Genomic DNA, 72089 nt, shown 5'->3' on the forward strand with positions numbered 1-72089 from the left:
CAAAATATAGCAGAAAGCTTTAAAAAGGGGCTAGAACAGAAGAAAGAATTTTAGAACTTGAAGACAAGACTCTTGAACTAACCCAGTTAGTCAAAGATGCAGAAAAAAGAATAAAGAAGAATGAAAAATCACTAAGAGAAATGTGGGGCTATGTGAAACAAACCAGTATATAAATTATAAATATCCCTGAAGGAGAAGAATAAAAAGCAAAAAGCATGGAAAACCTATTTGAGGAACTTATTGAGAACTTACCTGGTATCACCAGAGATTCAGACATCCAGACACAAGATGATCATAGAACACTGGAAAGATTCATAGCAAATAGGCCATCTCCAAGACACACAGTAATCAACATGGCCAAAGTAAAAATGAAAAAGAAAATTCTACAAGCAAGGAAAATCCATCAGGCTAACAGCAGACTTCTCAGTAGAGCCCTTATAAGCCAGAAGAAACTGAGGCCCCATTTTTAGTCTGATTAAACAGAACAACTGACAGCCAAGTATTTTGTATCATGCAAAATTAAATTTCTTAAATTAAGGAGAAATAACAACTTTTCCAGACAAGCAAACACTAAGTGAACTTGTCACAACTAGACCCTACAGGAAATATTCAAATCTGTATTATACATGGAAAGGCACAATAGATACCCACCAGTGTAAAAACACACTGAAGTTAAAGCTCACAGTTCTTATAAAACAATAGCACAAGAGGGAAAACAAAATAAGATATCATCCAACATGATGAACAGAACAGTATCCCACATATAAATACTAACACTGAATATAAAAAGTCTTAATGCCCTAATTAAAAGACATAGACTGGTTGAATGGATGAAAAAACACACCCCAAGTATATGGTGTCTCCAGGAAACATGTTTCACTTAGGTTCAAGGTAAAGGAATGGGGAAAAAAAAATTCCATGCAAATGGAAGCCAAAAGTGAGCACATATAGCCTTTCTCATACCAGATAAAACAGACTTTAAATCAACAATGGTAAAAAAAAAAAAAAGACAAAGATGGTCATTATATTATATATATAATATAATGCTAAAGGGAGTAATTTTAAAAAAAGACATAATAATTCTAAATGTATATGCACCTAACACAGGAGCTTCCAGATTCATAAAGCAAATTCTACTAGATATAAGAAAAGAAATACACAGTAGCATTGAAATTGCTGGGGACTTCAACACCAACACTGACAGAGCTTGACAGATTATTGAAGCAGGAAATCAATAAAGAAACACAGGACTTTAATTTGATTCTAGAACAAATGGACCTAAAAGACGTGTACAGAACATTATACCCCAAAACTACTGAATGTACAATCTTTTCATCAACACATGGGACATTTTTCAAGATTAATTATATCTTAGGCCATAAAAGATAATCATACCATGTATCAGAACACAGTCAAATAAAACTAGAAATCAATTCCAAGAGAAACATTCAAATCTACACAAAGTCATGGAAATTAAACAACCTACTGCTAAATGATCCTTGGGTCAATGATGAAATTAAGATGAAAATCAAAAGATTCTTCACACTGGAGGGACACAAGCTTTCAAAATAGATGGGACACAGAAAAAGCATTCCTAAGGGGGAAGTTGATAGCCTTAAATGCCTACATCAAAAACATAGAAAGATCACACATTAATAACCTAAGATCACATCTCAGGGAACTCGAAAAAGGAGAACAAACTAAATCCAAAGCCAGCAGAAGGAAAGAAATAACAAAGCTCAGAGTAAAATTAAACAAAATGAAAACCAAAAAACAATGTAAAGAACCAACAAAACAACTTAGTACTTTGAAAAGATAAACAAAATTGAAAGACCACTAGCTAGATTCACCAAAAATAAAAGAGAAAGGACTCAAATAACCTCAATCAAAAATGAACAAGGAGGCATTACAATCAAGACCACAGAAATACAAAATACCTCCTCAAAATACTACAAAAACCTCTATGAACATAAACTGGAAAACATGGAGGAAATGAATAAATTCCTGGAAATATATAACCTCCAAAGCCTGAAGCAGGAGCAAATAGAAATCTTGAACAAACCAATAATGAGCAGTGAGATTGAAGCAGTAATAAAAAATCTACCACCACCACCAACAAAAATCCCCAGACCAGACAGATTCACAGTCAAATTCTACCAGACCTACAAAAAAGAACTTGTACCTATGGTACAGAAATTATTCCATAACACTGAGAAGGAGGGAATCTTCTCTAACTCATTCTATGAAACCATCATTAAAATACCCATATTGTCAAAGTAATGTATGGATTCAGTGCAATCCCCATCAAAATACCACCACCATACTTCACAGATCTAGAAAAAATAATTCTGTGCTTCATTTGGAACCAAAAAAGAGCCCGAATAGCCAAAGCAATCTCAAGCAACAAGAACAAATCTGGAAACATCACATTACCTGATTTTGAATTATACTATAGGCTATAGTGACCAAAACAGCATGGTACTGGTATCAAGGCAGAGACATAGACCAAAGGAATGGAATAGAGAACCCAGAAATAAAACCACCTACCTACAACCAACTGATCTTTAACAAAGCAAACAACAACATACACTGGGGAAGGGAGGCCTATCCAATAACCAGTGCTGGGAAAACACCATAGCCACATGTAGAAGAATGAAACAGGACCCCTCTCTCTCACTATATATATTAATAAAAATTATTTGAAGGTGGATAAGAGAGATTTAAATAAAGGTAAGGCATGAAATCATAAAAATTTTGAAGAGAACATAGGAAAAACTTTTCTAGACATCAACCTAGCTAAAGAATTTATGACTAAGACAACAGCAAATACAACAACAGCAAAAACAAATCAGTGGGACTTAATTTAATTAAAAAGTTTTTGCACAGCAAAGGAAATAATCAACAGAGTCGATGGACAACCTACAGAACAGGAGAAAATATTTGCAAACTATACATCCAATAAAGGGTTAATATCTAGAATCTACAAAGAACTCTAACAAATCAGCAAGTGAAAAATGATTCCATTAAAAAGTGGGCAAAAGATATGAACAGAAGTTTTTCAAAAGAAAATAGACAAATGGCAAAAAAATATGAAAAAATGTTCAATATTACTAATCATCAGGGAAATGCAAATTAAAACCAGAATGAGATACCACCTTTCCCCTGTCAGAATGGTCATTATTAAAAAGTCAGAAAACAACAGACACTGGCATGGATGCAGAGAGAATGGAATACTAACTCACAGTTGGTGGGACTAAAAATTTGTCCGACTTCTGTGAAAAATAGTATGGGGATTCCTCAAAGAGATAAATGTAGATGTGGCAATCCCACCACTGGGTAACTACCCAAAGGAAATGAAGTCATTATATGTATGTGTGTATATATATATGATAATTTTATATAATGATTTTATATATATATAAAATCACTTATTAGTTTGAGGAGTATTTTTCTTTCTTTTTTTATTTTCTGCATAGACAATCATGTCATATGTGAACAAAGAGTTTTATTTCTCTTTTCACAATCTGTATACCTTTGATTTCCTTTCCTTTTTTTATTTTGTTAGTTAGAACTTCCAGTATGATGTAGAATAGGACTGGTAAGAAGGAACATCTTTGCCTTTTTCATGATGCTAGGGATACAGTATATAATTTCTTATCATTAAGTATGCCAGCTGTAGGTTTTTGTATGTTCTTTATTAAGTTGAAGAAATCTCCCTCTATTCCCAGTTTGCCAAGAGTTTTCATCATGAATGGATGTTGGATTTTGTCAAATTCTTTTTTTGCATTTGTTGTTTTAAGAATGATTTTTCATCTTCAGCCTGTTGGTGTGATGGAATACATCAACTGATTTTCAAATGTTGATTAAAACATGTTTTTCGATTTAGCTTCATACACTCAATGTAACATTTGAAGTGAAGGCATTGTTATGTGTGTTCATTTGGATAAAAAAAAAAAATTCACCAGGTACAAAGAGAAATGGGAAGGATACTTAGGAAGTAGAGGAATTCAAAGGAAAGTAGTCTGCTGCCCCTGGTGAATGCTCTGCTTTGGGATTGTTTGTTTCTTTATGAGTAATGGAAGACTTGTTTTAAATAGGCCTGCCTAGTTAGTTGTCTTTAGTCATTTAGCATTCCTTTGAGAAATTCTACATGTTCATCTTTATACTCCAAAATAATGGTGTAGGTGGTGCAGTTCACATTTGCAATCAAGGATGATCTTTCCTAAGAAAAGACAATTTGATAATGGTAACTGTATTGAATTTGTGATGCCATATATATGCTTTAACTTTTGCTAAAAGCTATGAGATATAAATGGACATGAAGCTAAGATTGCCATCCTCGTGGAGCTGATAGCCTATTTGGGGAGACAAAATTAAATGAGAACTATCTAGGCAGGAAATCACTCTTACACCTTCAAGTGCTGTGCCAGGTGTTACACAAAATAGACATTTTAAGGGGTCCAGCTTGCTCCTTATAATTTCAGGTCCTGGAGGCTAAAGCACAAACAGAGATTCACAGAACCCAGGTCTCAATATCTAAGGGTATGAATCCAACTAACAATCTGCTAAATAAAATACGGTCTATCCTCATACCTTAAACCAGAGTAGACCGAAGAAGAGCAGGAAGATACTATGAGAAATGGGAATTTGACCTGGACTTAAATAAAAAGTAGATTTGGGGGCAGGTGGAAAGAGTATCCCAAAAACATTTGAAAAATAAACAACAACAAAAATATACATATGGGTGTGACTATCCTATGCTGCTCCTAAAGCATTCTTCCTTTTGTTTTATAAATTCCTTCACTTCTTTATGATTCACACCTTGTTTATCACTCTCTTCCCCTTTTAGATAAATGTCACTTACCAAGCTTCTGATTGCTCTTTTTTTTATTAAATACATTATCAATCGGCTCACCAACTTCCTTTTTAGTCTCAATCAGGGTGAATTTAACATGTGTCAATCTAGAAGTCTAGAACTTTGTCGTGGGACCATCAACAATGTCCTCCTCATCTACCCCATCTCAGCCACAAACTTCGTGATCACAACATCCTAATCTAAAAACTCCTACAAACTGATAGCTCATAACATCTTCTCTCTGACCACAGACGCCCACCTTCCAACTTCCTTGTTGAAAAGCCCCCTGTACAACTTCTCTTTCAGTTCATGACCCCCTCTCCACCCACTGCTTCACTTTCCACAGGGCCACTCCTGGATTAACTCACAGAGCTTGGATTCCATGGCCTGGTCATCACAGTCATGTCCCCATAAGTCTTTGGTTTTACCCATCTTCCCTCTGCCTGCACCAGAACAGCTCAATGAGGCTGAAGGACAAAAATCACAAAAACAAAGAGGTTATTAATAACTCAAAATTTACAATCATACTGTCCTTGGCAGGCCTGGGAAATTGCTAAGAAAAGTCAGACCAAACTCTGTTTGTGGAGGGCTTTAGGCCGGCTTGCTCATTATAATTTCAGGTCCTGGAGGCTAAAGCACAAACAGAGATTCACAGAACCCAGGTCTAAATATCTAAGGGTATTAATCTAACTAACAAACTGCTAAATAAAATATGGTCTATCCTCCTGCATTAATATATCTTCACAATGACCTGAAAGGACAGGTTTCAATTTAGCGTTTTTAGACTCCTCAGAATTCTGTAAGAGCTGGAAAAACGGAAAAAGCAAACAACAGAAACAGCCAATGGCCTTCCCTTTTCTATTCTCAACACCAACCTTCCCCCACATGACAAAGGACTTGAACATGCAGGCAGCCTCGCCAGCGTTTCCATCTGCCTTTCATATAACAACGGGGCCTGGAGGTAAGTGCAATCAGAGCTGGGTCTAATTGTAGGAGGGGCAGACTCAGGGAAGAGGCCCACACAGGCCTATGAAGCAGGTTTAGGCCATTTTGGCAGGGAGTTCTCTAATGCCAGCTGCCCAAAAGGTGGTTTAGAGGGTCAGGGTGGCATTGGGTGTGATGTTCCTTTGGTTCCATGGCCAAGCAATGTGGCAGCCCAGAAGAGAGCCAGAGTGGGGACATCCAAAGCATGGGATAGGGGTTGAGGCGCCTCCTGCCAGGGTATAAGGCAGTATTGGCTGGAGAAACCTCCAAGCAAAGAGCTCATCAGAGAGGCATAATGAGCTGAGCCAGGAAAAAAAAAAAAAGAAAGAAAGAAAAAAACCCTTTGCCATTGAAAGACAAAAGATTTTTCATAAACTGTATTACAGTTATTTGGTGTGACACCTAATAGCCAAACTCAGTTCCAATCTGTTCTAGAGAAGGGAGAAGATTTTAGGCCAATTTGAGATTTCTGGAAGCACCGGAAAAAGTTAGGGGCACAAGAGGTCATGCTTTGAGACTTTGCTTACACAGTGTTAGCCAAAGGTAAGAGGGCCATTCGTCATCAGCTCTCCCCAGCCTCTTCCAGCACGGGGCCTTTGCAGTTTTGGGAACTGAGGGCTCTGCCCCATCCACAGTAACACTCAGAGAGAGAAAGACAGAGGCAGTGGGACCCACTTAGAGACCGGTGGGAGTATACGGCTAAGAGAATACCCAGACCCAATGTCCACCCAATGTTTGGGAAGGTGGCATCTGAGAACTCCTTGCCAAAATGGCCCAAGACCACTTCATGGGCCTGCATAGGCCTATTCCCTGGGTCTGTCCTCCTAGGATCAGGCCAAGTGCTGACTGTGTGTACTTCCAGGCCCTAGAAAACACCGAGGGGCAGTTGTTCCAAGCAAAGTAGATGGATATATTAGCTAGAATGTCCACATGCCCAAGAACTTTATCATGTGGGAAAGAGCTGGTGTTGAGAATAGAAAAGGGCAGGCCATTGGCTGGGGATTTGTTGTTGTTGTTGTTTGTTTTCTCCATTTCATCAGCTCTCATGGAATTCTGAGAAGTCTAAAAATGCTAAATTGAAACCTGGCCTTTTGGATCATTGTGAAGGTATATTTGTCAAGGCAGGAGGACAGACCATCTGCAATGGTCTGTCAGCGCTCAGCAGGTGAACGCCAGTCCCCAGAGGGTAGTGATAGCAACTCCGCCAAGTGAAACTTACAAACACTTGGGAAACATTCCCAGTTACCTCCCTGGACTATTTTGGGGCAGCACTAATCCTTGCAGGGATTTGGACTTCTGCAAAGCAAGTTATACAGGAAACCAGAAGCCAGGGTGCACTTATGGCCATTTCTTTGTAGTTTTTAGGTTGTCATGGAGTGGCTCTAGGGTCTAACAGTTTCACACCAGAAGTACTGAAAGCTGCAGATGGTTGGGATAGGGAGAGTAAAGAGATGAAGTCAGTTGGCTAGAGGAATCACCACACACAGTCATCGTGTCAGCTAAGTTTGCTCAGGAAAGAGGAGACAGAACAACATTTTGTGATGTCCACCATGTGGTAAGCATTTTACATATAAAGTTTAATTCTCAATGAAATCCAGTGAGATAGGTGTTACCCCCATAACATCCTGAGGCTCATTCAGGCCAGAAACTTGCACAAAGACACATGGTAGACAGAGATGTGCTAATCTCTTCTGCTTTGCTGTTTTCTGTAGATTATGAAAGTCTCTTCCCTAAGAAGAAAGTCTCCTGGCACCTTGGCTGCGAAGGTTATCTCATAAAGAAATTCTTGTGCTCAGTGTAAATAGCATCACTCCTATGACCTTGGCTGTCTCATCTGTTTTATAGTTCTAGATATTAAATTACATTTCATTATATGTATATCTGAAATAATATTAGTTTTCTTGGGGGGAATATTAGAAGTTGCCACAAAGGAGACTGTGTATTAAATTGGTATGTCAAATCTCTAAGAAAGCATTGTCTCCATGCAGCTATTTAATAAGTAATATTTGAGGGTAAAATACAAAGCAAGTATACTTTGAATATAAATAAAATTTTCAGAACACCACATTTACATCCTCTTTAGATGTTCTACTTCTATTGAACGGCTTTTAAATTGTGCTACCCTTTCTCCAAATCTCAGACTCAGACTCTGTCTCTACTGCATTTCAAGGCCCCACAGGAGGAAATCCAAAGCCGGCTACCTTGGCCATAGCCAGTGGACAAAATCTGGGTAATGATGCAAAGATAATCATCATTTCAGTTGCTTCAAAAATTTGCATGCTTTAGTGCTGTGTGTATACAAACTGTGGCAGCTGATTGAATTGTGGATTTCTGATGCCTATTTTATGAGGCTATGCAAGCCCAGTGCTTGTTTACCATGGGTGCCACCAACGGAGTGACTGCAGCATGCCCGTGGCTAAGGAGTAGCGTGGATTATACAGAGCAACTGGGTCATGAAATCCTGTTTTTATGACCACATTCAGAAAGCCCTGAACCTTTCCCACTTGCTATCATATTTTAATTCCCTGCCACACATGTGAGCACACATATAAATCAGTGTGCATCTTTAAAAGATAAATCTCACACCAAATCCAGAGTGAACTAGCGCATCCTGTTTTATAGAATCTATGTGACCTGACTGCAGAGAGCATTTTTGATTAATCAGAACTAAGATTTTTAATAAAGAAACAGCAGGTGGGCTAGCCACAAAATTAAAACTCCCAACCATCTCAGAGTAATAAAGTCATAAATATAAAGTGCTCAGAATACCTCATTTGCATCTTTGAATAATGTCCTTGTTTAACAAAGATGGGACACTGGATTGACCAGCAGAGGGCAGGTTCCTACGGATCTTGTCATTTCCTGGTTCCCTTTGTCACTCTTTCACTGGGTAATGGAGCAGGACCTGTGTGGTAATTAATTGCCATCTGCAGTGTGTTTTTACCAGTGATTTTTACACCCAGTTGCTCAATTGCAATATCATATCAGCTGCATTTCGACACATCCTGGAGAACAAAAATGTGCCTTTTTGGTTTTCTAATCAAGTTTGGTCAATTTAAGAATTACTTTTTGCAGAAACGATGTCAGTTTATCTCTGTGACAGTGGTACAGCCTCCCTGCTCATAGCTAAAATTTTATGGCTTTTTGAACAAGGCAGATCAAGATTTGAAATCAGGCTCTGCTGTGTAGTGGCTGTGTGACCTAATATTGGTTTTTAAGATTACTCTAGTTACTTAAACTGGATCTATTTCCTTATAGTAGAATAAAATATAAATAATGATACCATATCCCAAGGTTGTATTTGAATTGAAGTTTAATAATCTCAATAATTCATGAAATATGTACTTGAATATTTTCAGTTTACACATGTACTCAGAATATAGTCTCCCAATAAATTTACCTCAAAAATTTTTGAGCTACACTAACTACCTCCATGCAAACAATTGAATCAAGAGTCCCATCTGTTCTTTTAGTGATTGTAAACATGGCACAGAAATGATAGTAAATACATTTTATAGTTCACAAAATGCTTCTACATGCATTATTTTATTCATTCTTCCACTCTTTAACTAAGCAGGACAGACATTAGGATTTTCCTCTTACTATGAGGAAATCAAGCTTCACAAGGTTAAGCAATTTGTCCAACATCACATGATGAGGAAATGACAGATATTGAGCTTGACCGTAGTTTACCCCCAAACCCAGTCCAGGAGATTTTCAACAAACAATCTGGCACCTCTGAAGAGTCACAATGTCACAGTGTCACTCTCTCAGTGTCAGCCTCTACTTCGGTAACCAGGAGAATTGGTCCAAATCACCTTCTAGTTCCTCACTAGCTCTGGCATTCCAAGGGGTCCTGGGGTGACTTTCTTCAAAGGAATGTTTCTAACATCAGTAGAGAATGATCACAATATTTGTAATATTTGTATAATTCTTCAAGGATGAGGCTTCATGGCTTAGAAATACTAAAGAAGCTTCTTGGGGAAAAGACAGGTGAGGGAAAAGATGGTAAAGTCCTACTGGTCCCCAGGTGAGTTAATAATTCAATTTAGAAAAAAAAAAAAAGGCAACTGTTCCATTTTTCTTTTCCAATACCTATTAAACACCACCTACCATCATCCTAAACACCACCCCCTAAAAACAGTACAATATTATACAATTTTATTAAACTTCTTTCAAAACCAGTAGTCTATCATACAACAAACAAACCTACTGCCACCCAAACACCATCCCTTAAAACTAAGCCAAATAACTCCAAACAAGGATAGTAATCATAGTATTAATACTAATATTTATATACTTTCTATGTGCCAGAACTGTTTTTAGTGCTTTAAAGGCAAAACTTCATATACCTTTTCTGACATTATGAGGTAGGGACTCTCCATGCTACACAGCTGAGTAGTTGGTTAAAGACCTCACCTTCATCTTATCTTCACCATTTCCTGTCCAGGCTACCATCACTTATTTCCTAGTTACTACAGTAGTCTTTTAACTGGTCTTTCTTTTACTACACTTACTTACCAATGCATTACTCCATGAAGCAGCTAGATTAATCTTTTAAAATATAAATGTAATCATGCCAGTGTCATGTTTAAATTCTTCATGAGATTTCCATTGTACTTAGAATGAAATTTAAACTCCTTTCCATGCCTAAAAGGCATATCTGGACACAACTGTCCTTTGTGATTTTATATAATCTTATGCCTCTTCCTTTTTCTATCATCATGGTTCAACCACATTAAAATTCTCTTAGTAACTTGGCTGAACCAAGAATCTTCTCAGTCCATGCCTTTTCCATGGAGTTCTCTGACTGGGGTGCTTTTCCCTCCTACTTTTCCCTTTGTTTTTCCAATGCACATCTCAGAATTATAGTCATTTATTTGGAGAGGCTTTCCTGGACTACCTAGTCTCAAGTAGGACACACTTAACTCTTTGGCTCAATGCCCTGCTCTTCCATTATATTTAATATAATTGGTAGTAACACACATATTTATTACTGTGTTTTCTTCAGGGTGAAGGGTCCATGTCTGTTTGTTTACCACTACACAGTTCTTTGCAGAGAGTAGAAATGAATTAAATAGCAAAGTCAAGGTCTCAACTTTTTCATTCTTATTAAACATCTTTATTCCTGTCCTTTCTCCCCAATTTCTTCCTCCAAAAAATGGAAGACATTTGAGAAAACTATTTCTTAGACAAAGACAAAAACAAAAGAACACATGAAGTCATAAAATTTAAACAAAAAGAAACAAAAACTGCTCAAGGATAATAAAAGAATAAGCAGGTTCTACATGGATGACTTCCATTTTTATTATGTAAGAATTTTATTCTCATTGTGTTTTTCAAATAATAGTGGTTTACTTGATGTTAGCATTCAGGTGTCCTGGATCTAACTAACAAAGAAATTATAGAAAGACTACTGGGGTAAGGGAGCTAGCATCCATTCAAGAATTAAAAGGGTACTCAGGGATGAAATTGAGAACTACTGGTCCCAACACTTAATTGATGTAAGTCATGAAATCATAATTATATGGATGAAGTGAATGGTGCCTAATTCATTTGATAACAAAATAATAGAAGTAATGGGCACCCTTCCCAACCCACAGCTTTGAAACTTGAAGGAATTATACTTAAGAAAAATGAGATAACAAAGTTAACAATATAGATACAATTTAGAGATTTTATATCAACTCATAGATGTTAGTATGATGGTTCAGTAAGGGGAATGAGGCCATTGGGGATCTATCATTTAGCTTTTTTAACCAGATGCCCCAGAGCAAAGGCATGCTTGTCTTCAAATCATAGGTTCATGTCATAGATTCAACACATATTTGATGTTACATGCTAATTTATTACCTATCACTTCAGAATATTTTAGTCCATATTTTGGTGTCAACTACTTTTTTCTTATTTCACTGGAATCATGGAGAAGCCTTTCATTTAAGTAGGGCTGACCTACCATTTATTAGATTACTGCAGGACTGAGTGGTCCTCTGGGGTGTATGACTTCTCACCTAACTCTGCCCTGCAGTCCATCCAAGCCATCATCCCAGGGAGATAGTTCCCTACTCTCTAACCCTATGGTGACCCATTAGACCTGTCTTTACAGGAGCTTTGTTCCCACCTTACATCATTTAGTCATTTGTTTATCAATAAATATTTGCTAAGGACTTATTACAAACATGCTAAATGCTGAAGAAATAAAAAAGAAAGGAACATGATTCCACATCTTGCAAATAGTGATTACAGTACACCATGTGAAGTGAGACATGCAATGCACATGGGAAAATTGAAAATGGAACATCTCATAGAGAAAATAATATTTGAGTTAAATCTTAACAGAGTAAGTTCATAGGGCAACAATGGGGAGGTGGAAAGAAATACATAGAAAAGAAGAGAGGCACGTTCATTCAAACATAATATGCCTAAGAAAATGAAATTCATGTATGGGGAGAAATGCCTGAAGAAAGAGGTAGGTATCAACTTAAGAAGAAGTGCTATTTAGAATTTGAAACTCTGTTCTGGAGAGATTTGGTGAGATTGAGACCACTACGAGAAAGGGTTTTGAGAGAGAGGAAGCAGCCAGGCAAACTTTCTGATTTCTAACCAGTTCAGCTAGGTGGATTATGGTGATATACTCTGAGATAGGGAGCGTAGCAGGTGGAACTAGTGTGTGTGTGTGTGTGTGTGTGTGTGTGTGTGTGTGTGTGTGTGTGTGTTTAAGAGGAAGAAGGAAGGTGGTGTGTGATGATGCATTCACTCTTGGACAGGTTAGTTTTGAGGTACCTTTGGATCCTATAGGCACGTACAGCAGGCAACTTCATATCCACTCATGGAGATGAAGACCAAGGTTTTGGCTGGAGGTAATGACTTAGAGTCATGCCATGGGAACGGAAGCTATAACATGGATAAGAATGTGCAGGAAGAACAAATAGTGTGGGCAGATGAAGTGATATATTTAATTAGAAGTTACAAAGTGATATTACTTGCTTATGGGAAAGTTATTGAATTCTGCTACAATGGCCTAATTCAACAAATGAGAAAATGCTAGCAAATATTAGGCCTTCATTTAATGAATTACCACTTACTACTTGTCAGGCACCAAGAAAGGAACAGGGCATACATATACAAAAGTTAGGCAAGTTATTTTTTAAGTCAAATTAAGTCTTACCAAACTCAAAGTTGTGGTGATTTCTAATTGCTGTGTGCTAAAATCCAGGGGAAATAAGCTTCCAGTTCTGATGCTCCAACAGCAGGAGGGAATACAGAAGCAAGTCTGGCATTACATCCTTGGAAAAGCTGACCAAGTATGGAGCAGCTCTCTGCCGCTAATAAGGAGTAGGACAAGATGGAAGTGGGAAAACTTTGTGAGACGGAGGGTGCTCAGAGGACCAGATTCTTGCCTTTTCTGTCCAGCAGGCTTGAAATATGCATTACTATCTGCCTCCGCAGCTTGACTTGTAAAAACAATTGAAACAGGAGTGATGCAGCTGCTAAACAGTGGTCTAAAAGTGGCTGCTATATTGCATTCATACCAAGGGCAGCTGCCTGGTGTTTCCGAGTATCCTTCCTTGGGATCATGCATGAGCATGACTACAGGAAGTCGGGCATTTCTTCTGTTTCTGTTCACAGTTTCTTATTACATAGATATATAAATAGCTAAAGAAACAGATAATAGACAGGTAGCTAAATAGACAGGGCCACAGACATATGTTTACTGTGCGAGGATAAATGGAGACTGGAATAAAGGTGCTGCCCATTATCCCTCTCGCCCTGCTCCCAATCTCCTACCCACCTCTGGGGATTTTAATATCTGAATCTCTTTATACCTAACATAATCAAAGCCAGTAGATGTTTCTTTGGTCATTCTCAAAAGTAATCTGAGTAGAGATAAGCTTGAGTGAACGAGAAGATTCCTGAGGAATGTACAAGGCAGGAGGTATCTGGCCCCAGAATCATTAAAAATAATTGTGCATCAAAATAGACTGATAGAGTCCCTTGATTTTTGAAAGTTTGAATGAAGCGTGGAAGTAGAAGTTTAGGGATTTAACCAAAGGCTTCAAATTTCCATTACTTGAAGAATAATTAAAATTGATTTCTTAATAAGTATTTTATTGGATTAGGACTTTGGTCATATTTCTGGACTGCCTTATAACCATTGTCTGAGTTACGTTCTGTCTGTGACACAGACCTATGCTTATTTTCCCCCAAAACATCAAAATCCTCTCCCCTCTCATGTCTTTTATTTCTTATTAATTCTATTGAGATTAAGCTATAAAGAACATGATGCCAGCTGACCATTGAAGGACTGAAATTGTAAAGTGCAGGCAAAATTTGACTGGACAATGACAATATGACTTTATATACACATAGCTTAGCACTTTGAAGAAAACAGGAAATAGTCCTGCCCTCTGTTTCAATGGTGGAAAAATTAAGAAATTCAGCAGTATCATCTACTGTATTTTAGTAAACAATTTAAAAAGTAACACTCTGAAAAGCAGAAGACCTATGTTATCACACAGACATAGCTATCTCTGTGATATTAATAAACTACACCTTCTTTGGGTCTCCATTTTCTCATCTCCGAAATGAAATGATTAGATTCATTCCTTCCACTCTAATATTCTGTGAGTCTATGGAATAGTGTGGATTCAAAGTACCTAAGCAAACCTCGGCAGAAGCGAGGGGTGTCATCTCAGGTTCAGGCGGATCCATACCCCGTTGCTACAGAGGACCATAAGACATGCAGGGACCAGCAACTTTTCTATGCCTAGACCAAGGGATGTTCGCATTGGCATTTGGATCTCAGAAATCAAAAGCTGGAAACTGTCCTCAGTTGAAGGAAGGCTTCCAGGTGAGCAGATACTCTTCTGCTGACCACCCTTAGTTATCTGCACCCTAAACCTAGCAGGAACAAAAACTTCAATCAGATACACACGGGTACCTGGTGCCCCTGGGCATTATGTAATTAAATTCTAACTAACATTTCAGCCAAAATCAAATCAGAGAGCATAGACTGCAATTGTGGCTGCATCCACTGGCTATGTGCCTGCTGAATAAATATTGCACTTTCTGTGACACAGCTTTCTTAGATACTCCTAATTCTTTTCTAGCACAAGGGCTCCCAACCAGGAACTATGTCCTGGGAGATTGTGGCAAGCTCTGTTGCACACCGTTTCACACAACTGTTTCTGTTTCCATACATTTGCAATTACTTTTCCTCCAGGCTTAGACTGATTAGAGCATCTTCTTTCCCCTCCAGTTGCTACACAGGTGGTTCTAATGTGAATCAGCTCAAATGCCAGAATAGGTCAAATCTTTAGCTTTTTAACTCCCCAATGAGCCTAGTTTACCTTAGAAAAGGAGCCTTTAAGCCTTGCTGTGTAATGTTGTCTCTTGGCCTCTGAGCAAGAAACCAGGATAGTTAATAATGATCACAGTAGAGAATTCATTAAGCTGCTCTAATTGAAGTCTGGGGAGGGGAGGGTGGTTAGGACCCAAACAACTAACACTTTATGAAGCATCTAAGAGCTAGATGCTTAAAAATTTCATTTTACCCTCATGGCATCTCTCTAAGATAAGAATTATTATCATCATTTTACAGATGGCTCGGAAAAGTTAAGTAATTTGCCCAAGGTCACATATCTAAAAGAGAAGAGTCATGATTAGAATGCAGATCTGTCTGTGCTCTTTCCTGTTTCCTAGCCTGCTGGGGAGAAAAGCGGAGGCTTAGGGAAGTATAAAGCAACAGGAAGAAGGGATTGGGGGATCGGTTTCCTCTGGTAGTAAGAAGCTGAATGCGGCCTGACGTCACAGGGTTGGAGGCAGGAGCCTGGAGAAGGAGCAGGTGAGTCTGAATGAATGACAAGTAGGGAGGGCTGGCTGACAGGGAAAGCAGTCAGGGCTCAGGCTTTACAGAGCATTCGCTGGGACCTCAAGGATCTTCATAGAGAAGGAGCAACTTACAATTTCACTTACTGGCAATAAAGACCCTCCAAAGCTGGCCATACTGGGGTTCCCATTTAACTATGCGTTGCTAATTCTCACATGCCATGCATTATAGCCAAATAGCATGACAACAAGTTCCTCTTCCCTGAACCTCCCACATTGCAGGGCCTTTCCCCAGGCTCTGAAGATCTGCCTCTTCCCATCTGTCCTACCCCTTCATCAAAACCCAGATCAAATGTCTGTAACCTCTGCATTCCCAAGATGAGAGCGAATCTCCTCCCACTTAACTGCTTTAACACATTTATCACATCCTAACATATGCCAATTTCCATACAAGCCTTGTGTCCCCTACTAGAGTCTGAGATCCTTAACAATTGGGAAATAAATATGACAGAAAAAGCACATATTTGGGGTTTGAAATTTTTTCCTGTCTCCCTCTCAATTTCCTGCACAGAGACAATGCTCAGAAAATATGTGTGTAATAAAAGAACTTACTCCCACAACTATACTTACTTTTTCTTTTCTTTTCCCTGGTGGGAAACCACTGATTTCCCATTGGGCAAGTCTTTCTTTATTAAGCAACAATACTGTTGATAGTTCTGTGATGGGCCAGGCCCTGTAAGGCTTTTTGTCATGCTAAGACACTGAGTGTTACTCTCCCTTGAGGGAAAACCTAAACAGGTATGGAGCAGGGAAGTAACATGATCAGACTTCATTTTCAGGAAGATGCCCCTTGATGTAATGTTGAAGACTGAATGGAGGGAGGCAAACCAGATAGGATGGAGAACAGAGGATGTTGGCAATATTCCAGGCATGAGATGATAATGGCTTAAATTGATCTTTACAATGGAGAGAAGCACTCATGGAAAAATAGAACTGTGGGTATTCATAGCCCCTTTACAGCCCAGGTTTCATTGCCTGTAATCATTTATAGGTAATATTAGTATCTGATCATTCCTTCATTTCCACTCCATGGAGTTTGACTTTTTTTTTTTTTTGGTAGATTTGACAAATAAAATAGAAAGCATGTATTAGTTTTCTGTAATAGATCATTTATAGCATTAAGCAGAAATAAGTTCCAGAGTGTGATGGCCTCTGATCACTGCCATGAAATTACCATGCACCACACCTATTTTGCTACTGCTGCCCATCGTGTGTCTCACCACCAGACTGCAGCCAGAAAAGGAAATTCAGAACCTGATGATGTGATGTAGAGATTCACTGTCCCTCACTTCAGTAACTCCAAGAATATCCTTTTTGGGGGTTAACTTTGTTATCTCTACACAACTGAAAAGCTTTCACCAAGATGGCCCCTGACTACTCATTGGTGAGTCTGAACATGAACAATAGGAGTGCCCTTTTAGTGTTGTTCTTACTTATCGAAATAGGAGACTGGATCTGTCTAGTATCAGTTTAATCAGGAACAAATAATTTTCCTTTAATACTTGCCTCTGGATGTCTAGGAACACATACCCCATTCCAAGATGGATGACAATGCCTTGGTTTTGAAAATGACTAAAGGTCAGACATCCCATTACAAAAACACTTGGGAGTCAACATTTCCATATAAGTAAATTCTCAGACAGCCAAAGTTACCCCTTCAAGCCAAGGGTCAGCAAACTTTTTCTGTTAAAAGGCCAGATAGTAAATATTTTAGGATTTGTAGGCCGTACAATCTTTATCACAACTGCTCTGCTCTGCAACTGCTCTCTGTTTTAGAACAAAAGCAGCTATGGACAATATACAAATGAAATATTGCAACAGTGTTCTAATAAAATGTATTCACAAAAACAATGGTGGGCTAGATTTGGCCCACAGGCTGTATGTATAGTTTGCCAGTCCCTGCTTTAAGCAGCAAATTATTTTGTATTTTAATAATTTTTATGGAAATTATTCTTAAGTTATACATCAATTGGTAGATTTTATGTTGTATAAAGCTTGTTATTCCTAAATAAAATTAAACTGCTGGACTTTTTAAAAAAAAAAAAGTTGAAGGAGGATTTGTGGATTGGGGGAACAGCTGAACAATATGAAATATGTTTAAGCTCCCAGCGTTCTGGATGATCTATAAGCAGTGTGGTAGCTATTAAGATTACTGGAAGTCCTCAACACTGACAAAATGACAACCAATTTTCTCCACAATCTAGGCAGCATATATTCTACCTTTGAATGGGAACTGGGTGATATGAGAGGGCACCTTCTCAGAGACCAAAAATGGTAGTTTCTAGTGTGTCCTTTCTGGGACATGGTATGGCTATACAGGCAAATCCTTTATATACACACACAACACATGCATCCTTTCCCCACTAAAGTTCTAGCACACACGCATGTAGTTTTTCACTTTTTTTTAAAAAAAAAAAACCTTAAATTTATCTTAAAGAATATTTTATATCAGTATGCAAAGTGCTCCCTCATGTTATGGTATTAGAGTTGTATATTATTTCACATGGAGCCATTAAACAAGAAACTTAGTGATATATGATGACATTTTGGCTAATTACATTTTAACAAATTATTATAAAAACTGTGTGATATATGTGCCATTTCTCATATTTGTGGGAGTGTCCATTTCTGAAAAAAATCCCAACAGTGGTGACCAGATGCTTTATTCACAGACAATCTGAAAATTGGAAAGTGGTATCTAGGAAATTTTTAGAATTTGTGATTATCTTATTATTAGTGAGACTAAATATTATTTTATATTTTAAGAGCCATTGAAATTTCTTTTCCTGTTCATATCCTTTATTGCTTTTATTAATTTGTATTTTTTAAACATAATAGCAATTAGAACTTTGTGACTTTTATTGCAAATAATTTGCACAGTTTTTTTATTTGTCTTTTACTTTGTATATTGTGTTTCTTTCCCTACAGATGCTTTTAATCTTTTTCTTTTAGGTTATTAATAACTTATGGCTTCTAGATTTGGGGCCATACATTTTATTTTTGTTTTTTCCCATGTTTTTTCCAACACTGTATTAAAATTTAGGTTTTGTTTACCTGATAGATAAAAACTATAATTTTTTTGTGCTATACTTGGAAAGGCTTTCCCATCAAAGATTTTTTTAAGTTTCCATTGTTTTATTTTCCACTCCTGTAATGGTTTTATTTTTTTTCTGCTTAAATATTTTATGTAACTAAAATTTATTTTTCTGTAATGTATGAGATATGAATCCAATGCAATTTACTTTCCAAGTGGCTACCTGGTTTTACCAATGCAACTTATTAAATATGCTTTTCTCACTAATTTGAAATGCAACCTGTATCATACTAAATTCCCCAGTGTATTTTTATTCTTTTTTAAACATTTTTTCCTTCATTGTCTGTCTATTCATGTGCCAATGCCAGTGTTTTGTTGGCTTTACTATATATATCAGTATCTGCTTGGATTGGTTCCTACTAATTGCATTATTTTTCAGAATTACCAGAGTTATTCTCAATTTTTCATTTTTCAATGCGGACTTTAATATTAGCTTTTCTGGTTACAAAAAAGTAAAAATAAGATAATATCTAAATAACACTATATGTATAATATTGAATGGATACAACTTTAAAATAATATATAATATACACAAAATAATATAATATGTCTGTATATATTGTATATTTTTATATGTGCATTAATATGTATGTCATAAATATTTTTATTTTGTATATATTTTTTGTAAATGTATTTATTGATATGAGATATATAAAATTATTTTATTATATACAATTAATTATATATATATTTGTATATATATTGATCTATCTACCCCATCTATCTGTATAAAATTTAGAATATATTAAGAATAACTTAGAGAAAACTTCCATCTTCATGATGCTGAATGTTCTATTCATGATTATAACATCATTATCTGTGTATTAAACTCCCTTTTATGTCTCTGAGTAGTATTTTAGAATATTCCTTTTCCACTCAGGAGAGACTACTGAACTTGTGGGTGGGAAGCTCTACATTGTATGGGGCTGCTCCACAGGGTCAGTGTTCTAAGCTGTGTGACAACACATTTCTGAAGGATCCCTAGGGCAAAAAGTCACTTCTTAAGATTCAGAGTTAGAATCACTATTGTGTAATTTGAAATTACTTGTTAAACTTTTCTCTCTCCTCTCTCTCTCTCTCTCTCTTCCCTTCTCTCCTTTTGTTGCTCTCTCCTTCCCTCCTTGTCTGTCTCTCTGTCTGGCTCTCTGTCCAGCTGATTTCTCTTTCCTAATGTTTGCAAGGCTCATCCATGTTGTAGCATGTAGCAGAACAATTTGTTTCGTGCTTGTGCATATATCACATTTGGCTTATGCATTCATCTGCTGATGGACACTTGGATTTTTCTTACCTCTTGGCATTGTGATAAATGCTGTAATGAATATTGTCATAGAAGTATTACTTTGAGTCCCTATTCTTAATTCTTTGGTGTATATACCTAAGAGTGGAATTGCTGGGTCATATGTAGCCAATTATATTTAGCTTTTTGAAGAGCCTCCAAACTGTGTTCACATCAGATGCAGCTTTTCACATTCCCATGAGCCCTGTACAAAGTTTCCAATTTCTCCATATTCTCACCAACGCTTGTTTCTTTTCCATTTTGTTTGATTATAGCTATCCTAGTAAGTGTAAAGTAATAACTCATTGTGGTTTTGATTTGTATTTCCCAAATGACTAATGATGTTTAGCATCATTTCTTGTGACTGTTGCCTATTTGTATATCTCCTTTAGGATAAATGTCTATTTATGCAGTCACGCACCATATAACGACATTTCTGTCAATGACAGACTGTATGTAGGACTGTGATCTCATAAGATTATAATGCAGCTGAAAAATTCCTATTTCCTAGTGATGTAATAGGCATCATAACATCATGACTCAATGTATTACTCATGTGTTTGTGATAATTCTGGTGTACATAAACCCTGTGCTGCCAGTCGTATAAAGGCATAACACATATAATTATGTACAGTACATAATACATGATAATGATAATAAATGACTATGTTACTGGTTTATGTATTTACTATACTTTTTATTGTTATTTTAAAGTGTAATCCTTCTACTTATAAAAAAAAGTTAACTATAAGACAACCTCAGGCAAGTCCTTCAGGAATTATTCTAAAAGAAAGCATTATTATCATAAAAGATGACAGGTCCATGCACATTATGGCCTCTGAAGACCTTACAGTGGCACAAGATGTGGAGTTAGAAGACAGTGATATTGATGATGCCGACCCTGTGCAGCCCTGTGCTGATGTACGTGGTTTTGACTTAGTTTTTAACAAAAATGTTTACAAAGTAAAAGTAGAAACAAGAAAGTTTAAAAATAGGAAAAAGCTTATAGAATAAGGTCATAAAAATTATTTTTGTACAATATGTTTGTGTTTTCACCAAAGTGTTATTATAAAAGCATCAAAGTTAAAAAAATTAAAAATTGTATAAAGTCAAAACATTATAGTAAGCTAAGTTTAATTTATATTGAAGAAAGAAAAATATTTCTTTTTAAATTTAGTGTAGCCTAATAGTACAACATTTATAAAGTCTACAGTAGTGTACAGCAGTGTCCTAGGCCTTCACAGTCATTCATCATTCACTCACTGACTCACTGAGCAACTTCTACTCCTGCAAACTCCATTCATGGTAAGTGCCCTATACAGGTATACCATTTTTTATCTTTTATTCTGCATTTTTACTGTACATTTTCTACATTTATATATACAAATACTTACCATTGTGTTATAATTGCCCACAGTATTCAGTACAGTAACATGCTGCACAGGTTTGTATCCTAGGAGCAATACGTTATCCCATACAGTCTAGATGTGTGGTAGGTTATACCATCCAGATTTGTGTAGGTACACTCTATGATGTTTGCACAATGATGAAATCACCTACAGACACATTTCTCAGAATACATCCCTGTCATTAAGTGTCGCATGACTGTACTTTGAGTGCCCGATAACATAGATTTATAATTTTTTTTGCATTCGTGTTTTGAATCATGTAGGAAATAAAAAATGAAGCTGTAAGCAAAAGTGCACTATCACTGTCTTGTATATTTGCCCATGTATTTACCGTTACTTGAGATCTTTATTCTTCATATGGCTTTGAGTTACTGGCCAGTGTTTTCTTCATTTTAATCTGAAGGATTTCCTTTACGATTTCTCATAGGGCAGATTTAGTAGTAATGAATTCCTTTATTTATTTATTTTTCAATCTATGATGTCTTAATTTCTTCTTCACTTTGGGAGGACAGTTTTGCCAGATAAAAAATTATTTGTTGACAATTTTTTTTCTCATTCAACACTTTAAATAAGTTATCTACTACCCTCCTGCCTTCATGGCTTCTGATGAGAAACTGGCTGTTAATCTTATTGAAGATGTCTTATATGTAATAAGTTGCTTCTTTTTATCTTGCTGCCTTTAAGATTCTCTCTTTGTCTTTGGCTTTAACCAGTTTGATTATGATGTGTGTTAATGTGAGTCTCTTGCAGCTTATCCTACTTGGAGTCTATTGAGTTTCTTGGATTTGTAGATACATACCTTTCATCAAATTTGTTTTGTTTCTAGACATAATTTCTTCAGATATTCTCTCAACTTACTACTCTTTCTAATTATGTGAATATTGGTTCACTTCATGATATCCCACTGGTCCCTTAGCCTTTGCTCACTTTTTCAAAAATTATTTTTTTCTTTATGTTCCATAGACTCAATAATTTCAATTGTTCAATTTTCATATTTAGTGATTCTTTCTTCTGCTTGCTCCAATCTGCTGTTGAAATCCTTTAGTAAATTTTGTATTTTAGTTTTCATATTTTTTCAGTCCCAGAATTAATTTGATTTGTTTAATGATTTCTATTTTTATTGATATTTTCATTTTGTTCAAATTTTTTCTGATTTTCTTTAGTTCCTTCATATTTACTTCCTTTATATTTCTTCATATTTTTGAACATATTTATGATAGTTGATTTAAAATCTTTGTCTAGTAAGCTCAATGTCTGGGCTCCCTCAGAAATGGTTCCTGTACATTTATTTTGTTCCATTTAATGTCATAATTTCTTATTTTGGTATACCTTGTGATTTTTTTGATTGACAACTGGACTTTGAAATGTTATAATATGGTAACTCTGAAAATCACTCTCCCCCCTCCTTAGAGTCCGCTTTTTATTGATTTTGAAGTCTGTAGTAGTCCATTTGTTTAATGACTTTTCCAAACTTTTTTTGCAAATATTCTATGCCTTCTTATGCATGGTCACTGAAGTCACTGTTTCTTTACTGTGTGTGAAGCTGATGTTTTGACAGAGATTTCCTTGATCACCAGAAAAACAAATACCTCTCCCAGTCTTTGCAGATTGGCTCTGTGCTGGGTCCCTCTAACACTCAGCCAGGCTAGCCTGGAACTAAGGGATCCTTAAGGTGAAAGCTTAGGGTCTTTTCAAGTATATCATGAACATGTATCTTCCCCTGGGCCTGCATGTGGCTTTCTAAAATGCACTATACACATGATGAATGTTCTAATTTCCCAGAGAGTCCCCCTCCCCAGCTTTTCCTTCATGGCTTTATATAGTTTAATATATGTCTCATCTATAATCTTTTAATCTAGGTTGTCAGTTCACCTTGCAGTATTGCCTACCACTTTTCTAGTGTGAGTTCCAAGTTAGGTGAAGAAAAGGTGAAGACCTCATATCAGTCTTTCAGGTAGTCCACAGGCAAGTTTGAACAGAAATACATAATAATTTGAGAATAAGAATTGCTTTGCTTTCCCTGGATACAGCATCCTGTTTCCATAAGTAGTTGTTGCTGGTTTGAGTTCTGCCATACACGGGTGGAAGGGAAGAATTAAAACACTGTGGTTCACAATGCTGTCCTACCATTTTCAAGTTGCCTTGTTCTTATTTCAGCTTTGGACTAGTTGTAAACCTTTAATTGTTTTCCATATTTGTGATAAAATGATGGAGTTTCTGCTTGTTTATTGATGTTCCTGTGACAGAATGAGAACTTGGAGCTCCCTATTCCACCATTTTGCTGAAATTGCTCCAGTGGTTCCAATTTAAAGTAAAATTTATTGAGGTAAACCATATCTTCAGAAAAGTACACAAATCACAAGTATACGGCTTGATGATTTTTCTCACTTGTTTAATAAGCCATCAGATCAAGAAATAGAAATCTGCAGTACAACATGGTACCTATAGATAACAATATTGTACATATTAAAATATTTTAAGGGGATTAGATCTCATGTTAAATGTTCTTACCAAAAAAAGAGGAAATTTTTAAAGGTGATGATATTACAGGTGTATGCATATGTCAAAACTGATCAAAATAACTACATTAAATATGTGATTTTTTGTGTATAAATTATACCTCAATAAAACTTTAAAAAGAAAAAAAAAATTACTTGCTATCCAAAGATCATCCTGTGCCCACTTCCACTAACTCTCAAGTGTGACCACTCCCTAACCTCTAACAATGTAGATTATTCTCTTTATAAATGTGATAAATAAAATTATAATGTGTGTGTTATTTTGTTTTCAACACATTTTATTCAACATTATGTTTTTGAAATTCACTCATGAAGTTATGTATAGTTGTAATTTATTAATTTTTATTGCTCTATTTTTTTATACTTTTTTTCTCTTTCACTTGTTATAGGCATTTCTGTTGTTTTCATTTTTGGACTATTATCAATATTGCTACTATGTGCATTTTTGTACATATCTTTTCCTAGGCATATGTGCCTATCCCTAGGAGACAAATCTTTAGATCATAGAGTGTGTGTAACTTCTATTTCAGCTTTCCAAACTATTTGCAGCAAGCGACCAGCCCACCAAAAATGTATTAAAGCTCTGGTTGTGCCACATCCTCATTAACATTTATCAGAGTCTGTGATTTGTTCTTTTTGACATTTCTGGTGTGTGAGTTGTGGTTTTCTAGCATTTTGCATTATTACTAACAAAGTATAAAAGTTCTAGTTCCTCCACATCCTCACCATCATTTGAAACTGTCTACCTTTTTAATGTTAAGTATTCTGGTGGATGTATACTCTAATTCATTGTGTTTTTAATTTACATTCCCATGATGTGTAATAATATTGATTTTTTTCATGCGGTTATTGGGTATACATGTATCTTGCTGTGTGAACTCTCTGTTCAAATATTTTTCCCATTATTTAATCAGAGTTTTCATCTGTACAATATTGAGTGGTGTGGTTAATTTATAAATGATGTATGCTAGTCTCTTATCAGATATGTTTGTGAATATTTTCTCTGAGTCTATAGCGTATCTACTAATCTTCCTAAGTATGCTTTCATAAGCAGACTTTTATATTGTAATAAAGTATAGTTTATCATTTTTCATGTTTTTTTAATATTTGTGACCTGAGAAATATTTGCGGGCCTTCAAGTCACGAGTGTAGCCTTCTGTTTCTATTTTTTATTATAAAGATTTTATGAACTTAGCTAATATATTTAATTCTTGTATATATCTTAAATTAAATGTTGTATACCCTGAGAGGTAAAAGTTGAAGTGTATTTTTTTTTTCATAATTATCTAAATGCTACAATACCATTTGTTGAAAACATTTTCATTTTCCCATTAGATAGATTTGGTATCTTTGTCAAAAATCACCTGATTTTATAAGTCTGTTTTGGGCTCTCTATAATCCTCAATTGTTCGAGATTTCTATTTTAATGTAATTATCAGACTCTTCTAATTACAATAGATTTATTGTAAATCTTGAAGTCAGGTAGTGTAAGTCCTCTCACTTTGTTTTTCTTTAATATTATTTTAATATTTGGGGACATTTTCACATACGTATTAATTTTAGAATTAGATACAAAAAATTTCTACAACAAAAGCTTGTTATAAAAATATGGTTTGAAATTTCATAAGACTTACAGATCAGTTTTGGAGTAATCAATATCTTAACAAAGTCTCCAAACAGTATGTCTGTTTTACTCCTTTAATTTTTCTCAGCAACATTTTGTAGTTTGCACTGTACAGTTTTTACATAACTTTTAAAAATATACCCCTTAGTTTAGCTTATTTGTGATAGTTCAAGAGAATGAATATTTTTAAGTTTCATATTACATTTTTTGACACTAGTATATAAACATAGGTATTTATTTTTATATATTAACCTGGTGGTCTGTGACATTGTTCAATGGACTTAAAGTAATTATTTTATAAATTTCTTAGTTTTATCTATGTAAACAATTATGCTATCAGCCAGTAAAGAAAGCTTTACCTCTTTCTTTTGATTTATTGTGTGTTTTATGTTTATATTTCCCCATCTTTTCCTTTCTTCTTATTTTCTATATCACTTATATTTTGCTGATATTTTGCCTAGTTTTTTTCTCAATTCATCAGAGAGGGACATTAAACTCTTCAAAAATGACTGTAGATTTGGCTATTTCTCTCTGTAGTTCCATCAATTTTGCTTCATGTGATATTACAGATATGATTTTAATGTTATTTTCCTTAAATTGACCTTGTTATTGTTATGAAACATCCCTCTTTATCTCTATCAGCTGTGTCTTAAAATCTATTTTATCTGATATTAATATAGCTATTCCAGTCTTCTTATGCTTATTGTCATGTGGTATGTCTCCTTTCCTTCATTTACTTTTTATCTATATTTGCTATATTTAAGATGTTATCTTGTGTACAGCGTGTAGACAAATCATGCTCTTTTTTTTTTACCAGTTTGACAATCTCTGCATTTTATTTTGCCTGTCTAGTCCAATAACATTTAAAATAATAATAGTTATGATTGGTTTTAGTTGTACCATTTTATTTTTCTCAGCTTTTTCCTTCTCTGTTCACCCTTGGTTGTCTTTTGGATACTTTGAATCTTTTTTTTTAATTCCATTTTAAATTATTTGTTAGCATTTTAGGCTTACCTTTTCATATTATTTTCCTAATGCTTAACATGGGTGTTAATATACATCAACTCTCTGTAGTTTATTGAGACCTAATATTGAATCACTTTAAGTAAACTGGAGAAACCTCAAAGCCATGAGTGACCATACATTCCCCCCAAAAGCTTTGTACTAAAATTGTCAATGTACTATACTTACATTAATAAAATGCTTACATTACAGTGTTTATGTTATTGACTATACCTAGGTATAGTTTTTCTTTTTATTAATCTTGCTTTATGTTCATTGAACTTTTTTCTTTCAAAATATTAAGGGCGTACAAATGTTTTTCTTACATGGATATCTTTTATAATGTTTAATTCAGGGTGTTTAGTGTCCCTATCACCATAATAGTGTTTATTGTACCCAATGTTTTTACCCCTCACCCTCCCCTTCTTATTTTCCAATGTCTTTTATATCTCTTTGTGCCGATTTGTGCCCATTGTTTAGCTCCCAATTATTAGTGAGTACATGTGGTATTTGTTTTTCCACTCCTGAAATACTTCACTTAGGATAAGGATCTCCAGGTTCACCCAAGTTACTGCAAAAGACATTATTTCATTCATTTTTATGGCTGAGTAGTACTCCATGGTATACATTACCAATTTTTTTTATGCACTCATTTATTGCTGGGCTCTTAGATTGATTCCATATCTTTGCAATTGTGAATTGTGCTGCAATAAACATTAGAGTGCAGGTGTCTTTTTAATAAAATGACTTCTTTTCCTTTGGTAGACACCTGGTAGTGGGATTGCTGAGTCAAATTGTTAAGTCTACATTTATTTCTTTGAGGAATCTCTGTACTGTTTTCCATAGAGACTGCACTATAGTCCCACCAACAGTGTGTATGTGTTCCTATCTTTCTGCATCCACACCAGCGTCTAGTGTTTTTTGACTTTTTAAAAATGGCCATTCTAGCATGAGCAAGGGGAAAACTCTGTCCATATAAGAAGCAGAAAAATTAGCCAGACATGGTGGCACATGTCTGTAGTCCCAGCTGCTTGCTAGGCTGATGCAGAAGAATTGCTTGAGGCCAAAAGTTGGAGGTTATAGTGAGCCATGATGAGGCCATAGCACTCTAGCCTGGAAGAGAAGGTGAGACCTTGTCTCAAAAAAAAAAAAAGCAGGGGGGAGGTGGGGGGGTCCCATTCAGACAAGGGTAAAGGTGGTATCTCATTTTGGTTTTAATTTATGTTTCCTTGATGATTAGTGCTGTTGTTGATCATTTCTTCATATGTTTCTTGGCCATTTGTGTATCTTTTGAAAAACTTCTGTTCATGTCTTTTGCCCACTTTCTAAGAGGGTTCTTTGGTTTTTATTCTCACTAATTTAAGTACTTTGTGGATTCTGGATATTAGCCCTTTGTTGGATGTATAGTTTGCAGATATTTTCTCCCATTCTGTAGGTTGTTTATTTAGTCTGTTGATTATTTCTTTTGCTGTATGGAACTTTTTATAATTTAATCAAGTTCCATTTGTTTATTTTTGTTGATGCTGTATTTGCCTTTGGTGGTCTTAGTCATAAATCATTTGCATAGGCTGATTTCTAGAAGAATTTTTCCTATTTTCTTCTAGAATTTTTATGGTTAGATTTAAATTTTTCATCAAGTTTTTAATCTTTTTGGCCATCTTTTTTTGGTCCATTTTCTCTCTCCTTTTTCTCTGGAACTCCAGCTGCAAATATCTTAGATCTTTTGATATTTTCTCGCAATTATATGAGATTGTGTCCTCTCTATCCAGTCTTTTACCTTTTCTTTTTTTCAAGATGGATAATTTCTGTTTATCTATCTTCATATTATCTTATCATTCCCTCTGTCATCATCATTCCGATGTTTCCTCAATGCAGTGTGGCTTTTTTGCAGGGAGGAGAGGGAGAGTTTGTCACAGAATTTAGGGCTCCTTAACTCTTACGATCTATTTTCTGGGATTTACTCTATTTTTCAGTGGCTTTGTTTGCCTCAAACTTTGGTTAATCAAGTCAGTAAGACTATACAGTTTCTATATAGATTTAATCACCTTGTATAGCATTGACTATGGCCTACTCTCAGGCTACATTTTATAAAAATAAACCATAGAATTTTATTCTATTTCATTTTCTTCTTTCAAGTGTCAACTCTCCTCCAAGATCCATAGATATTGTTCATTTCCTATTACCTTCAGGCAGATAAACGTTACTTCTTTCCAGAATTTATAGTTGTTATTTGAGAGAGGGATAGTATGATAGGAGCTTTCTTGGTGATATTGAAAACAGAATACCAAAATTATTTTTCTTTAATATTTTAAAAATACAGTTAAAATATCCTCTCTGACATGACATTTGACACATACACACACACACACACATTTTCTGTAATTCTAATATTGCTTTCATTTTATTCTAATTGTGTTAATAACTTTCAGTTTTATTATATTGTGATCAGAGACATTTGTGTGTCCCATTTTATTTTATGTAATTTACTTTTTTATATAGATTTAAATTTCATGAGATTCACTTTGTTGTTCAAAATGTCACCAATTATTGTAAATGTGTCCTGAACACTTAAAGATGAAGTTTATTCTGTTTCCAGGGTAAATATTCTTATATAAGTAAACTTGATTCCTATATAAGTAAGTTGTTAAATATGTTACTTTGTCTTCTATATCTTTATATGTTAATAGATAAATAAATTAGTCTCCATTTTTTCTAATTTGTTTATATATATTTCTCCTTTAAACATGTTTATTATTTTATATAATCATATATATTAATGTATATAATCAGTTCATTATATTTTATTCTTTAGTGTTAAAAATGACATTTCATTTAATAATTTTTTTAGCTAACTCAGTCTTTTTTATTATTAAGATTGTAATATTCCCCTTAAAATTTTGTATGCTGATACCTGCATCCTATGGTCAAAACTTGCATTTTATTCAACTCTAAGACAAACTGTTTTACGTATATCTATTTTGTGTGGCATGAAATTGAAATTTTGCACTGAGATCCAATATAAACCCTTTTACTTTATAGATAAATATGTCATATTTACAATAGTGATATCAGATATGTTTGCTCTTAGTTCTGTGTTGTCCATTTGTGTTTTATTTTCATTTTTTAACATTTTAGAAAATCATCCAATTTTTCATTATATAATTTGATTAATGTATTTTGATAACATTGCTATTTTGATAATAAAAAGTTTTGTATATTGTTCTGCTATCCAACTATAATTTTATCTGGTAACTCAAACTCTTCATGTTTTAGAATATATCTACAAATAAATATAAATTAACACATTTCCTCTTTCTTCCTTCTTCCTTTTCTCTCCTCTATCATATTAATTTCATCATTTTTCTTAGTGTTTATTTTAAATTTATTTATGTTCAGTTATTATTTTGTCAGATGTAAATGGTATCTTTTGAGTCCTAAGTATATTATGAGAAAACAAAAGTACTTATACCTGTCACACTCAACTATCCTTTTCTTCCAAACTCATGTTAGGGACAAATTATATAGATAAAAATGCCTTTCAAGACACTGGACATCAGAAAATTAAGGCCAGTGATCATTAAGAGATGGAAAACAAAGGAATGAGCCTTCTGATTGTCCTGCTTAGTGCTTTGAGAGAACTTCCAGGCCATAGCGAAAAAGGCAAAACCTGGCAGACCTGGTGGAATCATTAAGTAGAAATGAAATTAATCTAAGGAAACCATGATGGCTAAAGACCACTGGACACAGTACAAGGCCACACAGAGAGAGGACTCTGTAGCTGCACAGGTTCTGCAGAGGATTTCAGCATTCAGCAAAGTACTAGTTAAAGATATACATGAGAAAACTATCCAAGACTGTGGAAAGAACTGCCTGAAAAAAAATTATTCATAGAATGAGCTGTACCTGTTACACCAAGCGGGAAAAGACTAGCACTTTTTCCCACCAGCTGGACTGGAAAAACTTGTAATTCATGAGACATTTCATGGACTTCTCACAGGGTCTTGCTTCAGTTGGTAGAGCTTAATTATTCCTAGAATAAACCTGTTATGGTCCCATCTAACAAAACTTAAAAGCAGAAATTAAAATATTCAAATGACTTCCTAGTAACTTAACTGTCCCATAAAAAGCTCAAAAATATTTCTAGAAAAACAAAAATATGCAGCACCCAACATTTCAAATATAGTAGCTCACATCCAATGAAAAATTCATAGACATCTAAAAGACTTGATTCTGTTCTAAAATGGGGAACAAAGCCAGGATGCCTGCTCTAACCACCCTTTCTCAACACAGTTCCAGAAATTCCAGCTGTTTTAACAAGGCAAGACAAAGAAATAAAAGGCATGGAGATTGGGATGGAAAAAACAAATGTCTCTATTTGCAGGCGCCATGATTGTCACTGTAGGAAATATCAGATAGTCTACCAAAAGTAAACAACAAAAAAATAACTCCTGCAATAAATGCGTTCAGACACGTCCCAGGACATAAGGTAAACACTCAAAAACTAGTTGCATTTCTACATATTAACAAGGCATATAAAGGAACAGAGATTAAAAACACAATATGAGGAAAAAAAGAGAAACACTTAGGTATATACTATCAAAACACATACAGGACCCATATGCTAAAATTATAAAATGCTAATAAAAGGATTAAAAGATGACTTAAACAAATAGAGAGACATCTGTGTTCATGATTATAAGGCACAACATAGTAAAGAAGTTTACTATTAACCTATTGATTTATAGTGATTTAATGCAATTCCTGTCAAGATCCTAGCAATTTTTTGTGTACATATAAAACTTTATTCTAAAATTTGTATTGAAAGGCATAGCCCTTAGAATAGGCAAAACAATAGAGAAGAGTAAAGTAGGAAGAATAACTCTATCTGATATTTTCTTGCTATATAACTACAGGAATCTAGATAATATGCGTTTGTTTTTTTTTTTTTTTGTGGAGGCATAGAAACATAAATCAGTGAAACAAAATAAAGAAACTAGAAATAGACCCACCCAGATATACTCAGCTTATTTTTGGCAAAGGGGAAAAGCAAGTCAGCGGAGGAAGGACAGACTTTTCAAGAACTGGTGCTGGAGCAATTGGACATCCATAAGGGGAAAATAATACCTTAACCCAAACCTCACACCTTACACAAAGTTTAAGTCAAAATGGACCACAGACTTCAATATAAAATGTAAAAACACAAAATGTTTTTTAAAATTATGGAAAATCATGAGATCTAGTACTAGACAAAAGGTTCTTAGACTGACTCCAAAAGCATGAGACAAAAAAGGAAAAATTGATCAATTGAACCTCTTCAAAATTAAAAACTTGCTCTGTGAAAAACATGAAAAGACAAGGTACAGATTGAGAGAAAATATTTGCAAACCACATATTTGAACAAGAAATGGTATTTCAAAACTCAACCATAGAAAACAAACAATTTAATTAGAAAATGGGCAAGAAAAAAGGACATTTCACCAAAGAAGATGTGCAGATGGCAAATAAGTACATAAAAAGATGCTCGACGCCATCAGCCATCAGAGCAATGCCAGTTAAAACAGCAATGAAATATCACTACATACATATCAGAATGGCTTTAAAAAAATCACAATAACAAATGCTGATTAGGATACAAAGAAATTGAATCACTGATACATTGCTGGTGGGACTGTAAAATAGTACAGTCATTCTGAAAAAGAGTTTGGAGATTTCTTATAAAACTAACCATGCAAGTACTGTAAGATCTAGCAATTGCACCCCTGGGCATTTATCCTTACGAAAAGAAACCTTACGTTCACACAAAAACTTGCACACAAATGTTAATAGCAGATTTCTTCAAAATAGTCAAAAACTGAAAATAACCCAGATGGCCTTCCACAGGTGAATGCCTGAATAATATGTCTTACATACTTACCATGCAATGCTACTTAGTAATAAAAACGAACTTACTGTTGGTTCACACAGCAACTTGAATGAATCTCCATGGAATTATGCTGAGGAAAAAAGTCAATCTCTAAAGGTTGCATACTGTATGTTCCATTTACATAACATTTTTGAAATGATTAATTTCTTAAAATGTAGAATACATTAGAACAGTAGTCCCCAACATTTTGGCACCAGGGACCGGTTTCATGGAAGACAATTTTTCCATGGACAGCATGGGGCAAAGCTCAGGCAGTGGTGTGAGGCCCGGTTCCTAACAGGCCTCGGACCGGTACCCAGCCACAGCCCAGGGGTTGCGGACCTCAGGATTAGAGGTTTCCAGGGGTTACAGAATGGGATAAGAAATAGGTGGACTGGGTTATAAAAGCTTAATGTGACAGATACTTGTGGTGATAGAACTATGTAGTATCTTGACTGTTGTGGTGGATACATGATCCTACACATGTGGTAAAATTGTTTAGAATTATATGCACAAACACACAGGTACAAAATGTAATTCATTCCTGATCTAGAGATCTGTGTAAGGTAAATTTAAAGCTGGAAATATATGACTTCTAAACATCAACTTGCCACTCTTGGATTCTTTAATTCACTGGCTCAATGTCTACTCCAAAAAGTAAAAAGTAATTTGATATTAAATTGTGACAAGTGCCAAAAGTTGAATTGTGTGTTTTCTAAAAATATGGCTAAGTATCAGTAATGTGCCTAGCTGATTTAGAAATGTAGATTTTAAAATAAATTTCATGAAAACCTTTCATCGATGGCCAGCTTACATTGAAGGATTGCTGTTGTAAAGTTTGTAAACATAATATTCTGATATTGTCATAAATCTGTTATTTTTCATGCCCACTCTCATATTCTGTTTTATACCAATAATGTTAATTACTTTTAATAAACTTTTATATAACTTGGGAAAGGGAAAAATTTACCTGGCATAAAATGAGGCATGAAAATATGATCCGTAATTAGGAGAAAAATCGATTAATTAAAATGGACCCAGAACTGACCCAATTATGTATTTTCAAATAACTAAATAATTCCATCATTTCAAAGAACTAAGTAATGGCATAGGAAATAAAATGAAAGTTGAAATAGTATTTCCAGAAATGAGAACTAATGTGCGCTGGGTAAGATTTTAAGCAGAAGCTATGGCAATGAAAAGAGGGCAATGGAACCTGTTTGAAATGAAACACATAGCAAAGTAAAATGAACAGAATATCAGTTAACTGGGACAACTAATATATCTTATAGGCCTAATATATCTTATAGGAGTTCCTAAAGGAACTATAGGAACTATATCTCCTAAAGGAGATATAAGATAAGGATAAAACCATTTTTTGAATTAAAAAAATGGCAAAAAAATTCCAACTAATATCAGTTTTATTATATTAACACTGTCAGTGTTTATAATATTACATTCTGTTATGCAAATATTATCTCCACATTTTAAAATGTTAATTCTACAGTTACAAATATTTAATGCTCTACACCTGTCTCTTTGCATTGTTTTTCCATTTTTCCTTTGGTTGGCTAAAATGCTTTTTCTAGTCATTTCTTCAAAAAAGAATTAAAGTAATAGTATTTTCAGAGTTTTTATACATTCCAAAAATATTATCTGTTTCCTTTATGTTTGAATGACCATATATACAAATCTTGAGAGAGTTTTTTTTCCTTTGAGAATTTGTTCAACTGTCTTCTAGCACCAAATATGAGTGTGGAGAAGTCTGAGGCCAACATTATTTTTCTGCTTTTAAGTGACCTGATCTTCATGTAGATTTCCAAAAATGAATCTAATGGGGCATTTATTCGTACTGACCATCTATATCAGGTTTCCCTAGGGCACAGAGTAAATTTCAGTCTCTATGTTAAGACCTTGTTTGTTTCTGGAAAGTTATTTTGAACACTATCTTTCAGGGTAGATTGTATTCTTTTCTATTTTTCAGAAATAGAAAATTTATATATTTTTGGCATCTCCCTTACCTGTCTTTTATCTTCTCACAATCCATTTAATAACCCTTATTTATATGCATTTAATTTTTCTTGTCTTTTTATATAGTCTTCTATGACTTTTATAGAGTAATTATCAATGTGTATTCTGTTATCATTAATAATTTTGCCTTCATTTCTGTCATTTTTCTTGTCCTTCCATTTCTTTTCTTAGCTCTTCTATTCACATTTCATTATATTCTAGTCTTATCTTGGCTCAAATGCATGTTTTTTTTCCTGTATCTGCTTGATTTTATTCATTGTTTAATTAAGATTTTGAATTCATGGTGAAATGCTTGCTTAGGACTTCCTATGCTGCTGTTATTTTTTTTTTTATGGTGAATATGATTCCTATATACTTTGGCTTATTTTTTTTTCTCATGTCATCTTTCAATCTGTGATTGTTCTTTTTTGATTACATAGCTTTAAAGGAAGTGATTTATTTTCTGAAACTATTATTTTCAGGAAGTTCACTGAATGAAGGGCTAGATCTGTTTCATATTAACAGGAATGTTTCTTAAAAATCAAGACGGTCCGTGTGGCTGCTTTTGCCTTTTGTGTCTAATTAGCAAATGGAGACAGGTAGAAGGTTAAAGGACTGATTATATGTTCTTTCTTATATTTTCATTTCTTTTGACATCTTTTTTCACAACTGTCAAATTTTTTGGAAGATGGCATTGAGTTTTTGTTTCTTATTAACCTTGTTTTTGTAATATTTCCACTAGACAATGAAGAAGAGGCTAATTTGTATATGTCCAATTTCAAATTAGAAGTTTACAAAAATCATTTACAAGCCTGGGGGAAAATTATCCTATATTCTTACAAATATTCTATTCTTACACCTAGACCACAAGTTTGCAATATAAGATTCAAGATTTCGATGTTGTGATATTCCAGATTTTCTAAGTATGCTGCCTAAATTTGTTTAAACTTAAAAATAATTTCTGCACATGATCTACAATTACTTTTCCAAGAGGCAATGAGCAAGAGACTTGAGGAAGCTGTCTAGGCCTGAGCTCAGGCAGAAAGAACAAGAGATTGGCTGCTGCCATTTAGACATTGGTTGACATCACAAGAACAAAAAAAAAATTAAAATCTGTAGTAAAGGCCCCAGGAAATGATGTATCATTCTTTATCTCCTATTGATTCATCTGCCCAAGTTTTCTTTTGACTGAGATCCAAGGCCACTTATGTGGCTACAGAGATCAATTTACCAGAGCAAATAGAGAGCTGGATGCAACACACTGGGCAATCGAAATGAAAGGCTTTGCTTGCGGATGCATGTAATGGTGTATGGGGGCAGATCCTCTGAAACAGGCCTTGAGGGATACTCTGATGGACTCTAAAGAATGTCATGATTCATAAGGTGGGGGTGGAGGAGGAAAATTTGAGAATGATGCCTAGATTTCTTGTTTAGACAGCTGAGTGGATAGTTGATCTTTCAGTGAACTCAAAAATACAGAAGCCACAGCAGATCTGAGAGTGCAAAAAAATGAGCATAGCTTTGGACAAGTTAAGTTTCAGGTATATGAGGGATATCATGGTGATGTCCAGTAGGCAAGTGAATATATGGTCTAGTACTCAGGAGGGAAATGCGTGCTGGAAAAGACATTTGGAAGTCATCAACATCGTGTCAAGGGCCTGTCAAGTAGAAACTCAAGCGAAGGCCCCATGATTCCTTCTGTAGCCAACAGACCAAATAAAATAACAGGAAATTCTTTGTGCAAACAGTGCATTTCTCTCCGAGGAATGACATTCTAATAGTGGGAAAGTTTAGTGTTTTAAAACTCACTTCAGTCCCCTTGTGAGGTGTAGCTTTTGATAAATGATAATACTATCTCTATGCCTGTGCCATAAAAATCTATATTTAACCAAGTAAAGTCATAATGGAGATAATAAAAAGAAAACAGTGCACAATATTTTAACTTAATGAAACCAGCTTAGGTATTTCATCCTGATCTCTGTAATTATTGATATAACCTTTAAAGAAAGGAAGTTATGAGAAAAATCGGGAAGTAGAAGACATTTTAATTTGTGTGTATGTGTTTGTTTTACCATGGTAAAATAAAAATAACATGAAATTTACCACTTAAACCATTTTAATGTGTACATTCAGTGGCATTAAGTATATTCATAATGTTACACAACTATCACCACTTACAGTTAACTGCTAAGTGGGTAGAGGGTTTTTATTTGGCCTGGTGGAGGGGGAAAGAAAGCTCTGAAACTATATAGTTGTGTACACGTTTTAGGTCGAGTTTTGTTTTGAAAAGGAGCAAGGCAAAAGGGAAATACAGGGCTTGGAAGTGGAGAGGCTTGAGATCAAATCCTGCTGTTTCTAGACTGGGATGTGCCCCTTAGTGTGAGGCATCTCTCAAGGCTGAATTTTATCGTCTATAAAATGGGATAATAATATCAAAAGTAGGGTTATTGTGATGATAAAATCAAATTGTGGTTGTGTATTTATCACAAAATAGACATTTCGTACACATCTGCCCCTGACGCCTGAAGCGGAGGTGGCATTGGCTCCATGTTGACCATCTGGCACCTGTTCCTGGGCGATGACCTCCCTTGGCAAGTCCCACGTGTCACCAGAAAATGACGACAGTTGAGTAACAAGCAGTCAAAGGAACCGTAAAGGTTCACTGTGTTCTCATGGCAGAAAAGCAAGTTCATTTGTGACAGAATATTATGTACACAGATTTTTAAATGTTGCAAAGGGATTTATAGGATCCAGGAAATTCACAGAGATGTTGCTGAAGGGATGTGGGATTTAATCATTAAGAGATAAGGAGGCTATAGTTGAAAAGTCAAAAGAAAGATTAGGTAACTTACTGAGGAATTAGGAGAAAAAAGAAAGGTAGAGCAGACAGAGAGAGACACAGAGACAGAGATTGATCTAGCCGGAGTTAGGCTTCCACTGTGTCTGTTTTCCAGAGAAAGCTGCAACATCATGTTTATCCATCCAAAGGCCAGTGAAACTGGGGAGGGGAGAGACTGGCTCCTCAGAGGCGTGGTCTGGCTTTTCAATTTCCTGGAGTCACAGCTTAAAGAAAGGAGGGGTTCTGCAGGATTTTTTGAGGAGAGAGGGTCCTGACTATGGCCTCTCAAAGAGAGAAAAAGAGAAGGAGTATTACCTACTGATCCCAACAGCAGCTAGTTCTAATGCTGTCCCTCACTGTCTGGAGCTAAAAGACTAAGTTTTAAATTAGATCAGAAAAATCACCTGTTTATTCACTCATTCATTCACTCACTAATGCATTTGTTTAATCAACAAATAAAATTTAAAATCTACCATATGCAAGATCAAACATTTTCCAAAATTTTTCCTTAGGAATTGGGTGATAGAGAAAAAGAAAATAATAAGAAAAAAAGACAAAATTTGAATGTGAGAAGGGCCTGACACAAATATAGGAGACACAGGAAATGGAATCTGTTTTCAGATGTACCTGAATGTGAAGTCAATAGATATAAATGAGCTTCCCTGAGCATAAAGTTCCCACAAAGGGAATACTTACATTAAAAGGAGGATCAATTATTATATAAAGCTTGGTTATAAGTTCTTTGAAACTTAAATCATATTTCCTTAAAAACACAATGCCCTGCATGGTAGATAGTTTCAATGGTTTCTCTATAAATACCTCATTAATTCCCAATGTGGCAAGAAATAGAACTACCCGTGGTTCTGCAAGTATGCAATGCATCTTCCCATGATGTCCCTGCGGCTCTGGTTTAGAAATACTGCCTTAATTGGATTACAGTGAAGTTGCATCTAACTGTGGAAAGCAACCCAAGGGAAAAAGTTAAAGAGTGGGGCAGGAAGAGAAAATCTTAAACAGAGAACATTGAGCCCATCTGACATTTCACTCAAAGAGATTATGTCCAAGAGTGAGCATGGAATGGGGGCATGAGATTGTGGTACCTTCAGTGGGTCTCGTTCTCATGTACTACCTTTCATAGAGTGAGCAGCAGTACTCCTGCTGCTAAAATTGATTCCTCAGTTAAAGATTAGGGGAAACTTTTTGAGATGGGAGTGTGGGAGTAGTTCTCCAGTGTATGGAAGTCAGAGTCACTGTCCCATCTCCTAGGAGCTACTTTAGTCTTTGAGATTTATCTCTTAGAAACTATTGGCTTCCTCTGTAATTACAATGGATTTTCCAGTGAGTACACCCCTCTGTTTCTTTGTGAAAACTCCCACTTTCTTCCTTGATAGCCCTAATTTCCTGCTCCCTATCTCTGGATTCTTAGTACAAGCAGGATTCTGTGGCAACTATTGGCAGTTCTATCATGTTCTTCTCTGTCTTTGACATCAGCCAGGGGTAGTATTGTCTCTTGTTTCCTCGGGGCTTTCTTTTACCATATATGCCCAAACGGATATTATTTCAACACTGGAGATTTGATATTAGCACTGCATCTACATTATGACCTTGAGAGATATTTGAGGAGTAGATGATGTTTATAGCTCATAATAAGTAGCATCCTTTTTATAAGTAAATGCATTCTTCCTCAAAGAATTAACTCCTTTACCTCAGTGGTAGAGTCCACTTGTAAAGGCCTCTGCATCAAAACAGACTCCAGTTTAAGCACTGAATTCTTTTGCTCATATTAGCAAAAAAAAAAAAAAAAGGTAGAGATTACAAGCAAAATTGCATCCATAGCAAATGATGGTGGGAGAGAGCTCTTTATTTTGGATAATGTGGAGTAGAAAGGCTTTGACTTCTGATGGAGGAAAAGCACTACCAACCAGTAGGCCCGGCACAGCCCTGTGGTCAGTAGATACTGCATTGTGGAACCATCGATTTGAGTGAAGTGGGAACCCCTGAGAGAGAAGAGGCCCACATATTTCTTTATGTGAATTATTACATTTAACTGAATCTAAGTTACAATCTAATATAGCACTATTATTTTGTGTATTACCAAGGAGTAAAAAAAAATTGCAGTCAGCTTCCATCACTATGCTTTCTCATGTAGAAATTTTATTTCAGATGTACTTAGATAGAGAGTTCTAATGTATATCATACCACTCTATTCCATAACTTTCTGAATACACAATATCTTTTATTTCATTGCTTGGTCATAGTGTATTCTTTCTGAGGATATTTTAAATGGCAACTAAACTCAATACATCTAGTACCAACCAAATGCATAGTACAAAAAGTGATACTATGCTTAGCTATGACCAAGTTGTCCATATCAAGCAATAACAACCTATACCACAAGTAACTCCTGGCCTGCTGCCTGGCTAATGCAGATCGAAATACTCTTATCAATTCTGAAGAATATCAGATTTCAGGAATTTATACTGTGTAAAGAGAATACGCAGCTTAGAATTTTTGAAATAATTTAAATTGAGTAGAACAAACTCTCTGCTTTGATTATGATGAACTTAATAAACTTAAGGATAGCTTTGCTGCAGTCAAATAATATGTAGGTATCTGGGACAAGAATTAATGCTCAGGAAATTGATTCTAGCATTTAGGAATTTGTCATCATGACAAGAAAATCATTACCCCCAAGGGATTTGCTGTCTGTACCTGGTAACAGATACCAAGCTTGCCATTAGCAAAAGAATACAGTGATGTTGTGAAATCTTGAGCACTGAGAGGACAGGCAGTCTTCTAACAACATTGATAGCTAACATTGCTTGGGCAGGCTTTGATGCGCATTCTTTCTATTAAACTTCATAGCAATTGTATGAGTTAAGAACCTTGCTAGCACATTTTGTTGAAGAGGAACTTAGACACAGAAAGAATGCAAAGCTCAAGAGAATTTCCTATTCTTCATACCACCTTTAGGCAAATTAACTGGGGCCAGTAGCCTTTCTCTTTATATGCCAGGTGTTCATAAATTAGGCATTCGTGAGTTGGGAAGTAGCTCTGCAACTTTGGTTTTATATCAGAAACAATCACAGTCAACACAGATGCACTTGGTATTAGAATGCTTGAGTTGGCCGGGTGCAGTGGCTCATGCCAGTAATCCTAGCACTCTGGGAGGCTGAGGCAGGTGGATTGCTCGAGGTCAGGAGTTCAAGACCAACCTGGGCAAGAGCGAGACCCCGTCTCTACTAAAAATAGCAAGAAAATTATATGGACAACTAAAAATATATACAGAAAAAATTAGCTGGGTATGGTGGCCCATGCCTGTAGTCCCAGCTACTTGGGAGGCTGAGGCAGGAGGATCGCTTAAGCCCAGGAGTTTGAGGTTGCTGTGAGCTAGGCTGATGTCATGGCACTCACTCTAGCCCAGGCAACAGAGCGAGACTCTGTCTCAAAAAAAAAAAAAAAAAAAAAGAATGCTTGAGTGGTTACAAAGCACTTGTTTATTTTCTTTATATGTTTTTCCTAGAAGAGTTTATGGGCTTTTAAAATTAATTTTCAGTTATGAAATTATTAGAGTTCATTGTTAAAATTTTACACAATATAGAAGTATACAATATAAACATGAAAGATTTTTCTCCCTTTCTTCACTACTCCAAGAGTAAATCACTGTTAACAGTTTTCTATATATCTTCTATGATGATTTGTATATTCACATACATATGAGTTTTAAGTTTTATAAAAGTTACATCAAACTACTCATATTATTTATGAAACTTACCTTTTTAGCCAACAATATATGATTAAAACAAAGGCTCAATTTGACCTATTTCAGATAATAAGGGAAATGATTGATTCATGTATTCCAAGGAAAAATAAAATGACTGACCAGTAAGAAGAGAAAGGTGGAGCTGAGCTTCAGTATCTCCTGGAACCATGAACTTGAACATTTTTCTCCAGTCTCAGATTCTCACAAAATGTCAGTTTGATTGGTCTCTCTTATCACAAAGTAAGTCATCTCTATAGGATAGAAAATATGGCTACCAACAATTCCCAAGTAGGGCACTGAAGAGAGACAGACACTTTTCTCTGCTACCCTTCAAACAATCCATGGCATGACTCAGCTTGTTTGAACTATCCATCGATAGTTAGCTATCCATCACTGTACTAATCAACTGTATATTGGGGACTGGGATATTACGACTGGCACGGCTTTATTCAGATACTCAATCCTGGAACATTCAACAGTGCCCTAAGGGACTTGATTATTACAAACATCCTAGCTTCCACTCAGCATCTGCAAATCTTCTCTGCTTGGAGACTTTTTTTAGTGTCCATGTGTCTGTCTCCAGCATGGCATTAAATAATCTTTACAATACAATAAAGTATACTAATTATCTTGTGTTTTCTGTTTCCTCATTACATTAAATATCTTTTTTATGCTTCTTCCTCTCCTCTGAACTCTGCCTTAAGAATACCAGCAGTAAGGAAATGTTAAATAAATTGCTGATTAATTTATTTAATGAGTTTTTTCTTTATATATTCAATCTAGAATGAAGTAAATGGCATTAAGAAAGATGAGCAGCAAGGCTTCCCTTTTTGCCTTTCCTATTACTTCAAAATATATGCATTAATTTTTTAAGTTCCAAGTTGTCCAATGGCATTGATGTATAGATTTATTTTTGTCTATAAGTAGTTCTTGTTCAGCTCTTTGCAGTTAAAGGAAGAAAACCAATATGTTTTATTTTCTGTAATTTATATCCATTTGCTTATTCATTTATTTTTATAAACAAGCATGTTTTAAAACTCTTTATGTACCAAGTCTTGTGTTAAATGTGCAAATGTAGAAATGCGGTCGTGCCCCCTTATCTGTGGTTTTACTTTCTCTGGTTTCAGTTACCCAGTCCATAATGCTCCAAAAATATTAAATATAAGATTCCAGAAATAAACAATTCACAAGTTTTAAATTGTGTGCCATTCTGAGTAGCCTGATGAAATCTCATGCCACACACTGCATCCCACCTGGGAGATAAATCATCTCTTTGTCCAGTGTATCCACTCTGGTATATGCACACACCTGCCTGTTAGTCACTTAGTAGCCCTCCCGGTTATTAGATCAACAGATCTCAAGAAGAAAAAGGGTGATTACAGTACACTAAGATATTTTGAGAAAATGAGAGAAAGAGAAACTACATTCAAATTACTTTTACTACAGTATATTGTTATAATTGTTCTATTTTATTATTAGTTTTTATTAATCTCTTACTGTGCCTAATTTATAAATTAAACTTTATCATAGGAATGTATATATGGGAATAAACATAGTATATATAGGGCTTAGTACTGTCTGAACTTTCAGACATCCACTGGGGGTCTTGGAATGTATTCCCCACGGATAAGAGGGGACTACGGTGCATATAACATGAGACTTTCCTCCAAGGAACTCACAAGCTAATTGAAAAGGCCAAGATGTAAACAAGTTAACAGGACATGATTATGCTACAGCAGAGGCATGTGCAAAGCTTGGCAGGGCCACAAAACAGCTAATGTTCCTTATATATGATCATGGAATGTACTTCAATAAAACCTTTTATTGCTTTTAAGACAAATTAGCTAATATAGGCCTCCAGGATCTGCCTACATCTCCTCAATTTCCACACTCTGCTTCCTACACTCTAGCTATATTAATCTTCATTCAATGTACTCATAATTCATGGCTTTTGCACTGTATGCTGCCATTGCCTCAAAAGCTGATTCTATGCCTTACATCTTTCACTTAATATCTCTATCCCTGTATCTATTTGTCATCTATCTGTCTAATATGTGTACTAGTGCCCCTTCCTCAGGGAGAACTTCTTCCATCTACACTAATAAACCTGTTCACCTTCTTTTAGTAGTATCTATTGTATGATCACATTATCTGTTTAAAGTCTGTCTTTATCAGCTGCTCAAAAGTTCTTTGATGAGAGGATCACTAGTGGTCTTTTTCATTTATCATAGTATATACACTGTCAACCATGTTATCTAAGACATAGTAGAATCTCAATGTCTAGTTACAATTTTTAAGAAATAATAAATAAATGAGCTTCATAATGACAAATGAATAGGGATAAGAAAGAGAGATAGAATTGAGTGAGACATTCTAGATGGAAAAAGGGATATCATGTGCAATGTCTTGAAAAAATGAAAATCCTTTTATGTTTGAGAGATTGTATATAATTTGTCATGTCTGCAATGTAGTATGAAAATAAGACCAAGGGAAGGGAAGGCTGGTATCAGGTTTATCATGAAGATTTTTGAATGGCAAATCAAGGAGCTTGCAGTTTGTTCCATTTTAAAGGATTTTAAAATGAAGTGTGAAATCATTTGGGCTTATAAAGTAATATCATTATCAAAATGTAAAGAAATTGACATAAGAAAAAGAAACTGGAAGGCTGGTACAATTATTCATTTGGTAAGGTACATGATTATCCATGCAGATGGAGGCAAGCAATATAAATGTTAAGAAATGGCAAGATTCTCTGTTTTTTGACTTGAATAACTTAGAGCCTTATTGCTCTAAAAAGATAGCAAAGAGATTATCACTTCAAAGACAATGGTATGGGTCTTTTCTCCAGTGTGTGGAAAAATACATTGTTGTATGTTTAATTAACTTGAGAAACCTGGGGCCACAAGACATTGCATTAAAATATATTTGTGGGATTGACTTCTGAAGACAGTATGAGAAGTTCTACTGACTTATGGCTGCTTCTTAACAACCATGCAAAAAGCCTCTGGATATGGTGCCAAGGACAAACAGCAAATGAAGAAACATATATTCAAGAAACTTTTATGAAAATTTAGTAAGAAAAGTGAGAATTTCTAGTAATTGAAACACAGTGAGGTAAAGACTCCACTCCAGAATATTATAGCCAAGAACACAGGATTCTCTCTGCCTCAGGTTCCTAATTAGATTTTCTTCTTGAGAGGATCAGGATATCAGCATTTTCCATCTTACTCTCAGCTACTGAGGATAAGTCAAAGTGAGTGAAGTTGAGAGGGAGGTCCCTTCTTTGGCCCAGCCCTCACTTGTTAAATGGAGTCTCCATCTTTATTGCAGGATGCTGAGATAGATACAGGAGCTCTGATCGCTCTTGATGCAGCATGTAAGGTGATGCCACATGCTGGAAGAGACAAGCCAAGAAGACCTCAGGCTCTTTCTCTCCATCCCTGCCTAAACACCTACCTCCTGGAGTAGGGGTGTCAGAGAAAAGTTTGCCATGGTACCCTCATTAGCTCCAGAGCCCCAGTGCAGAGATTCTGCCTGGAGGGAGAATCAGACTTTAAGACATACAGATTCTAATCTCCCCAACAACTGAACTCATTTGCAATAGTATGTAGAAAAGGGCATTCCCAAGAAGAATTCTTTGATGAGAATATTATGTTGTTTTCATTTATCACAGTATATCCCTTAGGGCTGTAGTGAAAGGCACCTGGGAGGAGATTTCAGACACAGGCTAAACTGGGAATTGGCTAGTTTTCAGGAGAAAACTTGGGATTAATATACCTGGAAGGAGTTCTCCCGGAATCAGAACAAACATCACCCACTGACTTCAGAAACTACTGCTTCAAAGGAGGCTTAATTTGATTGAATTAGTTTTCAAACAGATTTATGTCCCAAGGCATTGTTAAAATAACAAAGAAATCATCTGACTATTAGTGGAAATTAACAATTATGTGGCATCACAGGAAGAGAGGAATGGACCCCTACCAAAACCACTATTATTCTAGGGTAACTGTATGTCTGAAGCTGAACCTCCCTGAGGAGCAACCTAAGAGGCTTAATACTATAGGAGGGAGGAATTTTAGGCAGTACTAAGGTAATACATCCTGTAATAAACAAATAAATAAGCAAATAACAATAACAAGTACTGAAGTGGGGGGAGGGACCAGTATCTAGAATTGCTACAAAATGTTATTTAAAATTTCCCAAGTTTGACAGCCTCACAACCAGGAAAGCTGAGGGTATGACTCTCAGTCCAAGGCCAAAGGAATAAGAACCTGGGGAGGCGGGTGGCCGGTGCAAACCCCAGAGTCCAAAGGCTGGAGAGCCTGGAATTCTAATGTCCAAGGGCAGGAGAAGAAGTATGGCCCAGCTCCAGAAGTGGGAGAGCAAATTTACCCTTCCTCTGCCTTTTTGCTCTATCTGGGCCCCCAGCTGATGGTGCCTGTCCACTTTGAGGGCAGATCTTACCACTCAGTCCACCAACCCACAGGCCAATCCCCTCTAGAAATATCCTCACAGAAACGCACAGACACTTTACCAGCTATCTAGGTTTTCCCAAATCCAGGCAACTTGGCATCTAAAATTAACCACTACAAGGTCTCTCTGTGGGGTTCAATTTAAGCAGATATCTGGCATTTCCATAGCCTTCAAAAGCACTGACTCCAAAATAACCATGGAGTTTAAACTTTAAAAGGCTGCCAGTATCCCATTAGGAGACAAGAGGAGTACTGATTGGCACAAGCTGCGTGGCTGGCCACTTTGCCCGCACCTGAGTGCAAATGCAGAGACTTGACTGGTATATTTTCCCTGGGGCACTTCCCTCCCCTGACCTTCTGTATATTTTTTCTCCCTTTGTGTAAGAGGGGAGATGGTTACATAGAAAGAAAGATAGTCTACGGCCATACCACCCTGAACGCGCCCGATCTCATCTGATCACAGAACAGGGTCAGGCCTGGTTAGTATTTGGATGGGAGAAAGAAAGATAAACCATCCATTGGAAAAACACATACATATATATCCTTGTGTCCTGCTTTTAGCTCATAATGTTTATTGGCATTTCTTTGAGCTGACTAAACTACTCTTTATAATAGACTGCATATTGCACCGCAAATGCATTTATGCCATGGCCTCTGGTCCAAAAGGGGAGCATATAGATTTAAAATCTCTGGGTCAGATGGTTTAAACTGTAATTACTTAAAATCGGAGATAACATAAGAAGACAGGAAAGCACTGAGCTACTCCTGCAGAGAAAAACAAATTTCTTTCTCTAGAATAAGCATAAGACAATAAAGCACAACCAAATGATCTCATGAGCATAAATGTTTTCCAGGCAAACACTATAAAGACCCAAGATGAACATATCACACCTGTTTCAATAAAGCTGTTCAGCAGTAAAAGCCCCTGGACTCCATAGCTCTAGGACAGATTAAATGTTTTATCTTCTAAGGAACAATAATCAGATAGGGAGGGTGAAGAAATTGTCTTTGATATTCAATTTTACTTTCCCTGCCATTTCCATGAGTCACTATTGGGTGTTGGTTTTCAGTGCAGCTGCTTTTGTAGCTCAGAATCCTGAGTGATGAAAAGAAAAGGGTAGTTTTATTTAGAAAAAGTAAATATTCCAGCAGCTATGAACCAGGATTTAAAAATCATTCTAACTTGCTGAGAGCAAACAGACCCAGCATAGAGTCAAGTGAGAAGCAAATGGCAGAAATATAAATGCGAGTCCAGTGCCTGGGTATAAATGCGGGACTGGTCTGTAGATTATCTCTCATTATTTGCTTGTTTCTTCTCCTACTTTTCCTAAGACTTCTCCAACCATTACCTCTCCAACTCTGCCCCTCCGGATCAAACTATTATTTCTTTCTATTCCTTTATTTATTTAACAAGTATTTATTGAGTGGCTACTATGTGCCAAGCACTGAGCTCTGTCATAAAAAAACAATATTTTAAATTATTTATAGCAGGCAAGTGAATAAACAAGTACACTGTGCTAAGTGCTATTTGGGGGTATCTACTTATAGCTGTTGGAACCAAGAGAATGGTGCAATTAATTATGAGTGGAAATGATGAGCAGAAATGTGAACTGCAGATACATGTGGAAGCACATTCTAGGATGAGAGTGCTGGGGAAAAATCGCAGAGTCTTGGAAGGCAATGCAAGTTAGGTAATAGCAAATAATCCTGTGTGACATAGAGGATGTGGCAAGAATGGTGGGAGATGATAGAGAGAAGCCAGTTGAGATCAGATTCTGAGAACCCTGAAGAGCTAAACAGTATGGTCTCTATTCTGGAGGTGAATCGTCAGTGATTGTGATCAGATGATATGATAATCTAGGATGATCACTCCAGTTACAGATGGAGAAGAATTTGCATTGCAAATCCCAGGTTTTGAATTTTTCCACACTATACAGAAAAAAAAATTGAGACTGAAGTTTTTGGTTATAAATCTCAATTGCCATGGCTGTTGCTTTTAAACGGGAAACACAGTTTTAGTGAAATTACTGGTGAGTAAAATATTCCTCACGACCCAGTAAGCTATAGGAAAATGAGATTATTTCTACGTATTTTGCAATTAAAGCAGAGGGTCATGTGGTGGAGGCACTGGGTGTCTGACTCTCTTTTGATCCTCAGTAATGAATCTCACCAACAGAGAAAGAGGCCGAACTAAAACCAATGCTCAGTGGAAAGCAGCTATTCGTAGGAAGCATAATTAGAGTTCCAGGCCAATCCCAGTTGAACTTCCACTTTTGCCGCTCCTGTGGAAAGATCTACATTTGATACAGTAAAGACCATGTTCCCAAACCCTGGCCCCAGGTGCTTGGAACAATGATATGCACACACCCTAAGGTAGTTAAGCCATTAAACTGGACTGGTATACCCATTGCCACCCAAACCATGATCTGCTGGTAAGCATCTTTGGCATCACCAGGTAGCTTGTGAGAAATGCAAACTATCAGGTTCTAAGACCTCTTAAATCAGTTCATATTTTACCAAGATTTCCAGATTATTCATATTCACATTAAGTTTTGAGAAGCATAACTCCAGATGCATCTTTGTCATTAGCAGGTAGCTTATCAGAAATGCAAAATCTCAGGCTCTATCCAAGACCTCCTGAATCAGTTCACATTTTACCAAGATTCTCAGATTATTCACATTCACATTAAGTTTTGAGAAGCATAACTCCTGAAAACAAGTCTGACTCTCTTGAAAAGTTAAGAAAGAAACATAGAAAACACAGGAGTTATTAACAGGCTAGAAAGAATCAGACATATGGATGATAACTGTGTTCCTGTTTATGAACAATTACTGAAATGGAAACCCCATGACTCCTTTTGCTACAGAGAGAGGTACTTGGAACTAGACTCTCCTTTGAGTTCCAAATGTTCAGATTCCTCCTGTAATATTTCTGTTCTTGGTTTTCCATGAGAGTACCGTCTTTCATGTAGAAACTTATACCTCTTCCTCCTTGGAACAAACTTGAGATTCTTTGTTTCCTACCTCAAAAGTTGCCACAATAAAGCACTACTTATAGCAGCAATCACTGAGGAGCTAATGTGAACAAATCTCTAATTCAACCCCATAATTCTAGGAAGTGCAACGATTTCTTTTGTGCATAAATTTGGCAGCAATTCATTTATGGAGCCAGAGTTTGTTAGTGAGGGAAAAGCAGATCACTCCCATTTAGGAAATGCATTAATCCCCTCAGACAGAAGGATGACATTCCTTGCACAGAAAAGGATCTGAAGAAGAAAAGAAGCCATATAAAGGGAAGATTGTTCTCCCTTTTCAGAGAGAGAGTAGGCAATATTTGCTCAGAGTACCATGGGAGAAGAAGAGAGGGCTGTATGTAGATATTCCAATTTTAAATTCAGGATTTTTGCCTTATTCCCAAGACAATGCCAGGAGAGTCTGCCTCTATGTTCACACTTTCTTTTGTTTTCATAAACTTCTTCAAAGAATGGAGTATCTACCATCAACATTTTGTCTGGCCCCATTGCAAGATCTTTAACTTTGACCAAATTATTTAATCTTCTGTTTCTCCATTCTTTTATCTGCAAATGGGGTCCATAAAATCCCTGTCATTCCTCCTATGTGATATTATATACTAATCAAATCCAGTTATACATATATCAATTATATATATATATCAGTAATTTTCAATGCCAATTGCATAAATTCAAGATATTCTTAAAACATTCTATAGTTATCTTAGTATTTCAGCAGTGGAATGTATTGGCCAAAGAGAATATTAACTATAAAATAAATATAAGAGCTGGCAATCTGGTTGAAATAGCTGGGTAGTGATGAAGATGTCAGGTGATCTAAGGAATTAAGTAAGCCTTCAAACATTGCAACCAAATGCAGGATTTCATGAAAAATAGTGTGAAAATCAGATTTCTATATAACTTAACACATCATATATTCAATTGAACAACTATTTACAGAATGCCTTAACATCGTATTAGAAACATGAAAAATACAACAATCTCAGTTTAACTAGGAGGTAGGTTTTTTTAAAAAATATATATATATATGTGTATATATATATATATATATATAATACTACATGGTAGGTATTGCTAATTTATTTTTGAATCAGTGTTACTGAAGCACAATTAGGCTGAGATAATTAATTAAAATCCCACTAATTATCTCAGCCTAATGAAAGTGGGACAACACTTCACATGCCTCATGAAGGTTGGAAGGAAAAAAATTGAGATAATGTTTGACCTAGGCCTTTATGAATTTGTAAGAAATTTTGTGTGAAATAAGTGAGAAAAGAGTGTGTGAATGGGTGGCTTCAAAACAAGCACGTGCCGTGTCTTCTTGGCAATAAATGTTTAATAAGCATCTGGTAACATCCCACCAATGAGAGGCACCAGTGGGAGGCAGTGGGAGGGAAGAGAGAGACACTGGGCTAGTCTTCCTTTCCTGGAGGTTCTCCCTTCCAGGTCACCCCTGTGATCTGCATCTTTGCAGTCAAGGCCACAGTTCCTGTTGTGTGGTTTGCTTTAAGTTCTGGTAATCTTTTCTTCTTCTTTTTCCTTCTCTTCTATTTATTTAATTATTCTTTCTTTATATCAGCCTGGACTCAGGCATTCTTCTTTTATTCAATGGGGTTATAATCTGTCACTATCATTATTTATTTTCCAGTTAAATTGTCACCATCTTGGCCTCTGAAGGCCCTGCAAGCTGGCTCTACTGTCCTCTTGGCATGTCCTAGGATTCTTTGAGCACTTTCTTGCTTCGAGGCTCTACAAAATGTTCCAGGCTCATGTTGTCCTTGTATTGCACCCAGACCTGGAATGAGCCACTTCTCCACGGAGTTCTGGTTCCTCTTCATGACACAAGGTGAGCTCATTGTTATTGTGGTGCTGCTTCTAGACTCATTCAGCAAACACACCTAGAGAAAGACTATCAATTTATAATGATAACCCCACGTGTAATCTAACACCATAGGATGCTTCTAACCTTCCCCTTCCCATATGTTTAACTCCCTTCTCCAACCATCAGAAAACTGGTTCCCATTATTCTTAGCGTATATTTATTTATTTGTCCTATCCTAGAATATGTGGAAATTAGTTTCAGAATTACTAACTCATATTACTGAAAAAAAAAAGCCCCTTCAGTATTAAGGATGTTAGCAGGTCTCTGCTTGTCACTAGTTCTAGGATATTGTACCATTCCTTACCTGTTTCCCTAAAACACCATGAAACTTTTGCTAATAGTCTTTTTTTATTAAATATCCTTTATGTATCCAATTTGACTCTGACATCTATTCTCTACTGGGATAATAACTGAGAAAATGGGCTGGAGAATGACAACTTACAAGGAGGTTACAATATGTAGCAAGAGTCAATCTGCCCTAGTGCTGTCCATCTGCAGGCACTGAGCATTCTGCGATAGCACCACTGGACTGTCTAGTTCCCCAACTAATCATGAACGAAACTGTAGTAAACTATGCAAGAACTTTATAGTATGAGATGTATGTAGACAGAAATCTACAAAAAGGAATTCACCATTTACCCACTTTAAAGAAGTGAATACATAATATTTTAGATCAGCCAGTTATTCCCACTCTGACTAATGACTTCTTGTTATTTTAGCTTTTCAACTTGTACGTAATCTGGGTGACACATAACTGATACCTCAATAGCTATGTCACAATTAGAAGATTCATGAGGAAATTTCTACAAAAAGCCATGTCACGATGTGGCAGAGAGACATTTTTAGCTGGAAAACCTAAAATTTCTCTAGTAACAACTTGAATGTGCACATTACTGTTCTGAGTGTTCATAGACATTTCTGGAAAGAAGAAAAATCATAGCTGAGGTCACAAGATTGAGTAAAGAAGTTATCTAGTTGTGTAGTCAAAGTTTGTACTATGAGGCATACTTTTTATGTATTACATTTTATAATAATTAAAAATAATATAGTGATCATGATAATGGGAAACACGGAATTCCTAAGCACTACAGCTAAGAATTTAAAGTGCCACAAACTTTCTTAAGGGAAATGTAATTCTTTTATACTGCGTTTGGTGTCAATTGTTCATAATATTTGATTCAGAAACAAAATCTTCCCTAATTTATTCTATAAAAAATCATAAGAATTGACTGAAGAGGCTTGTGGTAAATCATTTTTATAACATCAATACAATCAATAATTAAATGTAATAATCATCACATTTGATAATTAAATCTTGAAAACTTGTAAAGATTTTTAACATTGCTAGATTCCTTAAATCTACTTTGATAAAACTTTTAAAATATTATAATTTGGTTCAGTAAGTGATTGTGAGCAATTACTTACAATGTGTTAAAAGAAAAAAGCAAGACATATGGGAAATCTAACTATTGACCGATTAAGAATATTAAGAATTATGGACACAGTTCATTAGAGTTTGAAAAACAATGTTATAAAATATAAATTATAGAAAATAAATTGGTCAGTTTGGGAGGATGCTAGTAAATCAACTTATTATTTTTAAAAACTGATAAATAATTGGAGAAAATAAAGAATTTGTCTACCTTTTCCTGTTAAAAATATACCACTGGATAACCAAATAGAAGTTGGGAGACATTTTTATTTATGGAAGCATTCCCAGTAACACAGGAAGAGAGTAATAAAATTGGGAATTGGGTTATCACAATTGTGTCACACCTAATGAATTAATAAATCTAAGCATTGTTCTTCAATGGCTGCTGATATCACAAAAGAGCAATAACTAGACATTATGTGTGCCATGATAAAGGAATACAACAGTGCTTATGAATATGAAGTATTTTTACCCCCTCAAAAAGCATCAAACCTAAGTCAGGTCAAGCCTCTAGACCCAACTATTAATTTAGAGGAAATACAGATGTGGAGGAACATGCTAAATAACACCTTGATGATACAATCATTTTAAAATCTCTACAGTAAATTTTTTTTCTGAAAAAATAAATTCCAAGAGAATAAAAAATAATGGAGATGGGCACCTATAGATTAAAAGAGATTTAAGAACTCTATCTACCAATTGAAAATGTCATTTTCATGTTTTAGATTCTGATGCAAACTACTAAAAGTATGACATGAGTCAATTGAAGAAATTGACTGGATTTTTGATGATAAGAAAGGATTATTGTTTTATTTTTAGCTGAATACTAGTCTAGGAATTATGTTCAAAAAGTTTTTGCCTTTCATTGAAATAAGTTCAGATAAAATGACATGATATCTGGAATTTGCTTCAAAATCATTTTGGAGAGGAAGAAGTAGGTAAGGGTTTAGCAGAAACTCAACTGGCCGTGAGTTAATAATTGCAGAATTTGGGTGATGGGTACATGCAGGTTCACAGTTGGTCTTAGTTTTTATGTGACTGAAATTTTCTATAATAAAACATAAAAATAAGTAAATAACAAACGTAAAAGGTAGATAGATTGTGGCATTCCATTTTCGTAGATGAAGTAAAGAAGGGAAAACACCTCATGTTTTTTTTCAAAGTGAACCAAATTGCTATTACATGTTTAAAAACCATCTAATACATGTTTAAGAAACTCCTTTTGTCTGACTGAAATTTCCAGCAGCCAAAATTTTAGTTGCATTTGCTTTCTCTCATTCATCTATTAGAATGCCTGGGCAAACCAGGAAACTCAGAAAAAATAATATGGTGTTTATCATGGCCAAGCACAAATATCAAGACATCTGCCTCCTTGCATTGTAATTCTAACTCGTTAGTGTCACTATACAAGAATGCCATCAATGTCATGATATATGTTATGACATAAATAATTTATTGTATTTTCTTACTGTTTTTCTTTCTTTCTTTTTAATGATGCAGGTGATTTTAATAGAGGATCAAATAACTATTAATTAAAAGTATGTAGTCGATTAGAAAGGATTATTTTGAATAATAAAAACAACAATAAAGATTCTAAGATGCATATTCAGTGAAAGAAGTTTCAGGACCACATTTATACTATCATTCCATTTTTGCAAAACAAACAAACAAGAACAAAAGCAAAAGCCACACACACACACACACACACACACACACACACACCCCAGGACATTTCTGTAAGTTAGAGGGAGGGCACTATTTATATTTACACAGGAATCATCAGCATGATACAGGAGTGTCAAGAGGAAACCAGGATGTTTAACCACCTTCATGTAAGGGAATTTGTATTCTGCATTACACATTTCTGTAAATTTGTGTTAACAGTGAACATGCACTATCTATAATAATAAAATTAATTTTTCCATACTTAAAAGTATCCCTAAAAAGCTAATTGAGTTAATCATAAACTTGGATCTCAAGTCTGGTAGCTCTAGTTCTCTCCAAACTACCTCCCTTTGTTCTAGAGTCCATGGGTTGTCTTTCTTCCTAACGTGCTCCATGGTATTTTAAATTTATGTATCCTCAGGACATCCTCTTCTCCTGTTCTCTTATTATCAGAACCCACTGTTAATCTCTTCCTGACAATCTAGCCATTGCAAAGCTCCCAGGTTTGCCAACTTTTATTATCCAAGTATCCACAGCAGCAGATTTCTGGTACTATATAGTCTTAATTTTTGTCCTTTGGATTTTTTCAAAGATAAATTGCAGTGTCTATTTACATGGATGATGGGTGACTACTCCCTTTTGCTGGTTCCTGTTGCTGATGAGACAAAGGCAAGGACCTTTGCTGAATTCCACATCTGCTTGGTTCACTAGCTCTATTTTCAGTATAAGCGGTGAGCCACACTCAGGTGACAGTCTTGCAGACGGTGCTATTGTTCCTGGGAAGATGGAGAAAGAAAGTGCATGGGATCAATATAAACTCATTCCTCTGGCAAAACATAACAACTCAAGGCACATGCATTATAAATGTTGGGTCAGAGGCACCATCTTTTTTTTTAATTTAAGCTTATTATGGGGGTACAAAAGTTCAGGTTATATATATTGCCCATGCCCCCCCATCCCCCCTAGTCAGAGCTTCAAGCTTGTCCATTCCCCAGACAGTGTGCATCGCACTCATCATATAGGTATACACCCATCCCCTCCCCCCACCCCCCACCTCTGTCCGATACCCAATTGGTGTTATTCCCAAATGTGCACTTAGGTGATGATCAGGGAAACCAATTTGCTGGTGAGTACACATGGTGCTTATTTTTCCATTCTTGGGATACTTCCTCATAGAATGGGTTCCAACTCTCTCCAGGAGAACAAAAGAGATTCTATATCACCGTTATTTCTTATAGCTGAGTAATACTCCATGGTATACATATACCACATTTTACTAATCCACTCATGAACTGATGGGCATTTGGGTTGTTTCCACATCTTTGCAATTGTGAATTGTGCTGCTATAAACATTCAGGTGCAGGTATCTTTGTCATAGAATGTCTTTTGTTCTTTTGGGTAGCTGCCCAATAATGGGATTGCTGGATCAAATGGTAGGTCTACTTGAATCTGTTTAAGGTATCTCCATATTGCTTTCCCCAGGGGTTGCACTAGTTTGCAGTTCTACCAGCAGTGTATGAGAGCATTCCTGTCTCTCCGCATCCATGCCAATGTGTATTCTTTTGGGACTTTTTTGATAAAGGCCATTCTCACTGGAGTTAGGTGATATCTCATTGTGGTTTTGATTTGCATTTCCCTGATGATTAGAGATGTTGAGCATTTTTTCATATGTTTGTTGGCCATTCTTATATCTTCTTTTGAAAAATTTCTATTCATGTAGTTTGCCCACTTTTTGATAGAGTTGTTTGAAAAGAAAATCTTACTGATTTTTCTGAGTTCTAAATAGATTCTTGTTGTCTGTCCTTTATCTGATGTGTAGTATGAAAAAAATTTTTCCCATTCTGTAGGTTGTCTGTTTACTCTTGTGACTGTTTCTTTGGTTGTGCAGAAGCCTTTGAATTTAATCAGGTCCCATTTATTTATTTTTATTGTTGCTGTGATTACCTTAGGAGTCTTCTTCATAAATTCTTTGCCTAGGCCAATGTCTATAAGAGTCTTTCCTACATTTTCTTCTAGTATTCTAATAGTTTCACACCTAAGGTTTAAGTCTGTTAAAAACCAGCATAGAATTATCAAAGACAGAAATGTAAAGAACACAAACAGTTGATGATGGAATTGGTTTACATTTAGTATTGGAAATCCTATTTGAAATCCAGAGAAGAGCAACCAAGTGAATAAAAATATGTCAGTTAGTAGATGAAAAAGAATATAAGAAAATTTCAACTTTTTTTCCCCAGTGGAATTTAATAATGGTTTATTCCTTAGTTGACTGACTGAATAATCTGGCTCAGCACAAAGGTAGTCTCTGGGAGATAATCTTTCTGCCATTGTATTCACAGCTACTCTAGGATTTGTAGGCTGTGCTAGTCAATGTGACTCCAGAAATGCTGAGCAGAGCACAGGCACATATTTACTCCATCACACACACCCACTGAGCATGAAATCAGACTTCAGCTGGTACCGAGGCAAAATTCACTATGAGATAAAGATTGTGAAGTTTGCATTTAAGTTAAAAAAAAGTTTTCATGTGTTAAGAATGGCTACCATGATGATTAAACATATAAGATAGTGCCCTTATAAAATTTAATCCAAAATTATAGACTTCTCCATTCATGTCCTATGCCTCAGTTGGAACGTGTTTAAAAGTAAATGGGTAACATTGTTTTATGGTTCAAAGAAGACAAATAGCATAATATAAAGGCACATGTTTGTAATATCTACAGCTATTCAAACAAGTTTCTCTTCACAGAGTATAAATCTTTCGCCTTTTACTGGTTTTCTTTTGTAAGAATTCAATTGATTCTCCTGAATTTCTACAATACATAGTACTAACATCTGTAGGAAGAAAAAATTTTCCTTTTTTATTTCAGCACATACGCCTTCCATTTTATACATCTGTGTGCTTGAAATGGCGACTGATTCCTAATCAATGTGAAAAGTTAATGAAGACAATAGTCATTCTTGTTTGTTCTTCACTTAACTACTGGTTTTCAATTTGAGAGTTTGTATCATTTATATTTTAAAATAATATTTCATATTTTGAAAAATAATACTTAAAATATTAATTTTAACAATACTCTTAATAAATATCTTTTTTCTATTTTTGTAAGAGGTTTTGTTTTTATAAGAAAAGTGATCAATTTCATGAAGTGACTTTTTCTCAAAAATATGATAAATTTATATAAATCATAAAAATCGTCATAATCATAATAAAAACAAACACCTAAGCGATAACAACCTAGTTAAGAAATAGAAAATTTTCTCTAATGCTCACTCAAATGCCTTTTTAATCACCTATATGGTGCATTTTCTGTTTTGTTTTGTTTTTGATTATAGATTTTGTTTATGCTCATCAAAAGTAATCTTTAAAACACTGAGAAATATAAAGAATAAAATGAGCAATGTGAAATTTCTCCGCCTAGCAATGAGCACTCTAAAGTTTTTATACACTTTTGATGTTTATTATATATGGACATATTTATGTGTTTGCAAAATATAATCATACTATTTTAACTTGGGTTTTTTATTATTTATAGCTGTTTGCTATTATAAATATTATTATTGAAAGTTAAATTCTTTGTGAGAATCTCTGATTGTTTCCTTGTGAAAGATTTTTGATAGTGAATTAATGGGTATGAACATTGTTTAGTTACTAAGTATTCCTAAATAGCTTTTTTAAAAGATGAGAGAAATCTTACATTTCAAGAATATATTTTAACCTTTATTGTACAATAATTCCTTACTTATAATAACTTACAACGATTTTTAAGTGTTCATAACTTAGCATGCAATGATTTTTTAAATACTTATATGAAACATTCACACTGCTTCCTTAGGCTATAGACAGATTGCTATTTATATTTCTTTCTTTCCTTAAAGTTTGTTTTCATCTGCACTTTTATCAAACACTTTTTAAAATTCATATTTAACAAATGTCATTTTATTATTAAAGATTATGCAGTACAAAAGAAAGTGAAAAATCAGCTAAAGTATTTATGCTTTCAAGGTCTATGTGAAATAGTGTATTCTGGATAGTATGCTGATGGTGATTTTCCACTCATATCTTAGGTCGGATTTGACAAAGTCAACTGAAATTTCACAGAAGATGTCAAACCAGGTGCGCTGTAATTCCATAATATCTATACTGTATATCATACTTGTCTGTGATGAAATTCTACTCCACCATTTTTTTCTTAAATCTGACATATTGAGGACCACAGAACAAAGTTAAAACGACAGATATTTATTAAACGTCTGGCTGCTCTAGCTAATGGGGCTGAGCATATCTTGCATTTCTAGTTTCAGCTGCCAGTTCCTAAGCAAGTGATTCTGCTGATGAGTGTTTTTGGCGGGGAAGAAGGGAGGAGGGCAATATGATTTGTGGAAAAGTGCACGTTTAATGGAGAGTGTCTTTAGGGTTGAAAGAAAAATGCCTTCAGAGCTTCTTTATCCTCTTAAGTGGATGCTAGGACACCATCACTACAGTCCTCATGAAATGCAGCAGGAGAAGGTCAAGAAAAGCCAGCCCACCCAAAGATGTGGAGAAGGCTTTCAACGCATTAAGAGCATAATAAGATCTGGCAACGGAGTTTGGATAGGGATGTGGGGAAAATATTCTTTGAGAGGTTCTTTTTACCTCATATTTTTGATATTTTATTGTATTGAATTATTTTTATTTTGAAACTTCCTCCTAGGTACTTTTTGTTTCAAAAATGCAAACTACATTGAAAGTTTGACATGTGAGAAAAAGTTAAGGAAAACTTCATTAAACTTTTTAGCACAGCCCATATCTGGTTGAATAGCATCCCTTTCGCCATGAATACGTCATGCCATGGCCCATTAGACCTCAACAAGGTATGCTGCCCTGGCTCAGTCAGCCTTCTTTACACATATCTGAGCTAACATTTTCAAAGCTCAGGTGGTGGCTTATTTGTTTGTTTGTTTGTTTGTTTCTTTTCCATAGCTGCATTGTCCAATCTCTATTCCTTTACTACTGTCTACTTCTATTTTCCCACACATAATCCAATGTTAAATTCAATTTTTTATTACTATTCTCAACAGTTGTCAGGTTTAGTAGTTTACCATGAATGATTGATTTTTTTCCTACTTCCTTGGACACACATGGGGATTTCATGTATAAATAATTCACAAGAAGAATGTTGAGCATGGCACTCTGCAATTCCTACATTATCCTGGTGGTCGTGATTTTATTGGGTACATATGCAGCCATAACCCTCCTTGATTTGTGTACACCTCCCTGCCTTCCCCAGACCTCAAGGGTCTCCTTTCAAGGACCGCAAGACTTCTCTTTCCCTGTCAAGTTCAGCCTGGCTTTTCTCCCAATGCTCTATCTCTCCCCGCCTCCTGCCCTTCCATAATTTCATGCAGGAACTCAAGTTTAATAGAACTTTCAGTCACCTTTTGATTTATAGTACATCACAAACCTTTTCTGAATATATCTTGGGTTTAAAGATAAAAAGGAAGATGTGAAACAATCTAAGAAGTAATAGGGTAGGACTCTGCGTAGGTGAGTCCTTAAAAAGAGTATTCTGTCCTCTCCCCTTTTTTGTCATATAATGTAGTTCTATTGTGTGCGCCTTTACCTCAGACATTCACATATTTTTACATAAGCATTTTCAAAAGGCTTTAACAGCAAGACTCACCAATAATAGATACTTTTCTTATGTGACTTGACTTTACAAGCCAATTTAGTCAACATATGCAAATACCTGTTTTTTTTTGTTTGTTTTTTTTTTGAGACAGAGTCTCGCTTTGTTGCCTGGGCTAGAGTGAGTGCCATGGCGTCAGCCTAGCTCACAGCAACCTGAAACTCCAGGGCTTAAGCGATCCTACTGCCTTAGCCTCCCGAGTATCTGGGACTACAGGCATGCACCACCATGCCCGGCTAATTTTTTCTATATATATTTTAGTTGGCCAGATAATTTCTTTCTATTTTTTAGTAGAGACGGGGTCTCGCTCTTGCTCAGGCTGGTCTCGAACTCCTGAGCTCAGAAGATCCACCTGCCTCGGCCTCCCAGAGTGCTAGGATTTCAGACATGAGCCATCGCGCCCGGCCAAAATACCTGTATTTTTGAAGACATGTTAGTAACACACAGGGACTTTATATTTAACACATAGATGTAAAGTGGCACTAGAATTGGATGTAATTGCATATATCTGGGTCTGTTTGGGAAAAGTTTTTCCCTTGGAATGCAAATTGTTGACATATTAGCAACATTTTCAAAACGCAGAGTTGTAATTTTAAAAGGATTCACCTAAACCCTAAGCTCAGCAAGAAATCATTACAAAATTCAATTTTGTCATTAATTTGTGTAATAAGTATCCAAAATATACTTTTGGAGGCAATCAGAATGCACTAAGAACAATAAAGCTTGAGTCTTTCTATAATCTAGAGGATCATTTTAGTCTGTTTGAGAAAGAAAAAGTAATATTATGTTTGAAGCCAGTGACATGTAATGGAAGGTGCTAGAAGATCTGGGTTTGTGGGTTCATGTGCATTTTATGTATTCAAACAGAGTTCAAATACATGTAGATATTGATAGAGATTTAGATATCCAGATACAAGAAGGTCAACTCCCAGAAGATTTATTACAAATAGGACATTGCTGAGGCATACAGTCATCAGTCTGGCCAAAGTCAAAGTGAAGGAGAAAATCCAACAAGCTGGAGGACAAAAGCATCAAGTAACTTATGAAGGAAAACCCATCAGACTAACAGTAGATTTCTCAGCAGAAACTTTACAAGCCAAAAGGGACTGGGGTCATATCTCTAGTGTTCTTAAACAGAGTAATTGTCAGCCAAGATTTTGTATCCTGAAAAATTAAGTTTCATAAATGAGGGAGAAATAAAATCTTTTGCAGACAAGCAAATTTTAAGGGAGTTTGTCACGATTAGATCTTCCCTACAGGAAATGCTCAAAAGTATTCTAAACACTGAAAAATACAGTTGATATGCACCACTATAAAAACACTCAAAAGTAAAAACTCACAGCTCCTACAAAACAGTAATACAAGGGAGAATACAAAGTGAAAAGGTAACAATCAACATGATGATAGCATATACAGTCTTTTCATCAGCACATGGGACCTATTCCAAGATAGATCATATTTTATGCCATTAAACAAGTCTCAGCAAATTTTAACAAATTAAGTTCATGCTATGTACATTCTCAAACCACAGTGGGATAAAACTTAGAAATCAATTCCAAGAGGAACTCTTAAAACTACATGAACACATGGAAATTAACCTGCTGTGGAAAGATCCTTGGCCAATGACAAAATCAAGATGGAAATCAAAAAATTTTTGGAATTGAATGACAAAAGGGACACATGCTACCAAAATCTCTAGGATACAGAAAAAGCAGTGCAAAGGGGATAATACATAACCTTAAATGCCTAGATGAGAATGAGAGAGAGAGATCACAAATTAACAGTATAATGTCACATCTCAAGGAACTAGAAAAAGAACAAACCAAGCACAAAACTAGTAGATAAAAAGAAATAATAAAGATCAGACAGAAATAAATGAAATGGAAACCAAAAACTACAAAGGATCAATGAAACAAAAACGTGGTTTTTTGAAAAGATAAAATCTAGCTAGATTAACTAGAAATAGAAGAGAAGAATTCAAATACACTCAATCCAAAATGAAAAAGGAGACATTTACAGCTGATACTACAGAAATACAAAATATCATCCAAGACTACTAAATAAACCTTCACATACACAAACTAGAAAATATAGAAGAAATGGATAAATTGTTGGAAACACACAACCTCCTAAGCTTGAGTCAAGAAGAAATAGAAATCCTGAACAGACCAATAATGAGCAGTGAGATTGAAACAGTAATTAAATGTCTCCTAAAAAAAAGATCATCAGAGACTCAGAAGTAGGGAGAGCAGGATGAAAAATTACCTGTTGGGTACAGTGTACACTATTCAGATGATGGGTATATTAAAAGTTGAGACTTCTCCATTACCCAACTCATCCATATAACAAAAGATCAATTGTACCCCCTAAATCTATTTAAATAAAAAATGAAAAAAGAATAAAATCCTGCATATGCCACAAGCACCAAATTGCTTTTACCTGAAGTAGTGTTATTGGGCAATATGATGAGAGAGACCAAGGATTCGTTCATTCCCCATCCCCATGCAAGCAGTAGATATGGGGGGAAATAGGTAAAGAACATTCTGAAAAATCAATTTCCTCAAGCAACGTCTAATTTAGAGAAGCAAGACACAAAGACACGCATGACTTAAATATAGCAGATAGCGAGAACTCTTGTGAATGGCTTAATTTCAGTATACTAATAAAATTCATAACATTAAGTAAGATATTTCTTCTAAAACTCCATTAATTAAATTATTAATTCAACAAATATTTGTTAAGACTTTTGAAGATCACACCTATTTTAGGTGTTTTTGTGGATTCTTTGGATACATAGTTGAATAAAATAATATTACTTATATGGAAGATACATTTCAGAAACAAGATTAGAACTGAGAGAAAAGATTATGTAAAACACTATTTAAATTTGAAATGTATAATATACCAAAATATTTTCAAGACAAAGTATTATAGAAAACTTGTGCAGAGTAATAACCATGAAAAAAATTATTTTTAATGAATACAATGTACTTCATTTTACATGGTTAACAAAATTGTGTCATCACTGTGCCTGGCTGGTGGTAAAATATTCTATGATTTCTGAGTATTTTTGTGACTTTTTGTGCCAAAGCTAAAATAAAAATGCATTTTATGCTTATGGGAGGAAATGGATTTACACAGGCACTGAAATTAATAATACTGTTTAATAAACATTTAACATAGTAATTTAAAAATTTTATATAACATTCTTTAAAAAATATAATTTAACAATTTAAAAGGACATTTAAAAATATTAAAATAGCTCAGAAATTAATTTTTAAATTTTAATCCTAGCAAATTATATAAAATATCAGTCAAACCTGTATCCATCTCAAAAACTTATAATGTTGACTCTTTATCTTTGTATCTTAAAAATTTTAAGTTAAATAAACAGAATATTTCAGATAATATGAAACCTCTTTGTTATTCTCTCTAACTCCAACCCCTTTCTTCTTTTCCTGGAAAGCAAATACTGTTGTGTACTTGTTTTGTATAATTTTGGTCTATGTTTTTAAATGTTACTGAATATTTGTATCCATAATTAATATGCCTATCTATTACAATTTAAGTAATTTTTATAACTTCTCTTTTTTATTTAATATTATGTTTTTGAGATGAATTCAAGTTCATATAATAGTTTTATTTTGACTATTTAAATTGTTATGTTTATTTATTTTATAAATATAGCATGTTTATTCTTCCATTGATATTCTCTTTGCCAATTAGAATGAGGTTTGCAATATGTTTTGCAAGATATACTTTATGAGGTTGAGGAATCTTTATTTTAATTCGATTTTACCAAGAATATTTTAAAATTATAAGTGGCTATTAAGTTTTACATACATATTTTTTGGGCTCCTTTAGTCATGTTAATTTATTATTGTAACAAAGACAACCAGCAGTTAGGTCAAATACAACTGTCATTGATGGTCATTTTCGGTGTCATATAGCTAACGTAATAAATGTATACTATCTTTGTGTAACAAATTTCCCCCAATAGATCTTAATTTTAAAAATTAACAACTTTATTGAGATATAATTTATGTACCTTAAAGTTCACTCATTTAAAGTGGTATTTATTGCTTTTTAATATATTTGCAGAGGAGTATAAACCACCATCATGATCTAATTTTATTTTAATCATCTCCAAAGTAACTTTCTATCCATTAACAAACACTTTCCACTCCCTATTCTTTCTCTCCCACCCACACAATTCCCACCCAGCCCTAGGCAAACACCAATCTACTTTCAGTTTCTATGGGTGTACCTATTCTGGACATTTCACATAAATGGTATCATATAATGTGTAATATTTTATTTTCACTTAGCATAATATTTTGTGATTTTTGAAGTTCATTAATGTCATATCAGTACTTCATTTTCTGTTATTGCCAAATAACATTGTATAGACATGCTACATGTTGTATACCCATGTATTCACTAATGAACATTTGAATAAGTTTCATATTTTGGCTATTGTGATTAAGGCTGCTAGGAATGTTTATGCATGCATTTTTGTGTGGCCATATGTTTTCATTCCCTCAAGTAGAGAGCTCGGAGTGAAATTGGTAGGTCATATGGTAACCCTATGTTTTAACATTTTGAGGAATGGCTGAAAAGTTTCCCAAACGGCTGTACCATTTTAAATTCCCACCAGCAGTATATGAGGGTTTGGATTTCTCCATATCCTTGTTAACCTTTGTTGCTGTCTGTCTTTTTGATTATAGTGTTTGTGAGTTAGTATCTCATTTTGGTTTTGATATACACTTCCCTAATGACTTATAGCATTGAACATCTTTTTCACGTGCTTATTTGAATTTTTATCTTCTTTGGAAAAATGTATGTTCAAATCGCTTGCCCATTTTTAAATTAAATTGGATTGTCTTTTTCAATTTTTGAGTTGTAAGAGTTTGTTTTTAAAATATACTCTGGATACAGTTATCTTATTTTATATGTGATTTGCAAATAGTTCTCTGTTTCTGTGGATTGTCTTTTTCAATTTTTGAGTTGTAAGAGTTTGTTTTTAAAATATACTCCAGATACAGTTATCTTATTTTATATGCAATTTGCAAATAGTTCTCTCATTCTGTGGATTGTCTTTTCAGTTTATTGATAGTATTCTTTGAAGCACAAATATGTTTAATTTTTATTAAGTCCAACTTAATCTTTTATTTTATCACATTTGCTTTTGGTGTCATAACCAAGCTATAACTACCTAATTCAAGATCATGATTTACTTCTGTGCATTCTTCTAAAAGTTGGATAGGTTTAGCTCTTACAGTTAGGTCTCTGATGCACTTTGAGTTAATTTTTGCATGTGGTGTGAGATAGAAGACAAAATTATTTTATATACAGATATCCATTTGTTGCATCAACTAATTTTTTTTCTGTATCTTACCATTCTATTCTTCTTTATTTCCCTTAAATCTAAATGGAGTGAATTGTCTTGATGTTTTCTGGTATCTTACCTTCCTTCTAATTTCTGTTATTAATCCAGTTTGGTCATAATATTTTATTTTAATACACTTTTGAATTTCACTTGTTAACATTTAAATTGATGACATTTGTTAATATTTTCATCTATGTAATAAGAAAATCAGGGTTATAATGGAACTATCCATTTTATTTATAGTCCTAAATTCTTCTGACATACATTATAAGAGCTTATGAAATAAGGTGGGCAATTTTCTCATTTTTCTATTCTTGAAGCAATTTTCTTCATTGATATTCAACAAAATGTCATTTGAATGTAGTGACTTTTCTCCCTCTGTGTGTGTATGTGTGTGAGCGTGCGTGGGCATGTGCACACAGACACACACACACACGCACATTGAGTTATAGGAGGGTAGAAAAGGATTTTTGAAAATAATTATTAAAAATAACCATTCACATTTTTATTCCCTTCATTCAATTATTTATGTTCTAAAACTATTACATTTAATCTATTTTCAAATTTCTTAAAATATATTGGTATTTAGTATGCCAGGTGATGTTCATTGACTATTTTTTGGGTCTTTTTTTCCATTCACAATATTGTCCGTATTTCAAGTCTGTTTCTTCAGTCTTCAGATGTTTGCATATTTTCAGAGTCTTTCTCAAAATCGAGCTTTCAGTGTTGCATATCACTTCTAATATTTTATTTTTGTTATTTTGTGTTGCTTTAAGTCCTATTCATTTCTTTATTGTTTTCTTTCTATTTTCTGAAGTGGAGTGATGAAAATGTGGAGTGATTTTTTGAAGTGATGAAAGTAACTCTGGTTTGATTTTTTTGAATTGATTGTTTAAAATGCTATACTATTTCCTTTTAACTTACTATTTACTGAATTTAATGCTGGCATTTTTCTCTATGTATTTTTTGGCTGCAAGTCACAGATTTTTGATATACCAAGTCTAGCAGTATCAACATTTTTGTACAGTAGTGTTTTTGCAGTGATTAGGATAACTGCCTTTCTTTCTTGCATTATTTTATAGAAATTAGCATAGAGCAAAATGTATGTCTCAAAGCCTTCACACTGTTAAGGTGTTGATGAAAATCATTGGTTGTAGAGAAAATAAAGATCTTATGCCTATTGGATTTATACCCTTGGTCTTATACTCGTTGGATTTAACTTGATGTACTACTTTTCATAAAGATCCAAATTCAACAACAAACTGTTGGAATGGGCCTTAGCATATACTGAGCCCTTGAAGTTAGAGTAAAACTGGGGTTGGTGTCTCTCTTACTTCTTACGTCTTTTTGTCTGCTTATTTTCTGCATTGAGATTAGGGACTTTGTTTATCTACTTCATCTTTCTGATACTTAGCCCTAGAACAATGCCAGGCACAGTATGTGCTTGCTGAATACAATGCAAGGACAGGGGAAGGAGAACCTACTGATTAGGTGTCTCTCATGGCACCGTAGTATACTGGTGTAACAATGGGACAGAAGTTGAGGGGCTAGTGAATGAGCAAGAAGAAGGTGTGTTGAAGTCCTGGTCTGTGGACGGTGCTATTTCAGCTCTCTTGGTCTCAGTTCTTTTCTTTAGATCAAGAACAGGAAAGCAGGGCCTGCAGGGAAAGGACACATTTTTCAAGGGGCTGCTCACCAACACAGGGCACCACAGACCGAAGGCAATGCCCAGAACCAACCCTTAGCTGTCCTAACAAAATATGAATACAAAATCCAGGATCCAGCATCCATTCCTGCTAGCACTGACGGTGGCCACACAAAAGTGACAGGGGAGGATGCCTTGCCTATGGAGCACATTCAGTGCCCCACAGCACATGGTCTCATGATCACTGCCGGCAGATTGTGTCAACGTGCATCTGTGAGTTCACCTTAGATGCTGCTATAACTGGAAAAGGGCGAGAAGAGAACGCCAGCACGGTTACCAGCCTGGCTGAAGGACTGGAGTGGAGAGATTTTGCACGTTTACTGCTTTTCTGTACTCATTGTATCTCCCCACTCCTTAGCCTGGGAAAACACCTGTTTTGCTTCCACACAGCTGGCTGGGTTTTGTTCTGCTTTATAAGTGGAAATGCAATTCCCTTTAGGCTTCGGTGTCTACATTTGTAGGGAAATCTCTTGCTTGTTTTCCTCTTCTCAGTTTCCATTTCAAAATGTCTCAGCAAGTTTTTCTGTAAGCAAGCTGTGCATAAATGAATGTGTAGGAGCATTCACTGCACATTAGAGTCCAGAGCATTGTGGTTCACAGCTGAGAAGTATGTCCAGGAAGCCCTCTAGGGTAAAGGCGAGAGCGGGACAATGCAGGCTCTGAATTAAGACGTGCACGTCTGTCATCAGCACACTGGCTGACTCCACTTCGTCCCATTCAAAAACCAAGTATACATGCAAATTAGTAGATAGGCTTTCCCACTAGGAATAGATTTCAGGCCAGAGGAGGGGTGGTTACAGATTGCGTTAGCTCGTTACATGTCAGCATGGCAGGGAAGAGGGGTAGCAGCACTTCCTCCTACCCCTCTCTCCTTCTTAACAAACTGGGGGCAGAGGGAGTTTAGAATATCCTCTTTTAAATGTTAGTAAAATAAAACAATGAAGGAATCAACTTATAGACTATTACCTATTGGGTACAACGTACACTATCTGGGTGATGGGTGCAGCCCGGACTTCACCACTATATGATATATACATGTAACAGAATTCAACTTGTACCCCCTAAATCTATTAAAATAACAACCAAAAAAAAAAGAATATAGAGCAGAATGAAAAATTTTTTAAAAATATTTTTGTAATACATGATGTAACACTTTCCAAGTAATTTGGTAATTGCAAATAGGAAGAGACAATTTTTGCTGCTCTATCACCAATATATGATTTTTCTTACAACATGGCAAAAATCTGTTGATTTTCTTAATCAAAAAAGTAAGCATAATTTGTACATAAATTTATACCCCTCCATTTTTTTTACTAATTTTCTTGAATAAATATGTATCTATGTTTCTTAAGATGAAGCTCTCATTTCCATTATTTGACTGAATGTGAATGCTAAAATAGGGTAGTAGAGACTTAGTCCACCCCTCTTATTTGACAGATGAAGAAACTGGGGATGCTCAAAGAGCAGTGAGCAGAGCAAGACCCTGCAGCTAGTGAGGATTGCAAGGCTGAAGCTCCCTGGGGGTTCTTCCACCCCAGAGGCCTTCTCTGAGACAAGCAAGAGAGGAGTGAATAAAGGTAGGTGGGACAGTGGCTCCAGCAAGCTCATATTGGTGCACAATGTGCCTAAGCCTGGCAAGCAACAAAGACAAAAACTGTCCACATGTTGCAAAACTTGAAGGCACTTGGAGGAATTCAGTTGATGCACATACCAAAATGTATACTTTTAAGTACTCAATAAAATAACTATACTTCATGCCTCAGCCAGATCAAAGGCGACTCCTTAAGGGAAGCCCCACTGAGCTGAATAATTTTCTCCTTCATTTGCATTTTTATAGAACTTTTTGTGCATAACTATATTATGAAATTTATCACATTTATTTTAATTACCTGTTCAAATGTCACTCTCCAATTAGACTGGGAACATATTAAGCAGAGCACGATTTTTAAATTAGTTTTTCTAGTCCTAATATTTAACTCTGGTATGCAGTAGGTGATCAATATATATTGGGTGAACTGAATTGCTACTTATCGTTATAACATGTGGTTTTAAGGATGTAGATTTTTCTCAGATTTTGCAAAAGCATAAAGTGGTTGAATTTCTTCTGAAAGAGCCATTTAATAAATATTTAGTGACGCTTGCTCCTTGTCAGGCACTGTGTTAAGATCAAGGGTAGAAAGGTGAACCGATGCTATAGCCCTTATTTTCAAAAGGATTTTATTTTAATGGAAAAAATCAATAAGTTATGATAAAAGTATAATAGAAAAATATACAGGCAAAGGACAGGCACTTCCTACACAGGGGAGCTCTTCTAGTAAGCTTTCAAGAGAATGATAAAATATGAGGTGAGCCTTGGAAGACAGATAAGAAATTTAGTAGGAAAGGATCTTTTATACAGGAGAAAAACGGTATATTTCAAAAGGACAGACATTGGTGTGGGTGGTAAGGAGGCAGAACAAGGACAGTGTGGCTGGAACAAGTTAGTCTGGGAAGTGAGTTAACGGTTAAGCAGACAAAGTCCTGGCACAGTGTGGGATGGGGAAGCAGAGAGTGAAGATAAGATTTCACATTTTTGGTAGGAGTGTTGATTTCTGATCTTCTAAAATTAGCCATAAATTTTCCTTCCCAGGAAAGGAAAGAGCTTTCCAGAACTTTTACCTGCATCAATCTACCTTCCTTTTAATATGTGACGCCATCATCTACTTAATCCTGAGAGAAACCAATAAGAGTCACTAATATCTCACTCCTCCCACCCACTCTGGCAAGTGCCTTGAAGACAGTCACTTCCCTGCATCTTCATTGTCACCATCCACGTCTGACCCTCGTGTCTCTAACCTGGACTACTTTGCTGTCATCTTAACTTCCCTTCCTATTTTCATTCTTACTCTCCTTTAATGAAATTCCTGCACAATCTCCTCAAAATGTTAATAGGAAAATGTTTGTCTACCACTTCAACTGTTTAATGGTTTCTAATTTCATGTGGAATAAAACTCAAGCTTCTCACTTGAACCTATACGTCTCTGCAGGTGGTGGCTTGCATTCTCATCGCCAGCCTAATTTCTTGGTGTTTTCCCCCAATGTCATCCTGCTGTAGCCACAGTGACCTCCTTTCAATTTTCCCACAAACATTTATTTTTATCTTTCCATATTCTTCATAGGGCTGGCTCCTTTTCATCCCTCAAGTCTCATCTTCAATGTCACACTTTCTGAGCCTTCTTCAAACACGATATGTAAAGAAGTTTCCCTTTTTATTTTAAAACTTATTTATCATCTTATTGTAAAATAAAATATACAGAAAACGGCTATAAAGTGCATGCACAGCTTAATTAATTATTATGACTCTAACATCTGTTAACAGAAAAAACTTTAGACAAATACAGCTTAGCAGAGTTTATTTGAGCAAAGAACAATTCAAAAATTGGAGAACTCTTAGAACCAGAAGGGGCTCAGAGAGCTCTGCTGGCTGAGCAGTGAGCTTTTATAGGCAGAACACAGAAGCAAGGTAAAGAAATTACTTGACTGGTTATAGATAGGCATCTGCCTTATTTGAGTATGATACAGTTTAAAGTGCCTAGAGGTTAACTGGCAGTTTATGACTGAGTAAGCTTAAGTTTCATTTTAATGTTTACATTGGGCTTCAGTTTGCTCATGTAGGAACCCAAGGCACTGGGGCTATCTTAGCCTAATGATCTCCCACTTAAATTTTTTCTTAACACATCCTGATTAACACATAACCAACCAGCTCAAGAACTATTGCCAGCTACTCTGGAATCTCCCCATGATGCCTTGTCCTAGTAAAAGCCCTTCCATTCTCCTTAAACAAATATTCTCTTGACTTTTAGTAATTCTTTCTTTTTTTTTAGAATTGCTTTTGTTTTATCACACAAGTGTGCCTCCCAAAGTCCTGTGCTTTAGCCTTATCCATTTTTTTGGTTATTGTTTCTTTTGATATACCCTCCCAGTGCACTTTGATTTTTAGGTTCTAATTCTACCCTCTTTTTACATATGTATTTATTTTTAAAATTTATGCACAATTTACATAAAATGCAAAAATGATTTAAGTGTCCATTTCAATAAGTTGTTTCAAATATATGCATCCTTGTAACTACCATGTCATCAGCTCAAAAAGCTTGTTTGTCCTTCTTTCCCACCAAAGAGGCAGGCATCATTCTGATCTTTGTCCTAATAGTTCTTCTTGTTCTTGAATGTTATGTGAAGGAAATCTTTTGTTTCTAGTTTCTTTCCTTCAGCATAATTTAGTTTCATGTATTACCAATTTGACTTCTTTTACTAATGAATAGTATTCCATTGTATAAATACACTATGTTATTTTTAAATCCATTCTCTTGTTCATAGACATATGAAGTTTATTCCATATTTGGGAAAACATCAATAAAATATGGATATTCTTACACAGGACTTTTTGAGAATGTGTTTTCATCTCTCTTGGGAAAATTCCTAAGCATGGAATTGCTGGATTGTATAGTAAGCTTAGTTAAACTTTATAACAAACCACTGTTTTCTAAAACATTTGTACAATGTTACATTCTAACTAGTAATACATGAGTCTATAAGTTGCTTCCCATCTTTGTCAACAGTTGGAATTGTCTACAATAGCCATTTTAATAGGTGTGGGATGGTATCACACTGTGGCTTATTTTATGTTTCCTTGATGACTAGTTAGGTTGAACACTTTATCAAGTGCCTTTTGGAAAACCTTATTTGTAAAGTATTTGTTCAGGTTTTTTCTCATTTTAATTGGATATGGATATTCTGTCTATTTGTATGTTGTAGGAGGGCCTTACACACACACACATACATATCAGACCTTACAAACATACACTGATATGTGTGTGGGTGTGATGGTGGGCAAATGTCAAATGTATGCCTTAAAAATATTTTCTCCAAGTCTGTGGGTTGTCTTTTTATTTTCTTAATGGTGCCTTTTGAAGAGACTGTTTAATTTTAGTGATATCTAATTCATTGACTTTTTCTTTGATGTTTAGTGCTTTTTGTTCACTTAAAACACCATAGCATACTTTCAGGTTACAAAAATATTCACCCTTCCTTCCTCTAAAATCTATTGTTTTGGCTTTTATGTTTATTTATATTACCAAATCTCAAATTCATTATTGCTTATGGTATAATGTACAAATCAAGTTTTTTTTTTTCATACAGATATGTAACAGAAAGCATGGCCTGAAAAAGGAAAAAAAATGTTTTCTGTCTTTTTGCACTGCAGGGGGTATCTCAGGGAGAGTCCCTGGTGGCTCCAGCCAAGCTCCAGACCAGTGGAGGGTACCAACAGATTCTGGAGATGAAAGTTGACAGCAATACCCTGAACCTGAGAACTCTCCCTTAAAAGCTCTGTTTCACTTACAGGGGAGGAGCATTTTGGATTTTGGGACAATAGTCTGCCTTTTTTCCTCCTTTGCTGGCAAAGTAATAAACTTCTCTTTCCTTCCTCTCAACCACTTGTCCTCATTCTTATGATGCAGCCTCGTGGACAAGTGCTGAGCTTTCAGTAACACATACAAAGTAGTTTCAGTACCACATTTTTGAAAGACTATCCTTTCCTTACTGAATTACCTTTGGTGCCTTTATCAAAAATCAAGTGACCTTATATATGTGAATTTATTTCTCTAATATATTCTATTATTCTATTTTTTAACCCTTGT

The sequence above is a fragment of the Lemur catta genome, chromosome 14 (genome assembly GCF_020740605.2).
Source record: "Lemur catta isolate mLemCat1 chromosome 14, mLemCat1.pri, whole genome shotgun sequence".
NCBI lineage: Eukaryota > Metazoa > Chordata > Mammalia > Primates > Lemuridae > Lemur > Lemur catta.